The sequence below is a fragment of the Lissotriton helveticus genome, chromosome 8 (assembly GCF_964261635.1).
Source record: "Lissotriton helveticus chromosome 8, aLisHel1.1, whole genome shotgun sequence".
NCBI classification, from domain to species: Eukaryota; Metazoa; Chordata; class Amphibia; order Caudata; family Salamandridae; genus Lissotriton; species Lissotriton helveticus.
In genome coordinates this window covers 491,820,107-491,892,195 of record NC_136069.1, presented here as the reverse complement: position 1 = coordinate 491,892,195, position 72,089 = coordinate 491,820,107, and positions in this window count along the sequence as shown.

Here is a 72,089-nt window from a genome sequence, read left to right as displayed (position 1 = left end):
AACTCAATATGCTTCCTACACTGAGTTAACACAGGTAACATCATTGTAAAGAGTCAAATTGACACCTGTGTCTAAGAGTGCAGTCGGGGATAGGCTTCATGAAGCCTAGTCCACTGCACTCTTAGACACAAGCCTCACCACCTACGCTCCCCAGGAAAGCCCAAACATGTACCTTTTTGCGCCATATTTAAAAAGTGACGCATGTAGGTAGATGCGTCACTTTTTAAACCTCTGCGCCACATTATACTCAAAAATGTAAAAGCCATTCATTTTCCCCAAAATCGTTTTTGACATCACATTTAGGAAACACAGCACAGGTCCTATGTACAAGCATTCCATCTCATTACTGAAACCTCACTATTTTACAAAATACAATTCCTCTATGCAAACAAACTCAATATGCTTCCTACACTGAGTTAACACAGGTAACATCATTGTAAAGAGTCAAATTTATTTCTTTAAACATGCACACATTCTTTATTCCTTCTAAAAAATGTAAATGCCATTTATTTTTCCCAAAATCGTTTTTGACATCACATTTAAGAAACACAGCAAAGGTCCTATGTACAAGCATTCCATGTCACTACTAAAACTTCACAATTTTACAAAATACAATTCCTCTATGCAGTAAAAACTTTTTAACAAGCATTATCAAAAAGCATGACACAAAGCAACATTAAAAAACCACAATTTGCTTCCAAATCTTCTCCATAGAGTATACAAGTCTCTATGTATATTAAATGAATCATAACTCACCTTTACAAATGCTCTAGGAGATTCAGAACAGTGTCAGATACACACACCAATATTTCTTTAGCAGAGCAAAAGGTATGTTCTCCAGGCACTGCAACCATTAATGGCACAGAAAACCTCTGTTTCTATACACATATTGCTCATGATAACCAATCAAAACTCTTCCCTCTGTATTTTCAAACCAACACCCTTCCCCCCCTCAGCCCTTTCTACCTGTTACCATAGCAACTCCCTCCTCACTGAGCTCTCAGGTTTAAAAGTTTATTCTACAATGTTGCAAATCACCTCAGCAAGGATGTTTGACCTGCGAACACACCAGCTTATCTGGTGCAATGTTTCTTTAAATGACTTTTTTTAACCATTCAAATTACTTCTTACACAGAACACAACCATGCACCCTAACTTTCAGTTTTCAACTATCTCAATCTACCAATCATTGCTTGTGATTCAAGAGCACTGAAACTCCACAATTTGTTTTTTGCAAACTCCTACTGTTCCAACTGCCATTTTATTCCTACACTTCATCTGACTGCACCAGAACCTCCTCTACCATGTATTCTGTCTGGATTATTGGACATAGCTATATCCACTGGGCTCAAAGGTATGCAGCTACCAGAAATTTTCACAACCTTGATTTACCAAATGTGAACATTAAATGGATTGGCCAGAGAGGATTGAGATGTCACCAATTGATACCATTGGTGAAAACCTTTTTGCATTTGCCACACCCTAACCTCATAATTCTGCACTGTGGTGGAAATGACTTAGGCACTTTGACTGGGGTAGGTCTGGAAATGCTTTTAAAGGACACCTTGAACAATTGATGGCACTTTTTCCTCAAACTGCCTTGGTATTTTCCAATATATGCCAAAGGCAGAAATGGAACTGGTCCAACCAATTTTGTCCACCATTTGAGAAAGCACGGAAACATGTGAATAAATCTGTTTCTGCTTACATGAGAGACTATGGAATGGGTTCAATATACAACAACAACTTGCGTTACAACATGCAAGATATCTACAGAGGAGATGGTGTGCACTTTTCAGATGAGGGGAATAGAATATTCCTCCTGAATTTAAGACTATGCATTGGTACCTACTTGTAGGTACCTAAATCAGCCACAGAACCCAAAAGCTCTTTTCAGAGCTACCCTACTTCTGATCACTCCAAATGATTATCTTTTTCTAACTTTTTTCACTTCTATTAAATATAGAATAGCTCATACTACATACCAATCCCTACCAATTTCCCAAATTTGGTGGAATTCCATTGAGCCATTTAGCCTGTAGATGTGTATGTGTCAATGAGTGTGACTGTGTTTGTGCATGTATGACTGTGTTCGGCCCAGAGTGAATGATGATGTCAATGTCTTTCTTTTAGTGTGTGTTTGTGTGGATATGACTGTGAATATGAGAGTGTGTGAGTGTGAAATTGTGTGCTTTGTGTTTATGAGACTGTATTTGCATGTGACAGTCTATATGTGTGTGTGTGTATATATATGCTTGTGTCTGCGTTAGAGAGAGGGTTCCTTAGTGTGTGATTGTGTATGTCTATATATGTGTTTATATGGGTGTATGTGAGGGGAAGACTTTGTGCATGTGTGTGTGAAAATGCATGTGTAACTGCATATGTATGTCGATGTGTCTTAGAGAGGGTGTGCATCAATATGAGGCTATAAGTGAGAGGGAGTGTGTGAGTATGTGTATATGTGTAAATGTAACAGTGTATCAAAGGGAACTTATGTTCCTATCAGAGTGTGTGTGTGTATGTGTGTTTGTATGCATGTGTGTATGTATTTGTGCCACTGTAAATGTGTTCGCAAGATTATATTTATGTACATGAGTTTGTGACTATATGTGAATGAGTGTGTCAGAGTTTGTGAGTGTATGTGTGTATTTCAGAGTGACTGTATCTATATGTCTGTTAGATTTTGTGTGTATATGTCTATTTCAGCTTGAGTGTGTATATGTGTGTGTGTAATTGTATATGTGTGTGGTGTACAGAGCAAAGGCGGTTTATAATAGGGTTTGGTAAGGGACAGGTCTCTGCACAGACACCTATCTACAGAGCAACGGCTGTGCGTACTAGGATTTGGCAATGGACTCTATGCATAAAGATCTCCTGTACAGTTTAATGTCTGTGTATAATAGGGTATGGTGGGTGATTGGTCGCTTCACAAAGACATCTGTAGAGGGCAATGGCTGTGCGTAGTAGGCTTTGGTGATGGGCTGGCCTATGTGTGAACACCTTTGTAGAGGATGAAGGTTGTGCGCTATATGGTTTGGTGAGGGTCTGGCCTCTGCCTGGAGACCTGTATTGAGGGTAAAAGCTGTGTGTAATAGGGTTTGTTGAGAGACTGGCCTCTGTGTGAAGACCTCTGTACAGGGCAAAGGCTGTGAATAGCAAAGTTAGATGAGGGACTGGCTGCTGTGTAAAGACCTCTATAGAGGGAGAAGGAAGTGAATCGTAGGGTATGGTGCAGGACCGGCCTCTGCACAAAGACCTCTCTACCGAGCAGAAAACTATGCTGAGAGACTGGCCTCTGGGCTAACACTTCTGTGGAGAATGAAGGCTCTGGCTATTAGAGCTTGGCGAGATACTGTCTCTGTGCAAAGACCTGTGCAGAGGGCGAGGGCTGTGCATAGTAAGATTTTAGGAGGGACTCCCACTGGGTGAGGACCTCAATCCCGGGACCACATTGTGAATTGCGCAAGACTCCAACGCAGTTGCAAAATCCCCCCAAAATAATTTGAGCCTGGTGAAGATGGGGCATTATTTTGAGGTCCCCCACAAATTCCAGGGGGTCAGGATGCGGGAACAGAGTCTCTCTGTCCTGTAATGGCAACACAACATTTCTATTTACTTTGACGGCAGCCAATCAGAGCACATGTTCCCGCTGGACTCACATGAGCAATGTGGCTAATAGGGAAAAAACCTCAGCCTATCAGTTTGCTCTATTACTTGAAGTTGAGTGCCCATGGGATTCCTGCAATACTCCAGCAAGCCCAACCGTCCAGATATCATTTTGGTGTTCGTATGAGGAGAAACCCAGGAAGCAGTGTAGGTTCAGGTGTAACTAGCAAATAGCAGGGTCATAATGCAGCCTCTGCGTTGTAAGAGGACCCAATCCTTCAGGTGCCCAACCTCACAGGACCCCCTATCCAGCCTAGGCCAATGAATATTTGCAGGCTATGGGAGAATTAAGGGCCAGTCCTCAAATTCTGCAAGAGGGTCTCATCATTTTACATTACGCAACTGGCAAACACCAAAATTAACTAACTGAATTTGCAACGAAAAGAATGAAAAGCAAATAAAACTATCAGCTGCATTTGAGTTGTTTGCTGATCGGAAATGCTGTTGAGCTCTCATGTAAAGCACTTTATTACCTTTGAATCGAGTTCATGTTCTGTAAAACTGAAAAAAGCCTGCATATTTAGCAAAAAATGTAATTATATATTATGGAATACCTGTGTTTCCAGTACAGTGAACTCAAAAGTCATACACTGTCACTGGAGATTACTGGAATAGCAAGCCATTCATTACCTGAATTGTATGATTATTTCGTAGTTCTTCCACTCCTTTTCACGAACTTTGCAAATATAAACCACTTTATACATGTTTAGCGTAATTTCTACCATAATGTGGTACGGAGATGAATTACTTCTTTTCCACTTCTAAACAGACTTTAGGTGCATACAATTACCTCTTTGCAAATATAAAATATAATGGGGCAGATTTATGAAGGCCTTGCGCCGCCGGTGTGTCACTTTTTCCCATGTTAAAAGTGACTCACCGGCGGCGCAAGGCCTTCATAAATCTGCCCCAATATATAAAGTGGTAAGTGAACTTACGAATGTGGAAAGTTTGCCATTGTGGCAGAATTGTTGTATTTTGCAAGCTTACGGTTAGGAGATAATGTTGAGTGTTCCTGAGTGCAAGAGGCTGTAATGTAAGTTAACACCCTCAGAGTTGTAGTTATTCATCTACACTTCACAGATTTTTCCTCATAATCAACATGTACATTCATTTGTTCCTGACAAAGCTAGAAACTAGTTTGCTTCCAAAGTGGAAACCGTGAGGGGCCTACCCTATACTTAATGGGTTTGTACAGTAAGGTATTTCTCCATTGAAAATGTATCCAAAAAGAAAATCTAGGGCCAGATGTAGGTAGCCCAATACGGATCGGTAACGCCCGAATTTACCGATTTTTGGCCGTTACCGACCGGTATTGGGCATTTGGGATGTAGGGGACCCAAAAACTTCGGAATCGGTAAATTTTCCAAATCGGTAAAGTTACCGATTCGGAAACTTTACCGAATCGAAAAATATACCGAATCGGTAAATTTATCGATTCGGTAAAGTTTCCGAATTGGAATCTTTACCGATTCGGTAAATATACCGAATCGGAAACTTTACCTATTCGGTAAATTTACCGATTCGGAAAATAGGAAATGTTAAAAATGAATTTTGAGATGTAGGTAACCTCTTAAATACCGAATTTGCATGAAATTCGGTATTTAAGAGTCGGTATTTACCATGGATTGAAATTAGGTGGTAACCAGGTGCAGGCTATAAAAAAGCCCCCAAAATGCAACAGTTTCACCAGAATGGCGGCATTATATGTCATTGCCAGGCGGCTACGGTTACAGGCAGAAGGAGATAGGGTCTGGAGGAGGGAGGAGCAGGTGTACAGGCAGAGGATCACTCTATTCCAGCTAACTGAGCCAGAGATCCTACAAAGGTACAGGCTGGCTCCCCAAACGATCCTGGACCTCATCAGGGACCTCCACCCACTATTGGACCATCCAACCACAAGGGCACACACCATCCCACCCCATGTGCAGGTGATGTGCAGCCTACACCTGTTTGCATCTGGGAGTTACCAGAGTGTGGTTTCTGCGGTAGGTGGGGTGTCCCACTGCTGTCTGTCCCGTTTCTTCAAAAAATTCCTTGATGTCATGTTGCAGAGAATGCATCACTATATCAGCTTCCCTGCAACGCATGAGGAACTGCTCAGGACAAAGACAGACTTTTATCAGATGGCGCATTTCCCAAACATCATTGGCTGTATTGATGGTACCCACATACCAATATGCCCACCTGCTGCCACAGAGTACATTTATCGGAACTGGAAGTCCACCCACACCATAAATGTACAGGTGATCTGTGATTCCAAGTAAGATGATTGCATCCTGTGCAATGCTGCACAACCTTGCGGTCAAGAAGGGCACAGAAGTGTATATCTCTGATTATGAGGACCATGATGACGAGGAAGCAGTGCCTGAACCACACACATTTGGAGTTGCAACACCAACTGATGGCAGACACAGACGGGAAGAGATCACATGCAACTTCTTTTAAGTCAGTAAAGAGACACAGACAGGTGGAGTATTTACCCAATGTAGTTTAATTGTGTAATGACGTAGGTTTCTAAAGCACAAATGTGCAACAAACAGCATTTTATTTCAATGATGTCAGTCCTGGTTCACTTCACCATGAACTGTAATAGTCATTTCCGTCCTCGGTTCCCAGTGCCACTTGTATGTTGCTAACCGTGCTCACTGTCTTGCTGGCCTGTGGCCTCAGCGTGGCGCCTGCTGCTCCTCCTCGTCTCTGGGACAAGGGAGCTTGCAATGCTGCTACTGCTTGTGCTCTCCTCACTTACAGGCACATCCAGAGCAGCTGTTTGTGCAGTTTGGGCATTTTACAGCGCCTCAAGTGCACTGGTCATCCTGCCCATGCCCCTAGTGACCTCATTGCTGTTTTGGGTCATAGCCTCCTGCATGTTACTGCTTCTCCTGCATAGCAGGGATGTGGCAGTGGCCAGGCGGTTGATCGCTTTATTTTGGCCATGAGCACGCTGCCTTTCCTTGTGCCTTGCCTCAAAATCAGTGTCTAGTTTGGTGCATAGCAGCTGCACCGATTGGCTAATTTCGCGCATCCCTGCTGCCATCTCTTTGTTCACTTCTACAAGCTCCCTGATGCCCTTTCCTATGTCTCCTATTTTATTGTTCAGGGACCTCATTTGGCGTTGGCATGACTGGATGGCTCTTCCCTGCTTCCTCTGTATTCTCACCATGCTCCCCTCCAGGCCGCGGAACACACTTGGACCCTACACAGGTGCATCTGCTGGCCTTTCTTGGACTCTGCGACGTCTTGCACCACTATGGCCCACCCCTGCACTGGAGTGCGTTGTACCAGAGCTAACATCCACAGGCAAGTTGTGTGTTTCGTCCCCCTCAATGTCAGCTGCTGATGACTCCATTTCTAGAAGTGGGGCCACAACATGCCTCCTGCTTGGTTGTGATGCAGGTGTTGTATCATGCTGTGATGCTGGCATTTCTGGGGATGACAGCAACAGAGGGAATTGAGATCTGCGAGGGGACGCCTGCAACTCTGGAGCCATTTCTGAGTCTTGTGCAGGAGGATGGCTACTTGGTGCACCTGTGTCCTGTGGTACGTTCTGGGTAGTTGGATCTGGCTCCTGACTCTCCTCCCTCTCTGGTGGTGTGCCTTCAGTCTCCTGCGAACATCTGCAAAATGTTTCACCTGTGGACATATGAGCGTACATTAGCTACGCGCTACTGTCTCACAGTCACTACAATTAAATATTTCTCACATTAGCTTCATTATCTATGCAATCATTTCCCTAACTTGGTGGTTGGTGTGCTGTATGACATGTTCTTACATTTCCTGACTACATATACCATGATGCATTGCCCCTGTATAGTGCTAGCAGTACTGGACTTGGTTTCACTTGCCCACAAAGGGTACAGGTAAGGATGATGGTATGGGGGGGAATGCTGTACATTTGTCTAACCTTTTTTGCTTGCAGCTCTGGCTGAGCTGTCTATTTCTCCCAGTTCGCAGACGCTGTCTGGTTCAATGGTTGAGGCCACCATCTCCTCCAGGTCAGTAAGGGGGGGGGTGCTGGGTTCTTGCCTCCACCAGTTTTTGATGCCTGCTTGTGGTGTTCAGCCAATTTCTTTTTGGTTTGGCTCCTGAGGTCGTAGAATCGCTTTTTCAGGTCTTCTGTGTCTCTGGTAGTCACCTCAACTGCATTAACTGTGTCTAGTATGTCCAGCCAGAGTTTCCTTTTGGCAGATTCTGCCACAGTGAGGGGCTGCCTGCCAAACAGTTTTTGGTGCCCCTTCACCACCTCCTCAACAAGGACCTGCAGCTCCATGCTGCTGAATTTGAGTTACCTCCTCCTCTCTGGCTGCTCTTTTTCTTTGCTGCTTGCCATTTTGCAGTTTTAAAAGTGCACAAAACCCTTTCTGCTGCTCAGGGACTCAGCTCAGCTCCAACTACCTTTCCAGAAGCTTCTAATTTGTTGCAGCTGCCTGTGTAGCCACTTGCTGGTAGGGAGGGGGAGGGTGGTAGCACCTGATTGGCTGCCTACTTAAGTTTCACTTTTGTTTGCTTTCCGATTCGGAAAAGGCCCATAGGACTGAATGGGGAATACCGAATCGGTAAATACAGAATCGGTAAATACCGATTCGGTAATTTCCGATTGTCCGATTCCGAATTTTACCGAATCAGTATTTTTACAGATTTTTTATCTACATACCATTTACCGATTCTAAAATACCGAATCGGTAAAATTCGGTATTTTAGAATCGGTAAAATCGGATTACCTACATCTGGCCCCTAATGTGTTAAAATACATTTACAACCCATTTAAAAATACAAACTTTTCAACACGTAGAAATTCTGTTCATGTATATATTCTCCTGTTTAAAGTACTCCGTGGACTATATGTATCTCGTAGCAATCTTGGAAGACTATCATGATTCTTTGTGAATACTTTGAAAGCTGGACATTTGTCTAAACAAAGTAATTCCACAAAAGTAAACCTCCAATTATTATGAGAGTCACTTTGTATATTGGGCCCTCCAGTTTTGATCTTTTCTCCAACTCTATTTCAGAAAGTGCATCTGTGATGCTTTAAAAATAAAATAAAAGTTAACCTTCATAGCAGAGGTAGTCGTTTGTGTTCCACCACAACATTACATTAAATAATGATGCATTCCAGTAACACTTTTAAGGTAGCACAAACACATCATATTTGAAGATGAGATAAGGAAAATCAATACTTTAATGAGACAGGAAGACAGCAAAGCTTGCTTGAAGCAGTTTTTGCAATTTACATGTATTACATTTTTAGTACGTGTGGTATGTTTCTTAATGTTTCAGACATGTATTCATTTTTTTTCCATGACATAATGCATCTTAATTTTGGGGTTGTACAATAGCGAAATCCCGGCATTTTATACCGTTATAATTCCTATTCATTGTGCTACAAATTATTGCGGTTGCCAATGGGCAAAAGTGCCAAAGGAAGGAGACCCCACTTTCAAATTAACGCTTATCATTGTAATATTATGGGAAATGGCCTTTAAAACGCGGGCTGTGCCACGCGTGCCTTTTACCCCCAAAAAATAACCATGCTTGCCTGAACTACATATCTGCCTCAACTACTCATATCCACTCATACAAAACCAGCAAAATTCAGCAGTAATAGTTAGCTGAGCTAAATATAACTTGTGCCCCTCACAATGCACTGCTTATGACCTCATATTTTACATCCCTCATGACATGGCTAGTGACATCAATGGTGACATCACTGATGATATCATCCAGTAACTGGGATTATTTTAAAAGCGTTTATGAGTGTTAAATATATATACCAAGGTGTATTGGTGAATCAGTGGGTGTATGTGTGCCTGCATTGATGATTCAGTGAGTGTGTGACTGACTGTATAAATGAGTTATTAGGTGTCTCATTGAATGTATGGGTGAGTGACTGGTTGTGTGACTGAATATATCAGTCTGTCAGTTGGTGTATAAGTGGCTGTATGGCTGTGTAAGTGGGTACATTACTGGCTGTATTGGTGAGTGATTGGTTGTCTGAGTACCTGCATATTTTGTTTACGGAGTTTTATATAGCGCAAACTTGACTCGAATCGGGTATCAGAGCACAGTTGCATTACACAAGGACACATTCATTTTTGTTAGGCATCGTTGTCTGAGTGTGAGTGTCGGTGAGGGTGTGTGTGACTCTCTGTATGGATGAGTGAGTAGGTTAGTCAGTGGTTGTATGGGCTAGCTAGGGCATGTGTGAGGGGCAGTATGGGTGAGTGAGTGTGTGTATGGCTGTGCCAGTGAGTAAGTGGATATATCAGTAGTGTATGGGTGAATAAATGAGTGTGTGAAAGGTAGTATAGGTGGGTGTAGGGGTATATGAGTGACTGTATTGGTGAATGAGTGAATGCAACAGTGGCTATATGAATGAGTGTGTGCTTGTTTCAGTTAATGTATGTATAGGTGAGTGCGTGTGTGTTAGTATCTGTATGACTAAGTGAGTGAGTATGTGTATTCATATGGGTGAGTAAGTGGCTGGGTGATTGACTGTATGGGTGAGTGACTAGGTATGTGTGTATCTCTATGGGTGACTGACTCAGTGGGTGACTAGCTGTATGGGTTTATGAGTGGATATGCCAGTGGCTGTATTAGTGACTGAGTGGCTGTATGAGCAGCTGTATGGGTGGGTGAGTGGTTGTGTGTAGAGCTATGAATCAGTGAGTGGATATGTAAGTACTGGTATGGGTCTGTGAATGGGTTTGTGAATGGCTGAGTAAGAGTGGGAGTGTGTGTACGGAAGATTCTATGGGGTCTGAGTGGAAACATCAGTGATTCTGTGGATAATGTCATCAGTGATGTAATTAGTGATGTAATTGGTGATGTTATTTGAGATATCATCAGTGATGTAATCAGTGATATGACTCACCGCATCACGAGTGATGTAATATTTGATAGCACAAGCAGTGCATTGTGGGGGGCATGAGTTATAGTTAGCTCAACTAACTATAACATCTGAACTTTATACAAGTGAAACCTGAGCCTAACTATAATGTCTCTATAACCTTTGTTTCTTTCAGTGTATTTCAAAGTTTAAGAAAATTCGAATTCCTAACACTGTAAACTTTAGTTTGTTCTGTGAATTTCTATGGTTGTGTAACTAATAGTCACATTTGCAGTGTGGTGGAGAAAGGGGGGGCCTCCGACCAGCTCTCAGCAATCCCATTTAGTGGGAGTTACTGGAGGTAAATGGAGGGGTAGTTGGCCCCCAAGGACCCTCAGCAGCCAAGGGGACTTCATCCCCCAAGCAGCGGTGAGCCAGGAGGCCCATTTGCAGTGTGGTAGAGAAAGGGTGTGTGGCCTCCACAGAACTCTCAGCAATCCCACTGAATGGGACTTACTGGAGGTAACAGGAGGTCTTGTTGGCCCCTAAGGCAGACAAAAGGCTTCATCCCTCAACCAGCAGCATGGCAGGAAGCACAATTGTAGAGTGGTGCAGAAAGGGGGTTCTGCTTGTACAAAACCAGTGGAATTCAGCCATTATAGTTAGCTGATCCAACTATAACTCGCACCCCGCATTGCACTGCTTATGACCTCACATATTACATCACTCATGAGATAGTCAGTGTCAGCATTGATGACATCACTGATGATATCTCAAATGACATCTCTGATGACATCATCCAGTGACTGGGAGTGTTTTTAAAAGGTTTATGAATGATAAATATATATGCCAAGGTGTATTGGTGACTCAGTGGATGTATGAGTGCCTATATGGATGATTCAGTGGGAGAGTGACTGTATATGTGAGTGATTAGGTGCCTTAGTTAATTTATGGGTGAGTGACTGTTTGTGTGTATGTTTGTATCAGTCTGTCAGTTGGTGTCAAAGTGGCTGTATGGGTGTGTGAGTGGGTATGTGAGTAGCTGTATGGGAGAATGAATGGTTGCCTGAGTATCTATATGAGTGTCTAAGCTCAGTGGGTGAGGGGGTGTGTGACTGCCTTTATGGATGAGTGAGTAGGCGTGCAAGTGGCCATACGGGTGAGTGTGTGTTGTTCTATGAATCAGTGAGTGGCTGATGTAAGTACTACTATGTGTGTGACCATGCTTAGTAGTTTTTTTATATTGGGTGTGAGTTGCAGATCCAATGTGACTCCTTTTTAAAAAAAATTATTTTTATTATGACTCAGTACAACTGAGTCACAAGATGGCTGCTAACACTTCCAGGTTTGAAGTGTTGGTAGCCAATCAGATCTCGGCAGGGATCGGGAGGGGTCGCGGATCCTTTGTTTCCCTATCACAAATAGGAATTTCTTTAATTTCTCAGCAGCTACTGAATAGATTTACACCATTTAACAAAAAAGGTGCTTTCTGGGCCAAGAGCTAACTTTCTGCCACATTTGATGTGATTAGGTTCAGCAGTTAAGACTGTAGCCATGTCTAAAGTTTCCTATAGAAATTAACATGGAGAAAAAGTGTTTTGGGACCCCTCTTTTACTCGGCTCCCACTTGACAGATCACCCCGAAATTTTCAAGACAGCAGCTGAAGTGAGCGTCAAATAAGTTTAGAAAATTTCGCAAAGATTAACAGACAGTATAGGCGAGTGATGGGGCACCCACGTAGGCATGTTGGGACCACGGAGGGAGCCTCAAGGCACCTGCGGTCCTTGCCAGCTCCCTGCCTCCTGTGGGAGCTGGCATTTCGTTGACAGAGAGGAAGCTGCTAGCATGCAGCTCCCTCTCTGTCAAAGCAAGTGTGCTTTGCTTTGAGCAAGTGAGAGCAAAATGCTCTTGCTTGCTCAAAGCAGAACACAGTTTGCTATGGTTTAGTGGGAGCGGTAAAGCTGGATGGTGGCAGTCCCCAGGGCCATCTATGGCTCCAGGTGGAAGGCGGTGCAGCCCCCTCTGATCTTTAATGTTGCCATGGGGAGGTGGTGGTCCATGGAGCCCACACAGACGCCCTCCATTATATTAGTTGAGCCCCATGGAGGCGCCCTCCGCATTTCTGTCTTTCCATTGCCCCGGGGAGGTTGCAGTCCCTGATGCTGTGGGGGGGAGGCTCTGGCCCCTTGCATCTCTATTATTCATTGACCTTGGGAGGTGGTGATCCCTGGCACTGCGACTGGAACCTGGCAAATTATTGCATGTGCCCTGGGGACTTGGCCCACTCTGGGGCTTTTTAAAACACAAGCGCGGAAGCTCGAGCTTGTGTTTTTATATATTTTTTTACAGCGGATTCATGAATTCCTTGCGACTTTCTTGTAAAAATTAGAAAAAAATGCTTTTTTGGGAAGTGGGTCTCACAGGGACCCCAGGACCATGGCTTGGGGTCAGAGTATTCCTACCCTGCCCTTTTTCTTTTTCTCACTTTTCTTAGACTCGTGAAGCTGAGTCCCAAGATGGCTGTCAACACTGCCTGGTTGAAATGTTGGCAGTCACCCAGAGCTGCGCATTTCCATGCCAAGCTAGTCTTTTTTTCTTGATTAAGCATGATGTCACCGCAAAATATCCTCAACCACAGGTATCACTAACCTTGTCTTCTTAAAATACTCAAGAACTGCTGAACGTATTTGCACCAACATACAAAAAGCATGATCAGCATAACAAAATCTATCTTTCTGCTACATTTGGTGTAAATCTATCCAGCGGTTCAGGCTGTAGGTTTGGTTATGCATACTATGGGAATGAACATTGGAAACACACCTTTTTGTACCCCTCTTTTTCTCAGCCCCCGCTTGACGGATCACTCCAAACCTTTCCACTGTGCACAAGACGTACTCTGACACTTTTTGGGGGAAATTTCCAGAAGATTCATCAACTGGTGACAAAGATATAGACAAGTCAAAAAATGCTTTCCCCATGGAAACATCGCCCTCATTATAACTACCTACTGGCGACCCCCAGTAGATTATATATAGCCCATTGTAGCGGGTGAAACACGTCATCTGGTCATGTTGGTGAATAAGTATTCAGAGGCCAGGCCCACGCCACGCCCCTTTTTACACCTCTCTGCAACACTGCTCTGTGGCGCTTACTGGAGGTACCTGGTGGGCTAGTTGGCCCCCATGGGACCTCAGGATTGAAGAGGAATTAATTTCCCAACTTAAAACGCACAACAGGGAGTGTTTGCACACATATCACCTCAGGCCCTGCCCCCTACCTTCACCACTGTGCAAACGCACCCCGTGGCATGTTTTAAGTTGGGGGATTAAGTCGCAGTTTTGGCGCAGTGATGGTGGGGCATTGAGGTCCTCTTGTGTCCTGAGGAGATCAGGAATAAAGTGGACTTCATCCCCCGAGCAGCAGTGCACCAGGAGACGTGTTTTCAGAGTGGTGTAAAAAGGGGACGTGGCCTAGACCACCTCTTAGCAATCCAGCTGTTTGGGGCTTACTAGAAGTAACAGGACGTCTAGATGGCCCCCAGGGAGCCCCATGAGGCAAGGAGTCTTGGGGGCCAACTACCCCTCCTATTACCTCCAGTCAGTCCCACATGTCTTTGGAGGCCACCCCCCCTTTCTCCACCACTCTGCAAACATGACTACTAGTTAAAGAAGCTTTTGCAATGTATAAGGTTTTGCAATTGCGAGAATTAGAGCCATTGGCGTTGTAAATGTAAACTTTTTTACTAATGTTTTTTGGAGTGGAATGGATGTACATTGTGCATAGTGGAATTATATGGTATGTTGAGCAATGAAATTATGTGGATAGAAAGTATGTGGTATTTAATGTATAGGAATTATGTAGAGTGGATTATGTGTTATGGAGAGTAATTATGTGGTATGGTAATCTGTGTTGTATAGTGGTAACCTCAGATTTATTCTTCCTTCTTTCCATCGAAGCTCAAGTATGAACTCAGTGAGACAAAAAAAGAAGGAATCACTTCGGAGCACTTGTGGACCTGGTCAAAGGTATGAGCTGGGCTACTGGAATTATGCAACTGTTTGGTTGCACTGACTTTTGCACAATTTTACATTTTCCGCATTAGCCACATAATCCATCATCTGCTCCCTAATCTGCAGATTTGAACACAAGAATTCTTGTTTCTAGCTCAAACATTACCAAAAATGCAGCGACAAGTGTTACAGCTTGATCGAAGGCCTTTTGCAAACTCAGCATGGTCACCTGTTACTTATTGCTAAACGTGGGTGTTAAATTGGTACTAATGGTGTGCAAGCCACACTTGTTTCTTTCTACACCTCTCTTGCCTCTTTCTGCATTTCTGTTGCTTCTTTCTGCCCAATTCTTTCTTTTTTGCACTTCTCTTGCCTCTTTCTGCACATCGCTTCTACTTTCTACACCTCTCTTGCCTCTTTCCGCAACTCTGTTGCCTCTTTCTGCACCTCACTTTCTTCTTTCTGTACCCCTCTTGTCTCTTTCTGCACCCTTCTTCCCTTGTTCTGTACCTCTCCTGCCTCTTTCTTTATGCTTCATGCTGCTTTGTGCCCCGCTCTTGCCCCTTTCTACACTACTCTTGCCTCTTTTTGCACCTCTGTTGGTTCTTTCTGCACTGCTCTTGCTTCTTTTTGCACCTCTGTTCCAAATTTCTATATCCCTCTTGCCCTTTTCTGTACCCCTCTTCCTTCTTTCTTCACCTCTTTTGCATCAGTATGCCCACCTGTTCCCTCTTTCTATACTCCTTTTGCCTGTTTCTGCAACTCTCTTGCCTCTTTCTGCATTTCTCTTGTCTCGTTCTGCACCTCACTTGACTCTTTCTGCACCGCTGTTGGTTCTTTTGCACTGCTCTTGCTTCTTTCTGCACCCCTTTTGTCTCTTTCTGCACACCTCTTACCTGTTTCTGCACCTCTCTTGCTTCTGTTTGAACCCCTGTTCCCTATTTATGTACTTCTTGTGCCTGTTTCTGCAACTCTCTTGCCTATTTCTGCAGTTCTCTTGCCTCCTTCTGCACCACTGTTGCTTCTTTCTACAATTCTCTTGCCTTTATCTGCACCCCTGTTGCTTCATTCTGCACTTCCAATGCTTCTTTCTGCACGTCTTGCTTCTTTCTGTACCCCTGTTGTCTCTTTCTTCATTCGTCTTCCCTCTTTCTTTACCCTTCTTGCCTCTTTCTGCATCTTACTTGCCTCTTTCTGGCCTTCTCTTGCTTCTTTCTACACCCCTGTTGCTTCTTTTAGCAATTATCTTGCCTCTTTAGGGCACTTCTACTGCCTCCTTCTGCACCTCAGTTGCTTCTTTCTGCGCCGCTTGTGTCTGTTTCTGCACCCCTTTTCTCTCTTTGTGCAACTCTCTTGCCTCTTTCTACACCTCTCTTCCATCTTTATGCATCACTCTTGCATCTTTCCATACCTCTGTTGCTTCGTTCTGTACTTCTCTTGCTTCTTTCTGCCCCCTTTGTGCCACTTTCAGCACCTCTGTTGCTTCTTTCTGCACTTCTCTTACTTCTTTCTGCACCCCCATATCTCTTTATGCATCCTTCTTCTCTTTTCCTGCACGTCTCTTTGTTCTTTCTGCACTGCTCTTGCCTCTTTCTGCACCCCTCTTGCCTCCTTCTGTATCTCTGTTGTTTCTTACTGCATTGCTCTTGCTTCTTCCTGAACCTCTCTTGTAAATTTCTGCACGGCTCATGCCTCTCTGTGCACCTCTCTTACCTCTTTATGCTCCCCTCTTGCCTCTTTCTGCATGCTTCTTGCCTCCTTCTGTACCTCGTTTGCTTTTTCTGCACTTCTCTTGCCTCTTTCTGCACCCCTCTTTCCTCTTTCTGCACCTCTGTTGGTTCTTTCTGCACTGTTCTTGCTTCTAGCTGCTACTCTCTTGTATATTTCTGTACTCCTCTTGCCTGTTTATGCACCTCTGTTTGTTCTTTCTGACCTCTCTTGCCTCTGTATGCACCCCTGTTCCCTCTTTGTGCACCTCTTTTGCCTGTTTCTGCAACTCTCTTGCCTCTTTCTACACTTTTTTGCCACTTTTTGTATCTCTGTTGCCTCCTTCTGTACTTCTCTTGCCTCTTTCTGTACCCCTCTTGCCTCTTTCTGTATCTTTGTTGCTTCCATCTGCACGTCTCTTGTTTCACTATACCTCCCTTGTTTCTTTCTGCACCCCTCATGCCTCTTTCAGCACCCTTCTTCCCTTTCCCTGCATGCCTCTTGGTTCTTTCTACACTGCTCTCACCTCTTTCTCCACCCCTCTTGCCTCATTCTGCACCTCTTTTGCTTCTTTCTGCACTTTTCTTACCTTTTCCTGCACCTCTCTTACCTCTTTCTGCACATCTGTTACTTCTTTCTGGACTTCTCTTTCTTCTTTCTACAAATCTCTTGCTTGTTTCCGAACCCCTCGTGCCTCTTCCTGCAGCCTTCTTCCCTTTTCCTGCACGTCTCTTGGTTCTTTCATCACTGCTCTTGCTTCTTTCTGTACCCCTCTTGCCTCTTTCTGCACCCCTGTTGCTTCTTTCTGCACTTCTGTTGCTTCTTTTTAAACCTCTCTTGCTTTTTTTCTGCACCCCTCATACCTCTTTCTGCAGGCTTCTTCCCTTTTCCTGTACGGGTTTTGGTTCTTTCTGCACTGTACTTGCATATTTCTGCACCCCTCTTGCCTCTTTCTGCACCTATTTTGCTTCTTTCTGCAATTCGCTTGCCTCTTTCTGCACTTCTCTTGCCTCTTTCTGCACCTCTGTTACTTCTTCCTGCACTTCTCTTGCTTCTTTTTATACCTCTATTGCTTCTGTCTGCATCCCTCATCCCTCTTTCTGTATACTTCTTCCCTTTTCCTGCACGTCTGTTGGTTCTTTATGCACTGCTATTTTCTCTTTCTGCACCCCTCTTGACACTTTCTGCTTCTCTTTTGCTTCTTTCTGCACTTCTCTTGCCTCTTTGCACACCCCTTTTGCCTCTTTCTGCACCTCTGTTGGTTCTTTCTGCCCTGCTCAAGCTTCTTTCTGCACCTCTGTTGTTTCTTTATGCACTTCTCTTGCTTCCTTCTATACCTCTCCTGCTTTTTTCTGCACCCCCTTGCCTCTTTCTGCATCCTTCTCCCCTCTTTGTGCACCCCTGTTCCCTCTTTGTGCACCCCTTTTGCTTGTTTCTGCAACTCTCTTGCCTCTTTCTACACTTTTGTGCCTCTTTTTGTATCTCTGTTGCCTCATTCTACTCTTCTCTTGCCTCTTTCTGTACCCCTCTTGCCTCTTTCTGCACCTCTGTTGCTTCTCTCTGCACTTTTCTTGTTTCTCTCTATACCTCCCTTGCTTCTTTCTGCACCCCTCATGCCTCTTTCAGCACCCTTCTTCCCTCTTCCTGCATGCCTCTTGGTTCTTTCTGCACTCCTCTTGCCTCTTTCTGCACCCCTCATGCCTCATTCTGCACCTCTTGTGTTTCTTTCTGTACTTTTCTTGCCTCTTTCTGTACCTCTCTTGCCTCTTTCTGCACCTCTGTTGCTTCTTCCTGGACTGCTCTTGTTTCTTTCTACAAATCTCTTGCTTCTTTCTGCACCCCTCATGCCTCTTTCTGTACACTTCTTCCCTTTTCCTGCATGTCTCTTGGTTCTTTCAACACTGCTCTTTTCTCTTTCTGCACCCCTCTTGCCACTTTCTGCTCCTCTTTTGCTTCTTTCTGCACTTCTCTTGCCTCTTTGCACACCCCTTCTGCCTCTTTCTGCACCTCTGTTGGTTCTTTCTGCACTGCTCAAGCTTCTTTCTGCTCCTCTGTTGTTTCTTTATGCACTTCTCTTGCTTCCTTCTCTACCTCTCGTGCTTCTTTCTGCACCCCCTTGCCTCTTTCTGCATCTTTCTCCCCTCTTTGAGCACCACTGTTCCTTCTTTATGCTCCTCTCTTGCCTCTTTCTGCATGCTTCATACCTCCCTCTGTACCTCTTTTGCTTTTTCTGCACTTCTCCTGCCTCTTTCTACACCCCTCATGCCTCTTTCTATACCTCTCTTGGTTATTTCTGCACTGTTCTTGCTTCTAGCTGCTACTCTCTTGTACATTTCTGTAATCCTCTTTCCTTTTTCTTTTTTTTTATTTTAAAACTTTTTAATTTGCATCAAATGGACACACGAAAAGAAAAAAGCCATAATTTACAAAATCAATCTATATCTGTGACAGCAATGAGTAAACATTAAATATTCCATAGATCATAAACAGTAGAGAGGTCATACGGAAAATAGAATAAAAACAAAAAACATTTCAAAAAATGAGATATACTATTATTGAGACATAAATAAACCCCAGATTCTGTCAACTTTTTGTTTAGCCTGTAGACCCCTTGAAGCAGCAAGGGCAGTCTCCATATTATATGTTTCCTTAACTAGGCTCCACCATTCCATAACCATAGGTGTTTTTTTTTAATCCAAGCTCTAGCAATAGTAAGTCTTGCACAGGTAACTAAAGTATTCAGCAGGTCCCTGAATGCGCTAATACCCCCACATATACCCACCAACACATCAATAGATGAAAATAAAATAGGTTGAGCAAGTCTATCAGAGACCACCTTAATTATTCCATCCCAATATTCACTAAGATGAGGGCAAGAAAAAAACATGTGGACAATATCAGCACCACTCAGATCACATTTAGGGCATTTCGTACGATCACCAAAATTATTATTCATTGTCCATTTAAGAATTCTCTCGGGAGTATGGTATAATTGACATACAGTTTTAAACATTTGCAGTTTTAGACTAGAGGATTGAACTGACACATTTAAGCTTTTAAGAGATAAAGTAATTAGATCAGATGGTACAGTCAAGGCCAATTTTCTATTCCATTTCTCAGTTAATTTAACGATGTCGCTAGTGTTAAAGCCAGAAAGAATCTTATATCCTATGCTAATCATAGATTTGTCTACTTCTCTATAGATACAGTCCCATACCGTAGAATCTAATACCATGATAAGTTCTAATTTCTTCACTAAATAGTCTTTAATCTGATAACATTTAAACCTGGCCAATTCAGATAAATTATAGCATTGCTTCATTTTTTCAAATGCCATAAATCCCTGATGATCATATAAATCTCCCAAGAATCTAATGCCGGAATCTGAGAGTAATAGGCAAGATGGATCATGAAAATTTAGAGGAAAGCCCGGATTGCCCCACAAAGGTGTTTTACAGTGTAGATGAGAAACATTACACTTAGCCATAATGAATCGCCAGATATTAACGGTGTCTCGTACCGTCTTGAATTTTACCCTAGTTAGGGTCGTTTAGCCTTTAAAGAAACATATTAGCATCCTGTCCATGTAAAAACTTATGAAAATACAAGCACTTATCGGTGACTGTTAGGCTACGAAGACGAATCAGAAAAGCCGACCAATAATAAAGCTTAAAGTCCGGAAGAGCCAATCCACCTTGATTGAAAGGGAATTTAAGTAAAGAAACAGCGCGTCTGGCTTTTTTATATCCCCATATAAAACTACTAATATTTCCCTCTAATCTAAGAAAATAGGAATTATTGACCCGTAGAGGAATCGCTCGAAATAAATATAAGTATTTAGGCAAAATGTTCATTTTAATTAAGTTTATTCGGCCAATAATACTAAGTGGCAATTTATGCCATTTCTTAAACTGCATGGCAGTCTCTTTTAATAATAATTCGTAATTTAATGCTACAATAGAATCAATATCCGAAGAGATTTTGACGCCCAGATAGGTTGCAGCACCTCAAATGCCTGGGATGGGGGCAGGCGGATGATAATTCATAACAATTTGGGTTTTGGTGGTGTTAAGTCTATAACCAGAAACTGAGCCATATATATCTGCTTCTATTATAATGCCTTTCATGGCTTGAGGCACATCCGAAGAAAAAACTGCAACATCATCCGCATACACAGTGATATCAAGTTTATTTAAGCCGTTAAAAAAAGGGCAAATTAAAGCCAGGCGTTGAAGTGCGATTAAAAAGGGTTCTATACCTAAAGCAAAAAGCAGGGGTGATAAAGGACACCCCTGTCTTGTCCCCCTCTTAATTGGAAACATAGAAGAGCATTTTCCCATATAAGATACCTTGCCCATGGGATTATCATAAAGCGATTGAATCCATCTCAAAAGTTGACCTTTAATGCCGAATGCTTGTAAAGCCGCCCACAAAAAATCCCACCCCACTCGGTCAAATGCTTTTTCTGCATCCAATAAAATCATCCCGAGTGGGGCGGGTTGAATCCGTGCAGCATCAAAAGCAGAGATGGCCGTATTAATATGCGCTGTAGTGTCTCGTTTTGGAATAAATCCATGTTGTTGAGAGGAGACAAGCTGGGACATGACTGGCGCAAGCCTCATAGCCAATATTTTGGCAAAGATTTTAGCATCGCTGTTGATAAGCGAAATTGGCCTGTATGATCCTCTCTCTTGTGGTATTTTACCCTTTTTAAAAAAAAAGGTAATTTGAGTTAAATTCCAAGTTTTGGGTGCTTGTTGCCCATTGCCTATCGCACGGATCACATCAGTTAATAATGGTATCAATTCCTCAGTGCAGCATTTATATAGTTCCAAAGGAATAGAATCCTCCCCTACAGCTTTACCAGTTGCTAGGGAGTTAATAGCATCCTTAGTTTCTATTGCTGTAATGTCTGCCGCTAATTGTATAGATTGTTCCGGCTCTAAAGTTTTAACCATGTTTAACTCTATATAATTCTTAATACTATCATCCGAGGTTGCAGTTTCTGGTGTATATAGAGCATGATAAAAAGAAGCAAATTGTTGTAATATTGATTTAGAGTCACAGAATAGTTGATTATTATCCCCTTTGATTTCCTTAACCGTATTCTGGGATCGGTCTTCAGCAACTTTGTAGGCCAGAAGTTTACCAATTTTATCACCGCTTTCATATTGATCAAGTTGATATTTCTTTAATTTGCTAATACTCTTGACCCTAAGAAGATCTTTTAATACAGCTTTAAGTTCGATTAGTTTAAAGTTTAGTGCATCTAAGTTCAATACCCCATTAGAAAGAGCTTCTGACAATTGAAGTTCAATATCACGAATTTCTCCAAGCCTTTCCTCATTTAAATTTTGACGTTCTTTATTTTGTCGCCAGATATATTGCTGAGTGAATCCACGTATGCTTGCTTCACAAGCATCCCAAACTATCAAAGGTAAACTAGATTGTATATTTATGTCAATGAATTCTTTTATGTGTTCTTTAAGTTGATTAACAAACACAGAGTCAGTGAACAGATATCTTGGAAATGAGAAAAGGCGAGGAGAAAACTCTTCAATTGCAGACTCAAAGGTTAAGGATATCAGATTATGGTTCGAGGTTACCCTTGGATATATGGCCATTGAGCAATTACCGAGAATAAAGTCTGTGATCCAAATCATATCTAAACGTGAGCATAATTTATGAGCTGCAGAGTAATATGTATAGCCGGCTAATTTGGAATTTAAGCATCTCCAAGCATCCTTTAAGAAAGGAATAGCAGCTAAATCCAGAATTGCAGCTCTAGTTTTCCTCATTCTCTGAAAATAATTTTTCCGAGTAGTATCCAAATTATAATTCATAATACAATTGAAATCACCCAACACAATACATTCCCCATCCCATACAAGCAATTCCATATTAATCTGAAAAAAAATTGTAGGCTCGTCTTGATTTGACGCATAAACCCCACATATTGTATATTTTCGACTTTCCAATTTTATCTGTGCTATGGCCCATCTGCCAGCTTTATCAGTTAGTGTCTTCAGTATCTCACATTTAAAGCCTTTATGTTTTAAAATCGCTACCCCCCGGATTGAAGCTTTAAATTCAGTGCAAACTATAATATCATATCCTAATTGCTTAAGCAAATGTTTATCTTTATAAGCTATATGAGTTTCAGTAATGACCACGATTTGAGGGTTATACATCTTAAGCTCCTCATATACAACACTCCGCTTTATTCTATTATTTAAACCCGACACGTTCCAAGCTAAACATTTTATTTGATGCATTTCAAATTATATATGTCACTATCTATATGACCTCTATAACAAATCAAATCAACTTTATAATTCCTCTTGTTTTTGTAGTTTTTGTGTCCTTTGATGCATTTTTTACCCCAAAGCATATCTTCCCCTTCCCCTTCCACTCCCCACACTCTGCCCCAGCCTCCCCCCACCCAATAGTTACCTGCAGGTCCCCCCCTTAATCCGGTTGCCGCTATATTGGCAGCCAACAAGCGGGTTTTAGCCACTTATAGGATCCGAGCATTCAAAATAATCAAAAAAGCCGTGCTTTTATAGTCGTCAACATCAAATGTGACCTATTACCACCCAGCCAAAACAATCAGACCAATCTAGAAATGAGTTGGAGTGTATAACAATAAAAGGGGATAATGTCAGACGAACATAGCATTAGTCAATATCCAGTTCATTTTTCCAATCTCCAAGTAGCCATAGCAGATTCAACCTCATGCTCTTCCAAGAAAAAATAAGATCGGCCATTTTTGATTACTTTCAGTTTTGCTGGTTCTTGCAGAAAAACTTGACATCCCAACTCCTTAATTGGATCAATAAATTGTTTCAATTTCCAGCGTTGTTCCAAGGAGAGTTTACTTAAATCAGATCTAACAAAAAATATAACTGAGTTGATGGTAACTGGAGTATTTGGCCGTGCTTTTATTGATATGGCTTGACGAAGCAAATAGTTACCTATACAGATCAAGATTGGATGAGGAAAATTAGCACTCTTATTCCTTTGAACTAAGGGTAGCCGATGGGCACGTGGAATCTGGGAGTCCCAATCCCAATCTGATAGGTCAGGAAAGGCCTTCTGAAACAATTGGGCAATAAATGCCCTAGGGTCAGCTCCCTCGGCTCCCTCCGCAATACCAAAAACACTTAGGTTCTGTCTCCGTTGTCTATTTTCTAAGTCTTCAAGTTTAGCTTGCATCCGAAGTAGTTGAGAAGTATGTTTATTCACAGCTATTTCAGAGCGATGTGTCTTTTCCTCCGTTAGAGCCACTCTTTGCTGTAGTTCCTCCACATCTTGGGAGACAGCCCCCAATTTACATGACAGCTCTTGCAGAGAGATTTGAGTCTTATTGTTGTCTTCCCTCATATGTTGGTAATGAATCTTGGCTTCTTGTTTCTGTTCATTAAGTAGCTGTAATATCGTCTGAAAAGATGCGGACACCTCCCCTTGAAGGGTCCAATCAGCTGATGAGATAGAAGGGTGATCCGATCCTCCTGAAGTAGTTTCTTTTGTTGGCTCTGTCATTGAAGCCGATTCGATTCCACCCTTTGTTATTCTTACGGTACTAGCTGTGTCTTGTGTTGAAATATTGTTATTAAATGAGAGTGTAGGGGTATCGCCCGTAGATGTTGTTGATATTAAGGAAGGCAGTTGCGAAATTGTTAATAGAGAAAAGGTGGATTCTTCTAGAGCTTCTTTACCGGAGCCAGATAATTCCTGTCTTTCCATTAAAGCCACCGCATTTTCTACATTCTGAGCTGCAGTGGGTACTTCAATTGGTCGTTGGTTAACACCCATCGATCCAGATGCATCTATCATAGAATTTGAGGCGTTTGCATCGTTGGTTACAATACCTAGATCACTAGGACTATTACCTGAAAGTTTCATAGCCATTGATTTAACACCGCCCTTACCTTGCACCCATTGTCTGATAGGATTATTTTCTACTATTTCTTTCATTGTGCTTGGATTAGATTTGCTTATAGTCCTTTTGGTTTTATTCTTAGTTTTGCCTCTAAACTTTTTGATATTGAAAGTTTTATCTTTAGTCAATCCTGATGATATGTTAGTTCCATGATCATTAAGGTCAACATACTCCTCATCTGTCTCAATTCCATCGACATTATCACCTCCTTCAGCCCTTAACACCCCCATTTCAGCAGAATTAACAGTTAAGATAGTAGACAGCACTTGAATAGATGAGGGATTTTCCATGAAAAGAGTTTCAGACTGTGTGGGGCTTATACTGATATTAGTTATTGAGTTTGCAGCTTGAATAATCGGGCAAGAGAACCAGTAACTGAGCCAATATTAACCTCAAGTTCAATTTCATTTACTTTTGTCAAAAGACCATTGTTAAATGTAGGCTCAGCATTAGTTTTATCGTTTATCACCTTATCGCCATTGAAACTGTATTGTCCTGGCTTCCTGCATTAACATTGTTGCACATTGACTCGAGCAGTATTGACTGAGCTCCCACATTTGATAACACTGTATCATCGACGTTAGCTTTAGCGCCACCCACATTTACTCCCAGCTTTTCTTGCCTACCAGAGAGTTGTTTGTTCATATCCAGCACACAGTTCGGTGTATTGTTAGCAAGTTTCTCCATAGAAACTGGGTTGCTGGAAGTGGTGGCCGTCGCTGGCACTGGCGCCGGCGTTTGTTTCCCAGTTATTGCCATGGTCCGGTGTTCCGCGCTGGAGGTTTCATCGCCATCCCAGGGTGACCTGTTGCCGTTGTCGGCGAGGAGGAGAACCGCCGATAGACCCGCAGACCGAACCAGCTAATCGCCGACCAGCCCCTCGTGGACTCAGGGGTCTGACGCGGTAATCGAGCGGAACGAAGCAAGCTCCGCACTCGGCTCCCAATCAGCCGAAGTTGCAGCATCCAGGTAAGCTCTAGTCTGAAGCGCTCAGTCCGCTATGAAGTGTTTGTAGAGTACAGGAAGCCCTGCTCTAGTACTTTTGAGTTTTAGCAAATGAGCAAACGCCGACAGAGCCAGCGGCGCATCCCACAGTGTTGAATCCATGTAAAAGAGCCGCTAATTCAAACAGGTAACCACTTTGGAAGACGAGGTCAATCACAGCATACACGGCAGAAACATGCACCTAAGCCCGGACCCGTTCAGCGCTCCTCCGCTCCGGCGGTGTCAATCCGCCATCTTGGACCACTTGAGTCTTAGTAATTCCTCTTTCTTTTTTCTGTACCTCTGTTTGTTCTTTCTGACCTCTCTTGCCTCTGTGTGCACCCCTGTCCCCTCTTTGTGCACCCCTTTTGCCTGTTTCTGCAACTCTCTTGCCTCTTTCTACACTTTTTTGCCTCTTTTAGTATCTCTGTTGGCTCCTTTTGCACTTCGCTTGCTTCTTTCTATACCCCTCTTGACTCTTTCTGCACCTCTGTTGCTTCTTCCTGCACTTCTCTTGTTTCTCTCTATACCTCCCTTGCTTCTTTCTACACCCCTCATGCCTCTTTCAGCACCCTTCTTCCCTTTTCCTGCATGGCTATTGGATCTTTATACACTGCTCTTGCCTCTTTCTGTACCCCTCTTGCCTCTTTCTGCACCTGTGTTGCTTCTTTCTGCACTTCTGTTGCTTCTTTCTATACCTCTCTTGCTTTTTTCCGCACCCCTCATACCTCTTTCTGCAGGCTTCTTTCCTTTTCCTGTACGTGTTTTGGTTCTTTCTGCACTGTACTTGCCTATTTCTGTACCCCTCTTGCCTCTTTCTGCACCTATTTTTCTTCTTTCTGCAATTCCCTTGCCTATTTCTGCACCTCTCTTGCCTCTTTCTGCACCTCTGTTACTTCTTTCTGCACTTCTCTTGCTTCTTTCTATACCTCTCTTGCTTCTTTCTGCACCCCTCATGCCTCTTTCTGTACACTTCTTCCCTTTTCCTGCATGTCTCTTGGTTCTTTCTGCACTGCTCTCTTCTCTTTCTGCAGCCGTCTTGCCACTTTCGGCTCCTCTTTTGCTTCTTTCTGCACTTCTCTTGCCTCTTTGCACACCACTTTTTTCTCTTTCTGCACCTCAGTTGGTTCTTTCTGCACTGCTCAAGCTTCTTTCTGCACCTCTGTTGTCTCTTTATGCACTTCTCTTGCTTCCTTCTATACCTCTCTTGCTTCTTTCTACACCCCCTTGCCTCTTTCTGCATCCTTCTTTCCTCTTTGTGGACCCCTGTTCCTCTTTATACATCCCTTTTGCCTGTTTCTGCAACTCTCTTGCCTCTTTCTACACTTTTTTGCCTTTTTTGTATCTCTGTTGCCTCCTTCTGCACTTCGCTTGTCTCTTTCTGTACCCTTCTTGCCTCTTTCTGCACCTCTGTTGCTTCTTTCTGCACTTCTCTTGTTTCTCTCTATACCTCCTTTGCTACTTTCTGCACCCCTCATGCCTCTTTCAGCACAGTTCTTCCCTTTTCCTGCATGTCTCTTGGATCTTTCTGCACTCCTCTTGCCTCTTCCTGCACCCCTCTTGCCTCATTCTGCACCTCTTGTCCTTCTTACTGTACTTTTCTCGCCTCTTTCTGTACCTCTCTTTCCTCTTTCTGCACCTATGTTGCTTTTTTCCGGACTTCTCTTGCTTCTTTCTACAAATCTCTTTCTTCTTTCTGCACCTTTAGTGCCTCTTTCTGCAGGCTTCTTCCCTTTTCCTGCACGTCTCTTGGTTCTTTCTATATCTCTCTTGCTTCTTTCTGCACCCTTTATTCCTCTTTCTGTACACTTCTTCCCTTTTCATGCACGTCTCTTGGGTCTTTCTACACTGCTTTTTTCTCTTTCTGCACCCCTCTTGCCACTTTCTGCTCCTCTTTTGCTTCTTTCTGCACTTCTCTTGCCTCTTTGAACACCCCGTTTGCCTCTTTCTGCACCTCTGTTGTTTCTTTATGCAGTTCTCTTGCTTCCTTCTATACCTCTCTTGCTTCTTTCTGCACCCCCTTGCCTCTTTCTGCACCCCTCGTGCCTCGTTCTGCAGGCTTCTTCCCTTTTCCTGCACGTCTCTTGGTTCTTTCATCACTGCTCTTGCTTCTTTCTATACCCCTCTTGCCTCTTTCTGTACCTATGTTGCTTCTTTCTGCACTTCTGTTGCTTCTTTCTACACCTCTCTTGCTTTTTACTGCACCCCTCATACCTCTTTCTGCAGACTTCTTCCCTTTTCCTGTACGTCTCTTGGTTCTTTCTGGACTGTTTTTGCCTATTTCTGCACCCCTCTTCCCTCTTTCTGCACCTCTGTTATCTCTTTCTGCACTTCTCTTGCTTCTTTCTATACCTCTCTTGCTCCTTTCTGCACCCCTCATGCCTTTCTGCAATTTGCTTGCCTCTTTCTGCACCTCTCTTGCTTCTTTCTGCACCTCTGTTACTTCCTTCTGTACTTCTCTTGCTTCTAGATGCAAATCTCTTGCTTTATTCTGCACCCCTCAAGCCTCTTTCTGCAGGCTTTTTCCCTTTTCCTGCACGTCTCTTGGCTCTTTCTACACTGCTCTTGCGTCTTTCTGTACCTCTCTTGCCTCTTTCTGCACCTCTGTTATCTCTTTCTGCACTTCTCTTGCTTCTTTCTATACCTCTCTTGTTCCTTTCTGCACCCCTCATGCCTCTTTCTGTACATTTCTTCCCTTTTCCTGCATGTCTCTTGGTTCTTTCTGCACTGCTCTCTTCTCTTTCTGCAGCCGTCTTGCCACTTTCGGCTCCTCTTTTGCTTCTTTCTGCACTTCTCTTGCCTCTTTGCACACCCCTTTTGCCTCTTTCTGCACATCTGTTGGGTCTTTCTGCACTGCTCAAGAATCTTTCTGCACCTCTGCTGTTTCTTTATGTACTTCTCTTACTTCCTTCTATACCTCTCTTGCTTTTTTCTGTACCCCCATGCCTCTTTCTGCATACTTCTTCCCTCTTTGTGCACCCCTGTTCCTTCTTTCTGCTCATCTCTTGCCTCTTTATGCTTGCTTCTTAACTCCTTCTGTACCTCTTTTGCTTTTTCTGCACTTCTCTTGCCTCTCTCTGTACCTCTCGTGCCTCTTTCTGCACCTCTGTTGGTTCTTTCTGCACTGTTCTTGCTTCTAGCTGCTACTGTTTTGTACATTTCTGTAATCCTCTTGCCTGTTTCTGTACGTCTGTTTGATCTTTCTGACCTCTCTTGCCTCTGTGTGTACCCCTGTTCCCTCTTTGTGCACCTCTTTTGCCTGTTTCTGCAAATCTATTGCCTCTTTCTATACCTTTTTGCCTCTTTTTGTATCTCTGTTGCCTTCTTCTGCACTTCTCTTGCCTCTTTCTGTACCCCTATTGCCTCTTTCTCCACCTCTGTTGCTTCTTTCTGCACTTCTCTTGCTCTCTCCATACCTCCCTTGCTTCTTTCTGCAACCCTCATGCCTCTTTCAGAACCCTTCTTCCCTTTTCCTGCTTGCCTCTTGGTTCTTTCTGCACCCCTCTTGCCTCTTTCTGCTCCTCTGTTGCTTCTTTCTGCACCTCTGTTACTTCTTTCTGTACTACTCTTGCTTCTAGATGCAAATCTCTTGCTTTATTCTGCCCCCCTCAAGCCTCTTTCTGCAGGCTTTTTCCCTTTTCCTGCACGTCTCTTGGCTCTTTCTACACTGCTCTTGCGTCTTTCTGTACCTCTCTTGTCTCTTTCTGCACCTCTGTTACCTCTTTCTGCACTTCTCTTGCTTCTTTCTATACCTCTCTTGCTTCTTTCTGCACCCCTCATGCCTCTTTCTGTACACTTCTTCCCTTTTCCTGCATGTCTCTTGGTTCTTTCTGCACTGCTCTCTTCTCTTTCTGCAGCCGTCTTGCCACTTTCGGCTCCTCTTTTGCTTTTTTCTGCACTTCTCTTGCCCCTTTTCACACCCCTGTTGCCTCTTTCTGCACATCTGTTGGGTCTTTCTGCACTGCTCAAGCATCTTTCTGCACCTCTGCTGTTTCTTTATGTACTTCTCTTACTTCCTTCTATACCTCTCTTGCTTTTTTCTGTACCCCCATGCCTCTTTCTGCATACTTCTTCCCTCTTTGTGCACCCCTGTTCCTTCTTTCTGCTCATCTCTTGCCTCTTTATGCATGCTTCTTAACTCCTTCTGTACCTCTTTTGCTTTTTCTGCACTTCTCTTGCCTCTTTCTGTACCTCTCGTGCCTCTTTCTGCACCTCTGTTGGTTCTTTCTGTACTGTTCTTGCTTCTAGCTGCTACTGTCTTGTACATTTCTGTAATCCTCTTGCCTGTTTCTGTACGTCTGTTTGATCTTTCTGACCTCTCTTGCCTCTGTGTGTACCCCTGTTCCCTCTTTGTGCACCTCTTTTGCCTGTTTCTGCAACTCTATTGCCTCTTTCTACACTTTTTTGCCTCTTTTTGTATCTCTGTTGCCTTCTTCTGTACTTCTCTTGCCTCTTTCTGTACCCCCTTGCCTCTTTCTGCACCTCGGTTGCTTCTTTCTGCACTTCTCTTCCTCTCTCCATACCTCCCTTGCTTCTTTCTTCAACCCTCATGCCTCTTTCAGAACCCTTCTTCCCTTTTCCTGCTTGCCTCTTGGTTCTTTCTGCACCCCTCTTGCCTCTTTCTGCACCTCTGTTGCTTCTTTCTGCACTTCTGTTGCTTCTTTCTACACATCTCTTGCTTTTTTCTGCACCCCTCGTGCCTCTTTCTGCAGGCTTCTTCCCTTTCCAGTACGTCTCTTGGTTCTTTCTGCACTGTTCTTGCCTATTTCTGCACCCCTCTTGCCTCTCTCCGCACCTATTTTGCTTCTTTCTGCGATTCGCTTGCCTCTTTCTGTACCTTTCTTGCCTCTTTCTGCACCTCTGTTACTTTTCTCTGCACTTCTCTTGCTTCTTTCTACCTCTCTTGCTTCTTTCTGCACCCCTCATTCCTCTTTCTGTACACTTCTTCCCTTTTTCTGCATGTCTCTTGGTTCTTTCTGCACTGCTCTTTTCTCTTTCTGCACCGCTCTTACCACTTTCTGCTCCTCTTTTGCTTCTTTCTGCACTTCTCTTGCCTCTTTGCACACCTCTTTTGCCTCTTTCTGCACCTCTGTTGGTTCTTTCTGCACTGCTCAAGCTTCTTTCTGCACCTCTGTTGTTTCTTTATGCACTTCTCTTGCTTCCTTCCATTCCTCCATTGCTTCTTTCTGCACCCCCTTGCCTGTTTTTGCATCCTTCTTCCCTCTTTGTGTACCCCTGTTCCTTCTTTCTGCACCCCTCTAGCCTCTTTCTGCATCTCATTTGCTTGTTTCTGCTCTTCTTTTTCCTCTTCTCTCTTTCTGCACTCCTTTTCCCTCTTTCTGTACCTTTTCTGCCTATTTTTGGATCCTCTGCTGCACCTTCCTGCACTTCTGTTGCTTCTTTTTGTACTTCTCTTGCCTCTTTCTGCACCCCTCTTCTCACTTCCTGCACCTCTGTTGCTACTGTCTGTACTTCTCTTGCTTCTTTTTGCACACCTCTTGCTTCTTTCTGTACCTCTCTTGCCTTTTTATGCACCCTTCTTCTCTCATTCTGCGCCTCTCGTGCCTCTTTCTGTACCTCTCTTGCCTCTTTGCACACACAGGGCTACTTTTAAACTGACCTCGGGCTCAGCAGTACACACATGCATGTACAGTAAAGGGCTGCTGACCTCTAAACTGCAATGCCCTATTATATGCTAGGGACTTAGAGGTAGTTTTAATCCGCCTGCCCTATTATGTATTAGGGCATTACAGGTACAGGGGAGGTCATGCCAATCACAGGGGTACTTCAACCCATAGTGTACCCTAGTTTATGTAGATGTTTTCAATGTTTTCTAAGTGTCTTTCAGCATAGCACTAGCTCTAGGCCTGGTTAGGCAGAGCCCAGGGGCACTCAGAGTCAGTTACCACCAGTACCTGTCAGCAAAACATAGAGGGGTGACCAGGCACAGGTTAACTTTGCAACAAGGCCTCTTTCTGCACCTCTGTTGGTTCTTTCTGCATAACTCTTGCTTCTTTCTGCACCTTTCTTCCTCTTTCTGGACTTCTGTTGCCTCTTTCTACATGTCTCTTGCTTCCTTCTGTGCCTTTCTTCCTCTTTCTGCACATGTCCTACCTATGTAGGCATAGTTAGAAATTAGCATTTAAAAAACCTTTGAAATTCACTGAAAAAAACAATAGGTTTCAGGGACATTATAGTTAGAAATTATCATTTAAAAAAACATAGAAATTCACTGAAAAAAAACACAGGTTTCAGGGACTCTATAGTTAGTTGGACATTTCACTCGTACAAAACCAGAGAATTTCGGTCTTTATAGTTAGTTTAGATAGCTATAACTCGCGTCCCTGCAATGCACTGCTGATGACATCACATATTACATCACTCATGACATGGTCAGTGACATCACTGATGACATTTCAAATGACATCACTGATGACATCACTGATGACATCATCCAAGTGCTCCTCCGGTACACCTCCTCACAGCCTACTATAACCTTTGATACACCCACTCTAAAATACAAAATGCCATCATTAAAACCAAAGACACACCAATATCAGTTACTTATACCCACTCACTGATTCCTAGGTCTACACACACATTCACTGCCTTATCCATGCAGTCACTCATACATGTAATCACTCATCAATACTGCCACTAATATATGCACTCATACATCCATACGGACACTCACACACCTGCACTCACCCATAGAGTTACTCACTCAGCTAGTCAGCCATGCAAAGATTAAATCACACTCCCATTTACTCACCTACACAGTTGTGCACACACTACCTCACGTATTTATACAGATACTAACACATATTTACTCTCTTATACAATCACTGACACAAGCACACCCTCATCCATACAGCCACTCTCACAATCACTCACTCTCACATACAGTCAATTATATATCCCAACACTCACATATACTGACTTTCACATAAGTAGTTACTCACACATTTACCAGTGAGACCTGTGCCTGATTGAATAGATAAGGGCATGGATAGTGCCTGCGTGATTGTGTGAGTGTATGGTAGCATGTAAGTGAATGGATGAGTGCATGGGTACTGCCTAAGTATATGTATGAGTGCAAAGGTAGTAACTGGGTGATTTGATGTGTGCATAAGCAGTGGCTAGGTAAATGTATGAGTGCAAGGGTATTGACTGAGTGATTGCATGTGTGCATGGGCAGTGCTTGGGTGAATGAATGAGTGCAAGGGCAGTGTTTGAGTGAATGAATGAGTACATGGGTAGCGCATGAGTAAATAGATGAGTGCAAGGTTGCTGTCTGAGTGAATGGATGAGTGCAGAGGTAGTGCCTGGGTGAATGCATGAGTGCATGGGTAGTGCCTGAGTCCATGGATGAGTGCATGGGTACTTCCTGAATGAATGCATGAGTGCAAAGGTAGTGTTTGGGTGTTTGGATGTGTGCATGAGCAGTGCCTGGGTGAATGGATGTGTGCAAGGCTATTGAGTAGGTGATTGCATGTGTGCATGGACAGTGCCTTAGGTGAATGAATAAGCAGAAGGGTAGTGGCCACGCACACAAGGCTCTCCACGACCTGGGCCCCAAGTTCCTCAACAACCACCTCACCTTCTACACGCCCACCCGCCAGCTGCGATCGACCAGCCTCGCCCTCGCCACCGTACCACGCATTCGCAGAGCCACCGCCGGAGGGAGATCCTTCTCCTACCTGGCGGCCAAGGCATGGAACTCCCTCCCCATCCACCTACGGCTGACCCAGGACCACCTCTCCTTCAGGAAGAAACTCAAGACCTGGCTTTTCGAGCAGTAATGGCCCCCTCCCCCCCAGCGCCTTGAGACCCTTCCGGGTGAGTAGCGCGCTGTATAAATTTGCTTGATTGATTGGCTGAGTGGATGGATGAGTGCAAGATTAGTGTCTGAGTAAGTACATGAGTAAATGGGTAGTGCCTACATGAATTGATGAGTACATGAGTAGCAGCTGAGTGAATGGATGAGAGTATGGGTAGCACCTCATTGGAAGAATGAGTGCAAGGGTACTGCCTAGGTATTTGGATCAGTGCATGGGTAGTGCTTGAGTTAATGAATGAGTGCATGAATAGTGCCTGGGTGATTGGATGAGTGCATGGATAGTGCATAAGTGAATGCATGAGTGCATGGTTTGTGTCTGGGTGATTGGGTGACTGAATGGATAGTACCTGGGTGATTGCATGAGTGCATGGCTAGTGTCTAAGTGAATGGAGGGGTACATGCGTAGCAGCTGAATGACTGGATGAGATTATGGGTAGCTCCTCATTGAATGAATGAGTCCAAGGGTAGTGCATGAGTGAGTGGATGAGTGCAAGGTTAGTGTCTGAATACATGGAGGAGTGCAGTGGTATTGCCTGGGTGAATGCATGAGTGCATGGGTATTGCCTGAGTCAATGGATGAGTGCATGGGTATTGCCTGAGTGAATGGATTAGTGCTTGAGTAGTGCGTAAGTAAATGCATGAGTACATGGATAGTGCCTGGGGGATTCGATGACTGCATAGATAGTACCTGGGTGATTGCATGAGTGCATGGGTAGTGTCTATGTGAATGAAGGAATACATAGGTGGAGGCTATGTGAAGGGATGAGAGTATGCCTTGCACCTCATTGCATGAAGGAATCCAAGGGTAGTGTCTGGGTAATTGGATGAGTCAATGGGTAGTGCTGATTGAATACACAAGTGCATGGATAGTGCCTGTGTGATTGGGTGAGTGCATGGGTAGTACATAAGTGAATAGATGAGTGCATAGGTAGTGCATCAGTGAATAGACAAGTGCAAGGTTAGTGTCTCAGTGAATGGATTAGTGCAGAGGTAGTTCCTGGGCAAATGCATGGGCACATGGGTAGTGCCTGAGTCATTGGATGAGTGCATGGGTACTGCCTGAGTCAATGGATGAGTGCAAAGTTTTTTTTTTTTGTATTTTATTTTTCATTCCAACCAGCAGAATATGATATTTGACAGTACATCTCAAGGATCAACAGTAGGGTACAATTCACGTCCATTAATCACAACACAAATTCTCAGCAGTCAGGTACAGTATACAGTCAATATAATGTGGGACAGTTACATCGTAAATTATTAGGCATTATTAATCTCCATAGCTCTGTCAAATATTAATTTGCACATCTCTTTCAATGTCATAACAGTATTACAACCCCACACCTCAGTTTATATGTTCATCGAGCATTCAGCCCAGGGATAGAGTAGTTAACTGGCATCCTTTTGTAAGTATTGTACAAATGGTTCCTAAAAGTCTCGGGGTCGGGACGCAAATGGTATACCTTCCGCATATGTCTCTAGAGTTGTCTTGCAGTATGTCATGTCTGTTATCCAGTCTTTCAGTCTAGTTGGCTTTTTGCTCCCCCATTTCATTGCCACTCGCCGTTTCGCCAGGAGTAGCGCCACTGCCAAGAACTTCCTGCGCTTAGCGTGTTTAAGCTTCTTAATACCCAGCAGACAGGTCAAGGGTGTATTTGGAATGCGCTCGGAGAGCATGGTACTCAAAGCATCAATGACTGCGTGCCAATACGGCTGCAGGCCAGGGCAGGACCAGGCCATGTGTGTAAAATCTGCACCCGTCATGCCGCATCGGTGGCAGGAGTCAGTATCTCGGAGACCCAATTTGTGTAGTTTTAGTGGGGTGTAGTAGATTTGGTGATGGAATTTGAAGTGTATAATGTGCAAATTACAATTGGAAGTGAGAAGTGTGAGTTGCGTACAGCTATACTGAAAATCCTGTTCGTCGATGAGTTCGCCCAGTGACTTCTCCCACCTATCCTTTGCCTTCGCTGGCATGTCTGCCTGTTCATTTTGAGCTGCAGTGTATAACCGGGACACTGGTTGAGTGCAAAGTTAGTGACTGGGTGTTTGGATGTTTGCATGGGCAGTGCCTGGGTGAATGGATGAGTGCAAGCATATTGACTAAGTGATTGGATGTGTGCATGGGCAGTGCCTGGGTGAATGAATTAGGGCAAGGGTAGTGGCTGAGTGAATGGATGAGTGCATGGGTAGTGGCTGAGTGAATGGATGAGTGCAAGGTTAGTGTTTGAGTGAATGTATGAGTGAATGAGTACTGCCTGAGTCAATGGATAAGTATATGGATAGTACCTGGGTGATTGGGTGAGTGTATGGGTAGTATGTAAGTAAATGTATGAGTGCATGGATAGTGCCTGGGTCAATTGATCAGTGCATGGGCACTGCCTGAGTATATGAATGAGTGAAAAGGTAGTGACTGTGTGATTGAATGTGTGCATGAACAGTGGCTGGGTGAATGGATGAGTGCAAGGGTATTGATTGAGTGATTGCATGTGTGCATAGGCAGTGCTGTGGGGAATGAATGAGTGCAAGGGCAGTTGCTGAGTGAAAAGGATGAGTACAAGGGTAGCCCATGAGTGAATAGATGAGTGCATGGGTATTGCCTGAGTGAATGGATGAGTGTATGAAGAGTGCATGAGTGAATGTATTAGTGCATGGACAGTGCCTCAGTGATTGGGTGACTACATGGATAGTACCTTGGTGATTGGATGAGTGCATGGACAGTGCCTAGTAGGCACCATCATAGGATTTGAGGACTGCGCCCGTCTGCCGAGGCTCATTGGGGGCCTTGTATCAGCAGGACATTGCACCTTCATTTAACCGGCACTATATTTCCCATAATGCCAGCTTATCGCACACCGAGCAGCTAAACAGGGGGTGTGCCTCGTTGCGCTTTAAGAAAGGGAGTGACCGGAGTGTGCCTACTTTTCACCACAGCCCATGAAGAAGAGTATGGAACTCGAAACGCATCGGCAGAAGTGGTGTAAGCTGTGAAAGTAGCAGGTTGACATTTTCCTTGCCGTTTAATAAAGAGCTGTGCTTAGAGCTCTTATATATATATTACCTACTGGCGGTCGCCAGTAGGTATATATAGTTAGGATTTTTTCTCTATGGGATTTTTGAAAATTCTATGTCTAATAACTTTGGCGTTTGTGGACGGAATTGGCTGAAATTTTCAGGAAAATGGAACATTTTGTTTCCGAGCAGCCCCTGAAAATTTGGGGGGGTTTCGTCAAGGGGGGGCCGAGAAAAAAGGGGGGTCCCAAAACGTGTTTTTAACATTGAGTTTTCCATAGGGCGGTTGGCCTCACTTTTAGCCCGAACGGCTGAATGGATTTGCACGAAACTTGGCAAAATTGTAGGGACTGGTAGCCCGATGTGCCTTTGCTAGGTCTCAATATATGTGCTCCAGTGGATTTTGAGAAATTAACGTTAAAAAAAGATATATATCTGTAACAGCGGACCGGGCAGCGCTCCAGTTCGCGTACTTTTCGCGTTACGGAGCTTTGTGAAGCGAAGCTGATTGGTTCTCCGGCATCTGTAAACATTCCAAACAGTCCGTAGCGGCCGCCATCTTGTCTCTCGGTAGGATCGAGAGACAAGAGGAGGCCAAAGCGAAGGGGCAAATGACCATAAGGGGGCATAGTAGATCCTCGCTGACCCCCTAGGTTTGATGTGGAGGTTTTAAAAGGGCCCCGCGGGGCAAAAAAAAAAAAATAATAATAATAATCGAACGGCTGAATGGATTTTACGAAACTTGGCAAAATATTAGGGACTGGTAGCCCGATGTGCCTTTGCTAGGTTTCAATATATGTGCTCCAGTGGATTTTGAGAAATTAACGTTCAAAAAAAGATATATATCTGTAACAGCGCTCCGCTTCGCGTACTTTCCGCGTTACGGAGCTTTGCGAAGGTGATTGGTTCTCCGGCGTCTGTAAACATTCCAAACAGTCCGTAGCGGCCGCCATCTTGTCTCTCGGTAGGATCGAGAGACAAGAGGAGGCCAAAGCGAAGGGGCAAATGACCATAAGGGGGCATAGTAGATCCTCCCTGATCTCTTAGGTTTGATGTACCATTTTGCCAAGTTTGGTGTAATTCCGTTCAGCCATTCAGGCTGTAGACGTATCTAAATGTCCTATGGAAAATTGCATGGGGAAAACACATTTGAAAGTGTTGAAATTTAGAACCAATTAAAATGTTACTTTGGTTTTGTATTTGTGTGTGATGAAAGTTAATTGGTTATGTATATATCTAAAATGAGAGGAAACCACAGCCATTTTGTGATACTACTGTCTGAGGTACATTTGTGAGGAATTTTTGGTGCTCAATTTCTGGTGTTTGGTTTACACAGTACTAACACTTCTCCTACTTTTAAAAAGGTGAGTTGTTAATTTGTAAGGGGAACTATGTTGTACACTTTAAGATAATTTGAAAAATGTTTTCTGTTATTTATTTACAGTCCTTCTGTTATACTAAATACTAAAAACGATAAATGAAAGTGATTATTTTTTTCAGCAATTTACAGCAAGCAATTTCAAAATAAAATGGCTCACAATGAAGAGACCGTGGCAATTTCTTTTGAATTATCCACTACATTTATTGAAATTGACAGCACCAATAATGAAGTATTCTCACAAGGAGGAGATGACTTGAATGATTTTTTGGATCAATCTCTTGATGGCGAATTTATCGAATGTTTGGAGACCATAGAGTTACAAGAATCATCATTGCAGACTTTTCATGAGGAGATTCCAGATGAGATGATTGAAGAGGAAATTCCTGATGAGGACATGTTACTAGTTCTTTCAAATTTTGAAAATTCAGAAGAATAAATTTATATTTAGAAATACAAAAATTGTTTGAGACACTATTCATTTTTATTTTTAATTTATGAGGTTGTAGCGAAGTGATTTTAGTATAAAATGAGACTTATAGTATAGAGTGGAACATTTTTATGTTACATGGTAAGTTTACTCATATTTACTTCCCTTCTCCCACTATATTATCTCCAAAGTGTATTTGACATCTCTTCTTCATCTCCGGCCTCCTTTCTCTCACTGTCTGTCTCTGATGCATCTTATCGCTGCCATTTTGTGTAATTACAGAAGAGAGTAAAATAAAATAGTTCGGAACGTGAAAAGGGGGCAAAGTAGAGTACCCCTCACCCCCTAGGCCTTCTCAGGCGGTCCCAAAAGGATCAGTTTCTGCTTTCCTGAGAGATTATGGTATGAGTTCCATATACCACAATAACTTGCATTACAACATGCAAGATATCTATCTCCTATTACCAACTTTTGGAGATATTCGCGCTAAGCGCGAATATCTCCAAAAACTAACACCTGCCCTGAGCAGTTCTTAGCCATGTTATCCAATGGGAGGTGGATAACATGGCTAAGAGCATTAGCTCGGTAATGCATGAATATCGCTGACTTTTTAGCGATATTCATGCATTGCGGCCGTTTTTTATCGCATTTGCGATAAACCTTGATAATAGCAAGGTTTATCTTCGATAATTTCTGACGATGCTTAGCGGTAAAAAATTCGTTGCTAAGTATCGTTAGCGATAAATATCGCTTAACTTTGGCAATATGCACCAACGTCTGTTAATGTTCGATTCGAAGGAAATGAGGATGTGTTGAAAAACATTGTCTGCGCCATCTTGCCTTTTTTGAAATGCCACACTTTTGTTGTGCACGGCAGCCATTTTAGATGCCTTGACCAGACCCACTCTCTGCACGCTGTCGATTCGTAGCATGGCTCCCCACCCTCGCAAGCATCTTCCCCAGGCACTGCTCACCCCCGCTCTCTGTCTTATGCATGGGCAATAAACCTCCCCCCATCTGCGCTGCTCTTCCCTGAGAATCACACTCTGTGCCCGCCCGACACCTCCCTTTCGCCCTATTCACTACCGCACCCTCTGACACTCCTCTTCCTCTGTGTCCGATTGTCCAGGCCAGTCCTAGGCTATCAGCTAGCCCTGCAGATGTAGTTTATGGCCCCAGCTGTAAAGAATCACCCCTCTTCAAAGGAGTTATAGTAGATCAAGGCCCACACCCGATGAGATCCGTCACACCACACGTGTTCATACTATCTGAAAACCATCCTGTATTGTGATTGGGGAGGGGACCGAGCCTGAAGCGGAAGATTCCAGGGATGACTCTTTGTACATCAAAGTTTTTACAATTATGTGTCACATTAAAAATATATAGCACTCCAACAAAGTAGTAGGAATATAAAACTTTAATAACTTATAAATATATACAACAAAACAAAAACAGTAAAAACATTTAAACAACGAAGAGAACGTGGCAATTTCTTTTGAATTATCCACTACATTTATTGAAATTGACAGCACCAATAATGAAATATTCTCACAAGGAGGAGATGACTTGAATGATTTTTTTGATCAATGTCTTGATGGCGAATTTATCGAATGTTTGGAGACCATAGAGTTACAAGAATCATCATTGCAGACTTTTCATGAGGAAATTCCTGATGAGATGATTGAAGAGGAAATTCCTGATGAGGACATGTTACTAGTTCTTTCAAATTATGAAAATTCAGAAGATGTTGCCTGGGTGCCGCACTGATTTGGGTATCCGGCGTGGGGCGTCCCGGGGGGTGGGTTGTCAGTAGCGGTCTGTTGTGCGAATAGTTCCAAGGCAGCAGAACGCGCTGAAATCTGGATGTCACGAAGGTGATGTCTAGTAAGTTGCCGCCCAGCAAATAACGGCGTGGGGCGCCGCGGGGGGGGGGGGAGGCAGTCCAAAGTTCCGTTAAAAGGGCAAAGGAAAGGATCGGTGGTTTGAACCATCAGTCAAAAAGGGGAGGGGGTGCAACAATTTTTCCTACCGGGTCACACTGTGCTTTCACCGGAACTGAGGTCTGCAGGATTCTAGTCATTCAAACTGAGGCTGGTGCCAGCATGGGAGCGCCGACGTCCCGCGGCTACAGTTTCGTCACTCCACGGGCGATCATGGCAGTCATTCCCCATCGGGGGTGTCTGCGGGGGTCGGGGACTCCCGCGGCTCCTCTAGAATCTTCAAGGTCGTGGAGGACTACGGTGGTGGAGTCAACCAGTGACCGGGCCATTTCTTTATGCTGGGCCCGCTCTTGCCAGGTCGACCGCCATTTTGAGAGTTCGGTAGCTACTGGCGATCGCGGGGTCAAATGAGCGGACGGGCTCCACCCTGCCGGGCGAGACGTTGCAGCATCGCCACAGTGGAAGAACCCTTTTCCGGGCGCCTGGAGCGCTGAGGGTGCAGCTGGGAAGCCTCCACCTGGGGAGGGGGGAGAGGCCTGTTCGCACCGTCTCTCCCTCCCAGTGCACCCCACGGCGTCTCGCTTGAGATTTGTTATGGCCGGACCAGGCGATGAGGACGAGAGGGGGGGGGTCGGAGGCATGTGCAAGACATCCCCCCCCCAGGGTTGTTGCAGCAATTATTCAAGAAAGAAGAAATGTCCCGTCCGTCTTTGGGCCGGACCTCCGGTGGATGGCGGCCAGACGCCCTTTGCTCTGGCCCCATGAACGGGTTCCTTGGCTCATCGGCTGCAGCCGGATCCCGTCGGCCCCAGCCCCCGGCCGTTGGTGGCCGGACCGGGAGAGATTGTGGAGGGACAACCTGCAACTCTCAAGGGCCACCGCGGCCGGACTGGGAGAGAGAGGGGAGGGTCGAGGACACGGACATTCCCCCCCCTGAAACTCTCCAGTGTTGTCAATCCCCCTGGCCGGGTCCCGCTGGCCTCGGCCTCTCCTCCGGCTACACCCTGCATGATGATCTCCTGGCCGAGGCGTGGCAGCAGGACCCACCTTATATGTGTTGCTTCCGGCTGGGCGTAGCCGAAAACCTGTTGCCCTTTGGAAGTTTCTAGAATGGGGCGGATGTCTGCTGACTTCTATCTTTCCCAGTTTGCCGTTATTTGGCCGTGGCAGGCGGTGGGACAGACACGTTTTGGGGCAGTGAGGGGCGATGTTTTCAGGTTTCTTATTACGGGCTTACTTCTAACGTTTCTTGTTTCTAGGACAATAATAGGTTTTATCATTACGTATTGTTATCGTTTCTTTGTTTGTTATTTAATAAAAAGTTCATCAGTGGCCTACTGATTTTCGTTTTCCTATTCTTTTCTTTCCAGGTTGTTTCATGCTAAAGTTTCTGTTAACAGGATACAGTGATCACTTCGTTATTATTGCATATGTCCTTTTCACTAGGGGTGCTCTCTGGTCGGGCCAGATGACCTATCTCTAGTAAATGGTCCGGGTGAAACAGGTGCATCAATCAGTGGGGAGTAGATAGGCATGACAGATTACAACGGGGGAGAAAGGTCCGCATTACGTACCCTTTCACTACTTGCAAAGATTTTCCTACGTTTATTTGCAAACAGGGAATACCTCAAAAAAGAACTAATTCCCAAACAGTCAATGTTCGGACAATCAATCAATCAATGAGGAATGAAATAGGTACGACGTGTTAAAGGCTTGCGTTACCTACCCTTCACTATCTGCAAAGGGAGAGAGAATATTCCTATTCTTCCTCGTTTGCAGGCAGAGAAGATCCTTAAGAGAACCAACTTCGAACAATTCAATGCTCGATTCAAACAATCAACAAGGGGTACTGTGAACACAAATGAACGCCGCTTATGTACATACACATTGCTATTTTCAACAGGTTGTTCCTAATGTTTCTATTTTAGCGAGGTCAAAAAGAGATCCCATTAGTGGCCTACTGATTTTGCTCGATTCCTTTTGTTTTTTTACACGATTTTTCGCTATCTGCAAAGACTAAACAGAGTATTGCGACTCTGTGCTTGTTTGTAAATAGAGAATGAACCAAAGAGAACAATCAATCAAATGGAGAGAGAAGCAGGCACGACGGATTACAACGGGGGCAAAGGCCTGCGTTAACTACCCTTCACTATCTGCAAAGAGAGAGTACTCCTAATAGAAATGAGGGGTGGGGGGCAGCATTCAAAGCAGATCAGTGTGCATAAACATGAACATGTTTTTACTTACCACGTACTTGACATTCGACAGCTTATGATATTTGCTATTAAAAAACCATTGAAATTCACTGAAAAAACCATAGGTTATAGACCATATATAGTTAGGAATTAGCATTTACAAAACCTTGAAAATTCACTGAAAAAACCATAGGTTATAGACCATATATCGTTAGGAATTAGCATTTAAAAAACCTTATTTTACTCACACAAAACCATTGAAATTCCATATATAGTTAGTTGCACTAACTATATATCGCGCACCCGCAATCCACTGCTGATGATGTCACATATTACATCATTCATGACATGGTCAGTGACATCACTGATGACATCACTGATGACATCTCAAATGACATCACTGATGACATCACTGATGACAACATCCAGTGACTGTATGTTTCTGTAAAGTTAAAATGTGTCTTACATATTGAAGAATGAGTGGAAGTATAAGTGTCTGGACAAAGGATTTAGTAGGTGCATGACTGAATGTATGAGTGAGTGATTAAATGTGTCTCACTGAGTGCATGGGTTAGTGACTAAAGTGTCTTAATTTGTGCATCATTATGTCTGTTGTTCTGTAAACTGCTGCATGTGTTGATCAATAGCTATATAATTAACTATATGGGTTACTGATTGATTGTCCAAGTATTTGTATGGGAGACTGAGTGTGTGTGTGGCTGGCTGGGAGGTGTGTGACTCTGTGCAGATCAATGTGTACTTGTATCAATGATTGTATAACAAGGTAAGTATGTGTTAGTATATGTTTGAAAATGTAAGGTGCTCTATGTTTAACTGTATAGACAAGAAAATGGAAGTGTCATTGATTCTTTACAGGACTGACTAGGTGTGTGAGTAACTCCATGGATGAGTGGCAGACTGTGAGTGTCTGTATAGGTGTATGAGTGCATATGATAGTGTTGTAAAGATGAGTGATTGTATGTATGAATGATTGTATGGGTGAATGAGTGAAGGTGTGTGTAGACGTAGGAATCAGTGAGTGCGTATGTAGTAACTAGTATTGGTGTGTCAATGGTTTCAAAAATTATATTCTGTATTTAACACTGGGTGAAACAGGTTATATTAAAATGTGAGGAGATGCATTGTATTGTCACATGAATGATATCATCAGTGATGTGGTCATTGATGTCAAATGAGATGTCATCAGTGATGTCATCAGTGATGTCATTTGAGATGTCATCAGTGATGTCATCAGTGATGTCACTGACCATGTCATGAATGATGTAATATGTGACATCATCAGCAGTGGATTGCGGGTGCGCGATATATAGTTAGTGCAACTAACTATATATGGAATTTCAATGGTTTTGTGTGAGTAAAATAAGGTTTTTTAAATGCTAATTCCTAACGATATATGGTCTATAACCTATGGTTTTTTCAGTGAATTTTCAAGGTTTTGTAAATGCTAATTCCTAACTATATATGGTCTATAACCTATGGTTTTTTCAGTGAATTTTCAAGGTTTTGTAAATGCTAATTCCTAACTATATATGGTCTATAACCTATGGTTTTTTCAGTGAATATATATATATATATATATATATATATATATATATATATATATATATATTACCAACAACGTTGCCCCTGCTGGAAATCCTTCGCCTTGCAAGGGGTGGCTCGTAACCGGCAGAGCAGCCGGCATTCAATATCCATAAAAGAACGGCATACCATTGAGCACTCGGTTCGCTTAAATGACACAGGGAGTCGGAATCTTAAGCCAAAATAGTGAGGTTTATTATACCTTGTGACGCGTTTCGTGCTCCACAGAGGTGTAAACAAGTGCTCTGTGGAGCGCGAAACGCGTCACAAGGTTTATGACTTTAATAAACCTCGCTATTTTGGGTTAAGATTCCGACTCCCTGAGTAATTTAGGCGAACCGAGTGCTCGATGGTACGCCGTTCTTTTATGGATATATATATATATATATATCTATATATATTACCTACTGGCGGTCGCCAGTAGGTATATATAGTTAGGATTTTTTCCCTATGGGATTTTTGAAAATTCTATGTCTAATAACTTTGGTGTTTGTGGACGGAATTGGCTGAAATATTCTGGAAAATGGAACATTTTGTTTCTGAGCAGCCCTTGAAAATTTTGGGGGGGGTTCGTCAAGGGGGGGCCGAGAAAAAAGGGGGGTCCCAAAACGTGTTTTTAACATTGAGTTTTCCATAGGGCGGTTGGCCTCACTTTTAGCCCGAACGGCTGAATGGATTTGCACGAAACTTGGCAAAATTGTAGGGACTGGTAGCCCGATGTGCCTTTTGTAGGTCTCAATATATGTGCTCCAGTGGATTTTGAGAAATTAACGTTTAAAAAAAGATATATATCTGTAAGCGCGCTCCGGTCCGCGCCCCGGTTCGCGGACCGGGGCGCGTACCGGAACTTCGCGTAGCGAAGCTGATTGGCTCTCCGGTGTCTGTCAACATTCTAAACAGTCCGTAGCGGCCGCCATCTTGTCTCTCGGTAGGATTGAGAGACAAGAGGAGGCCAAAACAAAGGGGGAAATGACCATAAGGGGGCATAGTAGATCCTCCCTGACCCCCTAGGTTTAATGTGGAGGCTTTTTTTTGTTTTTTTTGCGTGGGTAGCGCCCGGTACGCGAACCGGGAAGCGTTCTGGGCAGTGTACTACAATGAAAAAAGAATGAGAGACTTTTCAAATGCAGTATGTTAATTGATTGTTGGTTTTGTTGATTATTTTTTATTTTCTTTATTTTTTAAGCATTTTTTTTATTGTGATTGCGTTTCATAATTTATTAAACTTTCTAACATTTCATTGTCAGAAATTTCATAATTATCATGGAATATACATTGTAGTCTCTGAGGGTGTAAAATGTCCTCATTTGCAAGGAGGTTATCTACTGCTTGTACACATTGCAGTAGTTCATTGTCCCAAGTTTCATCGAAAAATTCAATGTCAATTTGATCAATTGTATCAATCAATTCTTGGCTGCTCTCTTGCAGGTCCATTTCAAAAGAAACTTGGTTTTCGCCTTCCATTTTGCCTGAAATTTGGATTAAAAAAATATATATTAGTAGAGATAGGGCAATGTTGGGAATAATTTTAGATAGGCATTTTTTATCAGTGAATTTATCTTTGGGCAGTGTATAGTATCAGAGTGGAAGTAGGAATTTAAAAAAGTGTATGTGATTTAACGTAAGTAAATTCATAATTATACAAGAGAAGCCTAACTCCATCCATAACTATAACAGAGAAGTCTCTCTAAATCTATAACTACTACAGAGGGATAGTATATATCTATCAGAAAAAGTTTACCATATTAACTTATAGTGCACAATATACTTCAGTTTTAAAAATAAAAACTTACCTTTAGAAAGAAGTTGAAGGAATTAGTGAAAATACTATTGAAATGTACAGCAAGAAGTAGTAGTCAAAATGGCTGTGTTTTCTTCTCTTCCTTTATATATATTCAGGTATATAACCAATGAAATGTCAGGTAAAAAAAGTAGAAAATGAAAGTAACATTTTAATTGGTTGTCAATTCCAACACTTCAGATGTGTTTTGTGAAGTAATTTACCTCAGGGTATTTAGAGAGGTCTACAGGCTAAATGACTAAATGGAATTCCAATCAATTTTGTGAAAATGGTAGGGATTGGTATGTAGTATGAGCTAATCTATATTTGGTGAAATTGTCTCCAGTGGCTTTTCTGTGAACTACTTTCCCACCTTTTTTGATGGTGCGCTTCCCAGGGAGCGACCCGGTACGCGAACCGGTGAGCGCCCCGGTACGCGAACCTTAAGCGTTACGGGAGTCCACCATTTTGTGTTTCGGTCGAATTAAGATACAAAATGGAGGGCAAATAATGTTCAGAATGGGTAGAAGGGGGCACGGTAGACTTATCTTGACACCCTAGGTTTTGTGAGGGTGGCTGAGGAGGCTTATATGTGCGGAAAAAACCCATTTTTTTTAAAAAATTTCGCGAGGTTAGCTCCCGGTTCGCGTACCGGGTAGCGCCCCGGGGAGCGTACTTTGTTGAAAATTAGTGAAAAATGTTAGAGTAAAATAATAATTGTGAGTGATTAGATGTAGGGTAGCTCTGAGAAGAGCTTTTGGGTTTATGGTACATTTAGGTACTTATAAGTAGGTACCAATGCACATTCTTAAATTCAGAGTGAAAACTCTGTTGCCCTCATCTGAGAAGTGAACTCCATCTCCTCTGTAGATATCTTGCATGTAGTAACGCAAGTTATTGTTGTACAGGGAGCCCATTCCATGGTCTCTCATGTAAGCTGAAACAGATTTGTTTACATGCTTCCTCGACTTCTCAATTTGTGGACAAAATTGGTTTGACCACCTCCATTTCTGTCTTTGGCATATATTTGAATATACCAAGGCAGTCTGAGGAAAAAGTGCCATCAATTGCTCAAAGGTGTCCTTTAAAAGCATTTCCAGACCTACCCCAGTCAAAGTGCCCAAGTCATTACCTCCACAGTGCACAATTAACAGGTCAGGTTTGGGCAAATGCATAAAGGTTTTCACCAATGGTATCAATTGGTGACATTTTAATCCTCTGTGGCCAAACCACTTAATTTCCACATCTTGTAAATTGAGGTTAGGTAAATTCCTGTTTTCAACGTACCTTTGAGCCCAGTGAATATAACTATGTCCAACAATCCAGACAGAAAACATGGTGAGAGAAGGTTCTCCTGCAGTCAGATGAAGTGTGGCAATGAAATGGCAGTTGAAAAAATGAGAGTTTAAAATGAAAAAAACTGTGGAGTTTCTGTGTTCATGAAGCAGTAACAGTGATTGGTGGATTTTGATTGCTGAAAACAGAAAGTTAGGGTGCACGGATGTGTTCTTTGAAAGATGTATTTTGAATGGTCAATAAAAAATCATTAAATGAAAGAATGCACTGGATATGCAGGTGCACTGAGAGTTCAGAGTTCAATTGCAACAAAGTTGTGTGAACTTGCAAACACCAGAAGTCTTCCAATGAGGTGGTTGCCATGCAGAAAAGGCATGAAATGGCAGAGGGGGGAAGGGTTTTCATTTGAAAAAAAGTGAGGGAAGAGTTTTGATTGGGTGACATGAGAGATATGTGTGAAGATTTACAGCATTTCTGTGCTTTTGATAGCTGCAGACTCTGGAGTGCATACCTTTTGCTCTGCTGAAGACAAATTGGTGTGTTTCTGAGACTGTTTTCAAACTCAAAGTATTTGCTAAGGTGAGAAAATATTTCTTTAATTTAGATAGAGAATAGTGTGCTTTAAGGAGAAAATTATGAATTATGTGGCGCAAATTGCTTGTAAATATGATCCCACATGTGCATGGAAAATTTAGATTTTGAATGTTTGTGTTACATAGCCATGTTAAAAGTGATACAAACATGCTGCAAAGGCAATCAAAAAACGCTTTTATGTGTCTTAAGGACATTTTAAGTAATTTTCCCATGTGCAGTGTTTTGAAATTATGATTTGAAAATCGTTTTTGGGGAAAAGGAATTGTTTTTAAATTTATGACAAGGACATAATGGTGTATGCTTCTTTATACGGCAATTGACTGTCCCTGATGTTATTTTTCCCATTTTAATGTAAGACCTTTCTCTGTGGCGCAAGTTGCTTGTAAATATGCTCCGACCTGTGCATGGGAAATTTAGATTTTAAATGTTTGTGTTACATAGCCATGTTAATAAATTTGCAAACCATTACTTTTCCCCAAAAACGATTTTCAAATCATAATTTGAAAACACTGCACATGTGGAAATTACTTAAAATGTCCTTAATTCTTAAATTTGCTATTCCTTATTTTGCGATTGCACTGAAGGATTTGCAAATTTTGCGATTCCTTAAATGCAATGTATCAAACAAAAAATATGTAAAAAATGATATTAAGGATTTGGAAACTACCACCAACTTCTAGTTTGTGGTAATTTGCGAATTCTTTTCAAAAAGCATTTTTTTTCCAAAAAACAAAAGGTGCCATATGACGCCTATACATGTCCTTAGGGCATGTATGTGTGCCATATGCCCCCAAATTTCTTTTTCAGGGGTGTAGCAGGGTGTTCTTGAGATACCCCTGCACGCTTGAAAAAATTCCTATTTTGTGATGAGCTAATTGCTAATCGCAAATTGCAACCTTCATTCCTATGAGCCTCCTAGCCCATGGAAGTGAATGGGTAACTTGCAATTAGCAATTTGCTCATTGCAAATTAGGAATGGTAAAGAATTGCTATTTATTCCTTAAAATTCGCTATTTAGGAAATGCAAAATAGTTTGATGGTACATATGGTGGTTCATCTGTAACAAGATAAGAAGCTTAGGGATACATTTATGATGACTGGCGCAATAAAGTGGACATTACTTACTTCATTGGTAGGCCTTTACATGTATTATCTCCTCTGTATTCTTCATCAAGCGTAACTTTAATCTGCAATCCTGAGTAGGCCTCACCTTAAACAAACCTTTGGATAGGCCACACCTTATTGTCATCCTGGATTAATCATTTAAAATGCTAGGGACAGATTTATGATAGGTGTATGCCTCTTTTGTGCCACTGTGCGTCACTTTTATGATGCAGCGGCGGTGCTAATTTGCAATTAGCAATTTGCTCATTGCAAATTAGAAATGGTAAAGAATTGCTATTTATTCCTTAAAATTTGCTATTTAGGAAATGCAAAATAGTTTGATGGTACATATGGTGGTTCATCTGTAACAAGATAAGAAGCTTAGGGATACATTTATGATGACTGGCGCAATAAAGTGCACATTACTTACTTCATTGGTAGGCCTTTACATGTATTATCTCCTCTGTATTCTTCATCAAGCGTAACTTTAATCTGCAATCCTGAGTAGGCCTCACCGTAAACAAACCTTTGGATAGGCCACACCTTATTGTCATCCTGGATTAATCATTTAAAATGCTAGGGACAGATTTATGATAGGTGTATGCCTCTTTTGTGCCACTGTGCGTCACTTTTATGATGCAGCGGCGGTGCTAATTTGCAATTAGCAATTTGCTCATTGCAAATTAGGAATGGTAAAGAATTGCTATTTATTCCTTAAAATTCGCTATTTAGGAAATGCAAAATAGTTTCATGCTACATATGGCGGTTCATCTATAACAAGATATGAAGCTTAGGGATAGATTTATGATGACTGGTGCATCACCAGGGATGTGTCAGTCATCCTGCGCCGCTGTTCCGCCACCCATGGTGTGCTGCATTTAGAATGCGGGGCATCATGGGGCAAAAATGGCACAGATGCGTGACGTATCTGTGCTGTAAAGGTAGTGATTGCTGGAGTTGTATCGCAAGTGCGATGCAGCTCAAGCAAGGCTCAGGGGTGCCCCATCTCCACAATGTTGCGTCAAGACCTATGCCTGCTTAAAGCAGGCGAAGGGTTTTGACGAAGCTTTCTCCTATCTGATTGTAAATACGGCACACCATGGGTGGCAGAGTAGTGGTGCACGTTAACTGGTGCATGCCTGGGGATGTGCCATTTAACATAAATCTGCCCCTTTACATTTAAGTATGTGCAGGACACACAGAGTCGGTGAGGCTTATCCAAGGTTAAGAAGAGATGAGTCCTGTTCACTGAAAATTTAGACATAGTCTTCACCTGCTCAGCATTGCTGGACATGGCTAAATAATAGCTGCAAAATATTACTCTTGTTAAACAATTTTACTATTATAATCTCTGAGATTTGTCTCTTACTCTGCAACATCTCATTGTTGTTGTCTTTCTTTAAAGATAAAGACAACCTCAACATGAGCGATAATCTGCAATCAGTTGATTTTGACCTCATCATTGAACTTGTAATTGAAACATCAGTGGATGTTGATCCCTTGGATGATTTAAATCCTGAGGATGAAGAAGAGCGTGATGAGGATGCAGATTTGTCCGAATTATATGACATAGGATGGGAAGCTGACCTGCTTGAGCCTATGGAAATATAAACATTTATTTTTAAAATTTATAATTAATAAAAAGTAAAAAGGTAAACCGTTTAATTTAAAAATAAAGACACCTTCAAAAGCAGGTTATGTGTAGTGTCTTCAATAAAATATTAAAATATGCTCATAAAATTAGATCAGATTCACATATAAAATAGCACAGGTAACATAAATATAAATGTCATTTCTTTTCTGCTATTTCTGTATTGTAAATTTGCAAGGACTAAAAAATCTTCTATTTAAAATGTCAAGTAGTGTGTTAAGTTTTTGATCACTGTTATTGTTTTACTGTTTGGTAATAATGGTTAATAACATTTTTTATTATATTTTACCACAGATTCAACTGCAGATCATTTCAAGATTTCACCATGCCAACAATAGAAAGACAGAGAAATGCTGCAAAACGTCAAAGACAGCAGGTGAAACAAAATAAGCAGCAGTCCTCTAACAAAAAGATTTGTCAAGTCACGAAGAATGCACCGGGTAAGAGCACAAAATATTTCATAAGAAATATGTGTAGTAAAAAAAATATTACTACAGAAAATGTTTCAGTCCGTAAAACGAGAAGGAATTCAAATGGAAAGGAAAGGCCAATGAAAAATGTTACTGCTAGAGCAAGATATAACTTTGTGCATGATAGTAGAAGGAAACAACAGTTTAGGGAGATTCGTAAACGAATGTTCCGCAACAGGATAATTGGCAATTTGTTAAAAAATATTAAGAAAGGTCAACAGAAACTGGTTGATAAAGTTATTGATCAGGCATTTGAAATTAAACGTAAGTTATTTATTTTGATAATCAATAGAATTAGGAAGCTAAACAAGGCAATTTATGATTTCAAAAGAAATAGTAGATGGAAGAGAATAGTTAATCGTAGTAATTTTTGTGAAGTTTTTTCTGGAGAATAGATGCATAGTTCAAGCTGTGAGGCATTTTTTAATGAGGAGAGTTATTTCCAGGATAATGATTTGGTGCATGCAGTTGACACCAGTGGTCGTGCTTATGAAGTGAAAGATGGTTGTCCAGTTGAAAAAGAAAAACTTGTGACAACAGAGGCAGAAGAGGTGTTAGGTAATGAGGTTTTAGGAAGACGTGCTAAGGGTCCTGTGTACACCTGGAAGTGTAGTAGTATTTGCAGTGTGCGACAGGATTCCATCAATTTGCTTTGTGAATTTGTACGGTCATTTAATAAGAAAAGTTTGAAGCAGAAAATGATGTTGTTGCAAGAATTAGATCCTTGCAGAGTGAGAGAAGTGACAGGTTTGCATGGTCATTCACTGGCTTGTCTTTCCAGGAGAGTATGCCAGAGTGTTTTTCATCATTTCAGGATGCTAGCAGTGCATCATAATAAAGTGAGGAAATTAGTTAGAATGTTGTATTATGCTAAGAGTCCAGCAATTATGCTTAAACAATTATGCGCTGCTCTTTTGCATGGTTCTGAAATAGATGTGAAGAATATATGTGAAGAAATTGAGTTTTGTTACTTTGGAAGTAAAGAGGAGAATGTTGAAATTGACCAAGAAGAAGCGGGTAATGTGGAAGATAGTGTACAGGTTTCCAGTACAGATAATTTCCAGAGGGAAATTGCGACGTTTCAGGTCAAATCAAGTGAGAGGCCAAATTTCACTTGTGTGTGTTGTCGACGCACTTATTATAAGAATCAGACTAAGTTAGTGGATTTATATGCAAAAAGTGAAAGGGAAAATAATAGTGAATGGAAGGATTTCGCAACATACTTGATGGTAGAAAATTGTTTTGATTTGGGATTGGATCAACGTGTGTGTACTTATTGTTGTAACAAATTAAATCAAAACCAGATGCCTGCTAGAGCAGTTCATAATAATCTGGAATTGATTGAGATTCCTTCTGAATTGAAGGATTTAAATACTTATGAATCTATTTTGATTCAAAGTATCCATCCCTTTCAGGCTATTGTAAGAATGGAGCCAAAGACAGGGAAATTGCCTCCATCAGATTTACAGAGAGGATTAAAGGGAAGAGTTGTTTATTTGCCTCTAGATTTGAAGAAAAACATTAACACAATTGGAGTAGAAAAAGTGGAAGAGGAACCTCTGGTTATCTTAGTTAATGGGGTTCCGACAAAGAATAAGAAAATATGGCAAGATTTAGTAGATGTTAGGAAAGTTAAAAAGGCAACATTGTATTTGAAAAAAAATAATAAATACTATAAGAATGTATATGTTGCAGAAGAGGAAGTAAGTGAGGAAGAGGATAGCGATTTGTGTGCTGGTCAAATTGAGAAAGTAGAACCCTCTACTAGTGAAGAAATATATGAACATTATAGTGTTCATCCTTTGCATTCCAAGGAAGTCATGGGGAATGCTATTGAGTTGTTTCAAATGAAACAAGCCAAAGGGAGTCCCATTAGTGTTTGGGAGGAAAGTTTGGAAGCTCGGTGTTTCCCACAGCTTTTTCCAACAGGTCAGGGAGGAAGATATGATGAGCGACCTCATCAAATTCCTGCTTCTGAATACCGGACTTTGCGATTGTATGCAGGAGATGCTAGGTTTCGACAATGCATTCCCTATTTGTTTCATCTCCTGTTTGAAAGCGATCTGTCTGGACTGTCATATGCAGTGAACCACATCTTGAAAAGTGGTATACACATGCAAAACATCTCGGCAAGTGACTTTATGGATAAAGTCAATGTCCAAGACAGTATTTTGGATTCTCACCTGATTAATCTCATGGCGTGTCAGCGTGGTACTAATGAGTACTGGTACCGTCGTCATGGTGATTTAAAATGTATGTTGAGGAACTTAGGTACTCCCACATGGTTCCTCACTCTGAGCTGTGCCGAGTATGGCTGGGAAGACTTACTTGAATTTTTACGAGAGGCAAATGCTAACGTAGATAACATCGAATTCAAGACACCCGGAGAACTGTGCTCTTTGGATCCAGTCAATGTATGTAGGTACTTCAATCATAGATTTGAAGCTATGATGTCTTTCATCATGAATAAGAAGAATCCACCTCTTGGAGAGGTGTTGGATTTCTTCTGGAGAAAGGAGTACCAAGCAAGAGGTGCTCCTCATATACATATGTTGCTGTGGATCAAGGATGCACCTAAATTTGGAACGGATCCAGAAGACTCAGTGATGAGTTTCATCCAACAGTATTCTACGTGTGCTGTTCCAAACGCAAAGGAGAAGAAAAGCCTAAGAGAAAAAGTTCTGCGTTTCCAAAGCCATCGATGTGGAAAGTACTGCCGTCGTAAATTCCGAAACAAGGACAAGTTCTACACTAAATGTCGTTTCGGCTTTCCACGACCGATGATTTCTAAAGGAAGAGTAAACAGTTTGATGTCTTCGCTGCGACACAATGTCATGAAGAAATCACCTAAAAACACTTACAATTTGAAGAGGAACGAAGAGTCCAAGTACATCAACGACTACAACCCGGTGATTTTGTCCATGTGGAATGCTAACATGGATATACAGTTTGTGGCTGATAACTGTATGGCTGTGGCTCGGTATGTGACGTCTTACATCACCAAAAAAGAGAAGACAGAATTGAAGGATATGTGGGAGGACATTTCCCATGAAAAGAGCCTCAGCAAGAAGTTGTACAGTTTCAGTCTGAAGATGTTGTCGCATCGAGAAATCGGAGCGTACGAATGTTCTGACCGGTTGTCTTCAGCAAGTCTCTATGCCAAGTCCAGGAGTATCGTTTGGGCGAGTCTTGGTCTTGCAGCAACGCGTAATCGAGTTCTCAAACCTGTGCGGGAAATTGAGTATTTGGCGGAAAAGGAGCCAAACAGTACCGACATTTTGAAGACAAACATGTTGGATACATATTATCCAAATCGAAGCAGTCACCTCGAGAATGTTTGTCTGTATGAGGTTCTGCAAAATTACATATTCAAGAGGAACATCAAAGAAGATACTGAGAAAAGAGTGTATGCTGTAATAGGAAGTGAGGGATGTCTGGTCAAGCAAAGAAAATGCCACTTGGTAAACCATCGAAAATTGAGTGGCGAATCTCTTGAAAAAAAGGAGTTTTTCTATTTAGCACTTTTGCAACTTTTCAAGCCTTGGCGTGCAGAAGAGGAACTGCTTGGAGATTTCCTCTGTTACGAAGACTCTTTCAATGCCGCCAAGGAGACCATAGAATGTCCTGCTTTTCCCAAATATGTAGAAATGTTGAATGCGGAAATTGAGCAGGAAGCAACAATTGCAGCCGAGATTGCCAGAGACAGTTCTCAGGACAGTCAGAGTTCTGCTTCATTGAGTCAGGATCCACTAGGAGGACCTGTTATTGAAAATGAAGCTGCCACTGCTATGAATGAAGTGGAAAGAGCCATGGCACATGCTCAAGAGGATGCGGTTAACTTAGAAGAGTTGGAAAGACAACTCAACGTTGAGCAGAGGAAAATATATGACGAAGTTACCATGCAAATTGATCATGGATTAAGTCATGATAAGAAAGAGTGCTCATGTACGTCGTTGAAGCCTGTCCGACTGTACGTGAGTGGAGAAGCGGGGACTGGAAAAAGTTTCCTCATTAAAGCAATTTCATGCTATTTGCAGGAAAGGACAGAGTCATCGCTGTCTTGTGTTGTCACTGCTCCAACTGGACTGGCAGCACATAATATTAAAGGGATTACTTTACATCGTTTACTGATGCTGCCAGTGGAGCATGACAACAAATTACAATATCACAAGCTATCTGGAGATGCTTGTTTTGAAGTTTCAAGAATCTTGAGGAAAATGAAACTTCTTATCATTGACGAAGTAAGCATGGTTTCCAATGTCATGCTTGCCTTTGTGCATTTGAGGATGCAAGAAGTTCTCAAAACAGAGTATGATGTGTTATTTGGTGGCAAACACATCATTGTTTTCGGAGATCTTCTGCAGCTGACACCAGTGAAAGGGCAACCTGTGTTCAAAATGCTCACGCATGAAGATACCAGGAAGTGCCTAGGCAGCATTGGCAACGTCAATATATGGTTAAACTTCAATTATGCTGAACTGCATGAAAATATGCGTCAGGCGAAGGATGAAGTTTACAAGACTATTCTACAAGATGTTAGAATTGGAAAAGTGACCGAGCATGGGAAAGAAGCTTTACATGCACGATTACTGTCAAATTTATATCCAGAACAAGATGTTGTGCCTGAGAATATTTTTCAGAAAATTACTGAGAAGAAATCTGGAATATGTTTGATGCCAACTCTTGCAGAATGTGCCAAATTTAACAACAAAATGTTGCATTTAGAAAAGCAAGAGATTGTGAAACTGGAAACTATTGATAGAGTAGAGCATATGGGATCAACAATTATTTTGTCTGAGAATCTGAAAACAAAATTGGATTCATTAGAGAAGAGTATATCTAAAACTGCAGGTTTTGAAAAGACTCTGAATGTGTGCTTGAACTGCCGTATAATTTTAAGAAGGAATTTACATGTTGAAAGAGGTCTGGTAAATGGATCAATGGGTAATGTTGTTGATTTTGTGAAATACAGAAATAGAGATGGAATTGAATTTTTAAAAATTAAATTTGATGGCATTGAGGAAGTACAGCTAATTGCTCGTTGTTCTGCTAGATTTTTGCTTGTAAAAGACTTATATGTTCGCCGTAAGCAGTTTCCTGTTTGCTTGGCATATGCGGTGACAATTCATAAATCGCAAGGTTTAAGTGTAGACAGTGCATTGGTGAATATTGGCAGTTCTGTGTTCAAGGAGGGTATGGCATATGTGGCATTGTCACGAGTTAGAACTTTATCGGGATTGTACTTGATTGAGTGTGATGTCACAAACATTTGTGCGGATCTAGATTGTGTTAAGGAATACAATAGGTTAAGAAGAGAGTATGCGCCACATTTGCCTCAGTATCCTTTGTTTGAGAAACGTGTGGTAGGCCGGAAACGAAGAAATGAGAACAATACTGGGGAGGTTGTAGCAAAAAGACAAAAAGTCAATGAACCTAAAATTACAAGCAGAAACAAAAAGGATTCTGTTGAAGATGTTGTTGGTTTTCAGTTTGAAAACAGTTCTGGTGTCAACTGCTATGCTAATGTAGTGGTTAATGTTTTGTTTTCTCTAAAAAATGTAAAAGAAGAGATTGTGGTCAATTCTGATCAAAGATTTTGCAGTTTGTTAAATTCTGTGTTAGAGAAATGTACCACTGATAGAAGAAACATAGAAAGTGTGTCTGAAATTCGAAATCTGTTAGACAGATGTTCAGGCCAAACACAATTCTCTCAAAATATTCAGCAAGATTGTCAGGAGTTTTTAATGTATATGCTTGATGTATTACATGCTGAAGGTGTAGATGTAGATCAGCTGTTTGGGCTTTCTTATCAATGGCAGCATGACTGCGAGAACTGTATGGTATCAAGTACTACTAGTGTAGACTCAGAAAGATTTATATATTTAACTTTGCCAGACAGTAAATCAGTTTCCTTTAATAAGCTAGTAAAAGCAGCTGATCACAACATGGAGTGTAGCCAATGTAAATCTGAAATGATGTCCACATTATTTATACGAACATATGGCCAGTATGTCATTTTAATGTTCCAACGATGTAGGCCTGATGGAACAAAATTGACAACTTTAATTAAAAATTTTGTAGCTTCGCAGTTGTCAATATCAGGAAGGACTTTTGTAACTGCAGCAATTATATATCATGATGGCCCTTCAATAACATCAGGACATTACACAGCTTATTTAAAGTCTAGAAATGGCTGGTCATTCTGCAATGATTCTGTTTTAATTTTCAAAAAAAAATTGCCGTATGACCTTAAAAACTCTTACCTGGTGTTTTTAAAACCAAAATTTTAGGGAAATAATCTCGGGATGTGCTCTGTGGAATTTCAAGAAGTTCTAATGGCTCCTACACAATTTGGCCTTGAGGATAAGTGTATTTCAGAGACATAACTTCTAACCATAGGACTGGACATCATGGAGAAATATGTGCACTTTGAATGAGTTCAGAAAAACTGTTTCTTTTTATAAGCTAATTGAAGCAGCCAATCAAAACATGGAGTAGAGGGAATGTAAGTCTGCAATGCTGTCTACTGTTTTACATTGCTTTGTGATTAAAAGTGATGTAGAGAATTAAATAATTGTAGTAGTCATAGAGGTAGTGTAAGTCTGCTTCATAGTAAGCAGTATCAGTGTCATAGGAAATGTAGAACATGACTGAGCAAGAAGGGGAAGATATTACTATTCCAGGATTGTGAAAATGATCTTCAACATTTTAATTCTGAAAGTTGCGGAAATGCCAAATGACGGGATTGGCTTACAAGAAATCCAAGAGTTATAAATGGCTCTGACCAGATTTGGCCTTGTGGAAACTTGTGGTAGAGAGCAAGAAGTCATTAATTGCATGTAACGTGTTTTTAAAAACGATGGAGATTTTCTTTCAGAAAGTGGCGGACTGAAAGTAATAACAGCACAAAAGAGTGTAAGCTGTTCATAGGACATCCTTGGACGTCATGGAAAGTAAGTTAACTTTAAGGAGTTCTGAATTTTCATTTCTTATGTTGTATGGGTTTTTTAAACACAATCATTTTGATTGTGTTTTTTTTTCCCCGCTGTTATATGATGAATACCTTCAAGTCACTGTTTTTAGTGAATTTTGATACATTCTGAGAACAGCAAAAATAAACCATTAAACATGTATAATTAATTCTGTACTGTTTGCATTTATGATGTATATGTAGAACTGTGTAGGAGGCATGGAGAAGCTGAGGCTTCTGTAAGTGTCAAAGTTGTTGCATGCAGTGCTGCACTTCTGCGTACCCTTTCATATGATAGACTACATCTGCACAATGAGATACCTAAGCAAAGGAAACACAAGTGATGTGATTGTGAAATGAGCAAAATAAATTGCACGTATTTCATTTACATCACCTGTGTTTCCTATCATTACGAATCACATTGTGCAGATCAAGTTTAGGTCTGTCCAGGGAAACATAGGAGGTTTGAACTTTGTTGAAGAGTGCAGTGGACATGACTCACTTCATTGGTAGATCTTCACATGTATTATCTCCTCTGTACTCTTCAACAAGTGTAAATCTCATCTGCAACCCTGAGTAGGCCTCACCTGAAACAAACCTCTGGATAGTAGACATCTTATTGGCATCCTGAAGCAATTATTTAAAATTTTAGTGTCTTGCGACACTTTTCTGAAACAACAGCAATGCAAAAGATGCACCATGTTTTAAGATAGGCCTCACTTCATCTGCATCAAGATACTGTTAGTTTAAAATGTATATCTTTAGGACTGTGTAGGGGGCCTGGAGAAGCAGAAGCTTCTGTAAGTGTCAAAGTTGTTGAAAAACTGTTTGTCCTTCAATCTTTTCCCTTGTCTTTTCTAATTTTTAAATACATGTTTTAATATTTTTCAAATGTTTGTTCTCTCTTTCACAGATTGAAAGTATAAAAACAAAAAGTGAGTAAGTTAATGACAATTATAAGGTAAATGTTTTGTACTCTTTTCGTTACATTTCTATCACATTCACCTACTAGTAGTTTGACAGCTTCATTTCTTTAACCCTCAGTTTCCTGCCTTTGCTACTTCCCTCATTCCTTTCTCTATTACCTACTTACTCAACTCCTTCCACTCTTTTTCTCAGTCCCTCTCTTCTCATAGTTCCTCACTCTTGTTCACTCACTGCGTCTCTATTACTCTTAGTGTCTTTGACTGATCACTCTATCACTACTTGTTCATAATGCTTTCTCTGTGTAGTTGAAGCACACTAAGGGGAATATTATGAACACAGCCAATAAAATTATTGCTCTTTTTATTGGCAGAAAACTGGTGCAAAAGTGGTTTTAGTGGCAGTTTTCTGCCACAAAAGCAGCTTTAGCGGCACATTTCTGCCAATAAAAGCTGCAAAACTTTTATTGCCTATGTTGATGATATGGCTCTATGTTACTTACATTTCTTTGCTGTTTCAATTAATCTTTTTCTGTTATTTTTTGTTTTCTGTTTTCTATTTTTTCTCTCTGTTATTCCTCATGTTTTAATCTTATTTTGAACATTCACTCACATTCTCCAAGAAACTCTTCTTTGTTAATGTTATACTCTCTTTTTTTTTCTTTCACTTCGTTATCTATTTTGTTTTTCACAATTATACCCTCTTCTGTCTTTTCTTCGGTAAATAGATCTATTAAACAGTATCTCTTCTTTACTCCCTATAGCTGTCTTTCTTTTAACATCACTCTCTGTTTCCTTTCCTTATACTTACACTTTTTTTTTTTTTTTTATTTTTTTGGTTAGCTCCCGGTCCGCGTACCGGGAAGCTAACCCGGAAGCGAACCAAAAGAAATAGAGCTTGCCAGAGTGCTAAACATTCTAGCAATTTTTTTGGAAAGGGAAGGTAGTTCTGAAAAGAACTTTTTTTTTTATATTTTTGTTGTTTTATATTTGTTTTTTATTTTTTGAACATTTTTTGTTTTTTTTGTATTTTTTGAACGATTTTATATTTTTTTTGGTTTTTTTTGGGGGGGGGAACAACAAAAAACAGGCGTTGAAAAGGGCTCAACAGGAGCAAAAAAAATTACTGGGGGCGGTTAGGGCAATCATGGTGTTCATACGCCAGGTTGAGTGCATTGATGCTCATGTTGCCACAAGCTAATAATGCACGACAGTGCATACATAAGTGAATCATGTGCCCAAAATTTTCTTGAATATTTGGCACAGTTTCCCGTGCCTCTTCTGGTGTTAAAGAAACCGGTATTGTTGGTCTGGCCACAGGAGTTGGTCTTGGATTGTCGTGCATATCCCTTAATTCCGCCCGGCTGTAATTTAGGGGATGTTTCCTCGTCATGTGCCTGTGCATTGTATGATTTCCAAAGCTATATTTTTTGTCCGTCCCTCTGGACAATTGTTCCTTGCATATCAGGCAGGTGACATACCTCGCGTTGACTTTTTTTTGGCCACGAGGTATTAAAAAAACTGCCAGATGAAACTGGCTTTCTTTCTGGAAACCCGGGGCAACTCTTCTAAAAATTGTGGTTCTTCTCCCTCCTCATCCATTTCTTCCTCTTCCTCCTCAGTGTTGGTCAGGACCTGGGGAGGTGGTCCTCTCTTCCCATGAGGAGGTGGTGGTGGTGGTGGGGGTCCACCAGCTGAAGCTACCAATGAAGCCATTTTCCAACAAGCAAAATAGGTCTTCCTCTCACAATGATGAAAGTCAGAGTGAGGAAAGAAGGAGGGGTTTTCATCATTTGGGAAAAAACAATACTTCTCAACCAATGAAAAGTGTTATTTTTAAGTCACCTGACCTAGCCTTCCATCATTATGAAACCAAAAGTGAAATGAACCAATGAAAAGTTTTATTAACAAGTCACATGACCTCTCACGCTCATGTTACGCGCTGCGGAACGCTCCCCGGTTAGCTTCCGGGTCACTAAGCTTCGCGCCCCGGTCCGCGCCCCGGGACACTTCCGGGTGCGCTAACGCGATACGTCACAAGACGCATTTCGCGGCAACGCGATACGTCGCGCTTTCGCGCCGCGGATCGCTTCCGGGGAGCTGCGTTTCGCGCCTCGGTCCGCGCCCCGGGGCACTTCCGGGTGCACTAACGCAGTACGTCATAAGACGCATTACGCGGCAACGCGATACCGTCACTATGTTGATTTCTTACCGGTTCGCGAACCGGGTCGCGGAATTAAATTGAGCTAACGGGAAGCTTCCCGGTTCGCGGACCGGGAGCGAAACAAAAAAAATATTTAAAAAAAATGATTAATAAACATATAAAATATATTTTTGGATTTAAAGAAGAATACATTTTACAGCTATAGATATTAGCTTTTAAAAAACCAATGAAATTCACTGAAAAAACCATAGGTTATAGACCATATATAGTTAGGAATTAGCATTTACAAAACCTTGAAAATTCACTGAAAAAACCATAGGTTATAGACCATATATAGTTAGGAATTAGCATTTAAAAAACCTTATTTTACTCACACAAAACCATTGAAATTCCATATATAGTTAGTTGTACTAACTATATATCGCGCACCCGCAATCCACTGCTGATCATGTCACATATTACATCATTCATGACATGGTCAGTGACATCACTGATGACATCACTGATGACATCTCAAATGACATCACTGATGACATCACTGATGACATCTCAAATGACATCACTGATGACATCACTGATGACATCTCAAATGACATCACTGATGACATCTCAAATGACATCACTGATGACATCACTGATGACATCTCATTTGACATTACTGATCACATCACTGTTGACATCATTCATGTGATAATACGATGAACCTCTTCAGACTCTAATATAACCTTAGATACAATCAGTGTAAACAGACACTCATAGACTGTCACTCATCCATGGAGTTACTCAGACACTTAGTCAGTCATACAAAGAATCAATCACACCTCCATTTCCTCAACTATACAGTTATACACACCTTACTTATTCAAACATATACTAAAACATATTTACTCACTTATACAATCCTGGATACAAGTTCACAATGATCCATACAGCCACTCACACATTCACTGGCTCTTATGCACAGTTATTTATATATGTCAACTCTCACATGTACTGTATTTTACATATGTACTTACTTTAACATGTAGCAGTGAGATATCCATTCACTCACCAATACACTCATGCACACAGTCAACTGCCCATGTAGCTGTTTCCACATGCACTCTTGAACTCCTACACCTAGTGAATCAACTGCTCACACATCTATGCAGAGAGTCATACACCTCCCAGCCACCCACACACACACTCAGTCTCCCATACAAATGCTTGGGCAACCAATCAATAACCCATATAGTTAATCATATAGCTACTGATCAACACATGCAGCAGTTTACAGAACAACAGACATAATTATGCACAAATTAAGACAGTTTAGTCACTAACCCATGCACTCAGTGAGACACATTTAATCAGTCACTCATACAGTCAGTCATGCCCCTACTAAATCCTTCATCCAGACACTTATACATCCACTCAAGACATATTTTAACTTTACAGAAAAATACAGTCACTGAATGTTGTCATCAGTGATGTCATCAGTGATGTCATTTGAGATGTCATCAGTGACGTCATCAGTGATGTCATTTGAGATGTCATCAGTGATGTCATCAGTGATGTCATTTGAGATGTCATCAGTGATGTCATCAGTGATGTCACTGACCATGTCATGAATGATGTAATATGTGACATGATCAGCAGTGGATTGCGGGTGCGCGATATATAGTTAGTACAACTAACTATATATGGAATTTCAATGGTTTTGTGTGAGTAAAATAAGGTTTTTTAAATGCTAATTCCTAACTATGTATGGTCTATAACCTATGGTTTTTTCAGTGAATATATATATATATATAGATATATATATATATATCTATATATATCTATATATATATATAGATATATAGATATATATATCTATATATCTATATATATATATTACCTACTGGCGGTCGCCAGTAGGTATATATAGTTAGGATTTTTTCTCTATGGGATTTTTGAAAATTCTATGTCTAATAACTTTGGCGTTTGTGGACGGAATTGGCTGAAATTGTCAGGAAAATGGAACATTTTGTTTCTGAGCAGCCCCTGGAAATTTGGGGGGAGTTCGTCAAGGGGGGGCTGAGAAAAAAGGGGGGTCCCAAAACGTGTTTTTAACATTGAGTTTTCCATAGGGCGGTTGGCCTCACTTTTAGCCCGAACGGCTGAATGGATTTGCATGAAACTTGGCAAAATTGTAGGGACTGGTAGCCCGATGTGCCTTTTGTAGGTCTCAATATATGTGCTCCAGTGGATTTTGAGAAATTAACGTTTAAAAAAGATATATATCTGTAAGCCCGCTCTGGGCAGCGCTCCGGTCCGCGGACCTTAAGCGTACCGGAACTTCGCGTAGCTAAGCTGATTGGCTCTCCGGTGTCTGTCAACATTCTAAACAGTCCGGAGCGGCCGCCATCTTGTCTCTCGGTAGGATTGAGAGACAAGAGGAGGCCAAAACAAAGGCGAAAATGACCATAAGGGGGCATACTAGATCCTCCCTGACCCCCTAGGTTTAATGTGGAGGTTTTAAAAGGGCCCCGCGGGGCAAAAAAAACAAAAACATTTTTTTGTTTTTTTTGCGTGGGGAGCGCCCGGTCCGCGAACCGGGAAGCGTTCTGGGCAGCGTACTGCAATGAAAAATGAATGATAGACTTTTCAAATGCTGTATGTTAATTGATTGTTGTTTTTGTTGATTATTTTTTATTTTCTTTATTTTTTAAGCATTTTTTTTAATGTGATTGTGTTTCATAATTTATTAAACTTTCTAACATTTCATTGTCAGAAATTTCATAATTATCATGGAATATACATTGTAGTCTCTGAGGGTGTAAAATGTCCTCATTTGCAAGGAGGTTATCTACTGCTTGTACACATTGCAGTAGTTCATTGTCCCAAGTTTCATCGAAAAATTCAATGTCAATTTGATCAATTGTATCAATCAATTCTTGGCTGCTCTCTTGCAGGTCCATTTCAAAAGAAACTTGGTTTTCGCCTTCCATTTTGCCTGAAATTTGGATTAAAAAAATATATATTAGTAGAGATAGGGCAATGTTGGGAATAATTTTAGATAGGCATTTTTTATCAGTGAATTTATCTTTGGGCAGTGTATAGTATCAGAGTGGAAGTAGGAATATAAAAAAGTGTATGTGATTTAACGTAAGTAAATTCATAATTATACAAGAGAAGCCTAACTACATCCATAACTATAACAGAGAAGTCTCTCTAAATCTATAACTACTACAGAGGGATAGTATATATCTATCAGAAAAAGTTTACCATATTAACTTATAGTGCACAATATACTTCAGTTTTAAAAATAAAAACTTACCTTTAGAAAGAAGTTGAAGGAATTAGTGAAAATACTATTGAAATGTACAGCAAGAAGTAGTAGTCAAAATGGCTGTGTTTTCTTCTCTTCCTTTATATATATTCAGGTATATAACCAATGAAATGTCAGGTAAAAAAAATAGAAAATGAAAGTAACATTTTCATTGGTTGTCAATTCCAACACTTCAGATGTGTTTTGTGAAGTAATTTACCTCAGGGTATTTAGAGAGGTCTACAGGCTAAATGACTAAATGGAATTCCAATCAAATTTGTGAAAATGGTAGGGATTGGTATGTAGTATGAGCTAATCTATATTTGGTGAAATTGTATCCAGTGGCTTTTCTGTGAACTACTTTCCCACCTTTTTTGATGGTGCGCTTCCCAGAGAGCGACCCGGTACGCGAACCGTTGAGCGCCCCGGTTCGCGAACCTTAAGCGTTCCGGGAGTCCACCATTTTGTGTTTCGGTCGAATTAAGATACAAGATGGAGGGCAAATAATGTTCAGATTGGGTAGAAGGGGGCACGGTAGAGTTATCTTGACCCCCTAGGTTTTCTGAGGGTGGCTGAGGAGGCTTATATGTGCGAAAAAAAAACATTTTTAAAAAAAATTTCGCGAGGTTAGCTCCCGGTTCGCGTACCGGGTAGCGCCCCAGGGAGCGTACTTTGTTGGAAATTAGTGAAAAATGTTAGAGTAAAATAATAATTGTGAGTGATCAGATGTAGGGTAGCTCTGAGAAGAGCTTTTGGGTTTATGGTACATTTAGGTACTTATAAGTAGGTACCAATGCACATTCTTAAATTCAGAGTGAAAACTCTGTTGCCCTCATCTGAGAAGTGAACTCCATCTCCTCTGTAGATATCTTGCATGTAGTAACGCAAGTTATTGTTGTACAGGGAGCCCATTCCATGGTCTCTCATGTAAGCTGAAACAGATTTGTTTACATGCTTCCTCGACTTCTCAATTTGTGGACAAAATTGGTTTGACCACCTCCATTTCTGTCTTTGGCATATATTTGAATATACCAAGGCAGTCTGAGGAAAAAGTGCCATTAATTGCTCAAAAGTGTCCTTTAAAAGCATTTCCAGACCTACACCAGTCAAAGTGCCCAAGTCATTACCTCCACAGTGCACAATTAACAGGTCAGGTTTGGGCAAATGCATAAAGGTTTTCACTAATGGTATTAATTGGTGACATTTTAATCCTCTGTGGCCAAACCACTTAATTTCCACATCTTGTAAATTGAGGTTAGGTAATTTCCTGTTTTCAACGTACCTTTGAGCCCAGTGAATATAACTATGTCCAACAATCCAGACAGAAAACATGGTGAGAGAAGGTTCTCCTGCAGTCAGATGAAGTGTGGCAATGAAATGGCAGTTGAAAAAATGAGAGTTTAAAATGAAAAAAACTGTGGAGTTTCTGTGTTCATGAAGCAGTAACAGTGATTGGTGGATTTTGATTGCTGAAAACAGAAAGTTAGGGTGCACGGATGTGTTCTTTGAAAGATGTATTTTGAATGGTCAATAAAAAATCATTAAATGAAAGAATGCACTGGATATGCAGGTGCACTGAGAGTTCAGAGTTCAATTGCAACAAAGTTGTGTGAACTTGCAAACACCAGAAGTCTTCCAAGAGGTGGTTGCCATGCAGAAAAGACAGAAAGGGCAGAGGGGGGAAGGGTTTTCATTTGAAAAAAAGTGAGGGAAGAGTTTTGATTGGGTGACATGAGAAATATGTGTGAAGAATTACAGCATTTCTGTGCTTTTGATAGCTGCAGACTCTGGAGTGCATACCTTTTGCTCTGCTGAAGACAAATTGGTGTGTTTCTGAGACTGTTTTCAAACTCAAAGTATTTGCTAAGGTGAGAAAATATTTATTTAATTTAGAGAATAGTGTGCTTTAAGGAGAAAATTATGAATTATGTGGCGCAAATTGCTTGTAAATATGCTCCCACCTGTGCATGGAAAATTTAGATTTTGAATGTTTGTGTTACATAGCCATGTTAAAAGTGACCCAACCATGCAGGAAAGGCAATCAAAAAACGCTTTTATGTGTCTTAAGGACATTTTAAGTAATTTTCCCATGTGCAGTGTTTTGAAATTATGATTTGAAAATCGTTTTTGAGGTAAAGGAATTGTTTTTAAATTTATGACAAGGACATAATGGTGTATGCTTCTTTATAAGGCAATTGACTGTCCCTGACTTTTCTCTGTGGCGCAAATTGCTTGTAAATATGCTCCCACCTGTGCATGGTAAATTTAGATTTTAAATGTTTGTGTTACATAGCCATGTTAAAAGTGACCCAACCATGCTGGAAAGGCAATCAAAAAACGCTTTCATGTGTCTTAAGGACATTTTAAGTCATTTTCCCATGTGCAGTGTTTTGAAATTATGATTTGAAAATCGTTTTTGGGGAAAAGGAATTGTTTTTAAATTTATGACAAGGACATAATGGTGTATGCTTCTTTATAAGGCAATTGACTGTCCCTGATGTTATTTTTCCCATTTTAGTGTAAGACCTTTGTCTGTGGCGCAAATTGCTTGTAAATATGCTCCCACCTGTGCATGGCAAATTTAGATTTTGAATGTTTGTGTTACATAGCCATGTTAAAAGTGATACAAACTTGCTGCAAAGGCAATCAAAAAACGCTTTTGTGTGTCTTAAGGACATTTTAAGTAATTTTCCCATGTGCAGTGTTTTGAAATTATGATTTGAAAATCGTTTTTGAGGTAAAGGAATGTTGTTAAAATTTATGTGCGCCATATGCCCCCAAATTTCTTTTTCAGGGGTGCAGCAGGGTGTTATTGAGACACCCCTGCAGCTTTGGAAAAATTCCTAATTTGCGATGAGCAAATTGTTAATCGCAAATTGCACCTTCATTTATATGAGCCTCCTAGCCCATGGAAATGAATGGGTAATTTGCAATTAGCAATTTGCTCATCGCAAATTTGGAATGGTAAAGAATCGCTATTTATTCCTTAAAATTCGCTATTTTGGAAATGCAAAATAGTTATATGATACATATGGCGGTTGATGTCTAAGAAGATAAGAAGCTTAGGGATACATTTATGATGACTGGCGCAATGAAGTTGACATCACTTACTTCATTGGTAGAGCTTTACATGTATTATGTCCTCTGTATTCTTCATCAAGCGTAACTTTAATCTGCAATCCTGAGTAGGCCTCACCTTAAACAAACCTCTGGATAGGCCACATCTTATTGTCATCCTGAATTAATCATTTAAAATGCTAGGGACAGATTTATGATAGGTGTATGCCTCTTTTGCGCCACTTAGAAAACACTGTCCATGGGGAAATGACTTAAAATGTCCTTAAGACACATGAATGTGTTTTTTTAAAACGTTTGCAATTTTTTTGGGTCACTTTTAACATGGTTATGTGACTCAAACAGTCAAAATCTAAATTCGCCATGCTCAGGTGGGAGCATATTTACAAGGAATGTGCTCCATGGGGAAAGGTCTTATAATGTAATATGGGAAAAATGACATCAGAGACACTGAAATGCCTTATAGAGAAGCATACACCATTATGTCCTTGTCATAAATTTGCAAACCATTACTTTTCCCCAAAAACGATTTTCAAATCATAATTTCAAAACACTGCACATATGGAAATGACTTAAAATGTCCTTAATTCAAAATTTGCTATTCCTTATTTTGCGATTGCACTGAAGGATTTGCAAATTTTACGATTCCTTAAATGCAATGTATCAAACAAAAAATATGTAAAAAATTATATTAAGGATTTGGAAACTACCACCAACTTCTAGTTTGTGGTAATTTGCGAATTCTTTTCAAAAAGCTTTTTTTTAAAAAAACAAAAGGTCCCATATGACGCCAACACATGCCCTTAGGGCATGTAGGTGTGCCATATGCCCCCAAATTTATTTTTCAGGGGTGCAGCAGGGTGTTCTTGAGATACCCCTGCACGCTTGAAAAAATTCCTAATTTGTGATGAGCAAATTGCTAATCGCAAATTAAACCTTCATTCCTATGAGCCTCCTAGCCCATGGAAATGAATGGGTAACTTGCAATTAGCAATTTGCTCATCGCAAATTAGGAATGGTAAAGAATCGCTATTTATTCCTTAAAATTCGCTATTTAGGAAATGCAAAATATTTTGATGATACATATGGCAGTTCCTCTCTAACAAGATAAGAAGCTTAGGGATATATTTATGATGACTGGCGCATCACCAGGGATGTGCCAGTCATCTTGCGCCGCTGTTCCGCCACCCATGGTGTGCTGCATTTACAATGCGGCGCAGCATGGGGCAAAAACGGCACAGATGCTTGACGCATCTGTGCCGTTAAGGTGGCGCATTGCTGGAGTTGTATCGCAAGTGCGATGCAGCTCCAGCAAGGCTCAGGGGTGCACCATCTCCACAATGTTGCGTCAAGACCTATGCCTGCTTCAAGCAGGCGCAGGGTTTTGACGCAGGTTTCGCCTATCTGATTGTAAATGCGGCACACCATGGGTAGCAGAGCAGTGGTGCACGTTAACTGGTGCATGCCTGGGGATGTGCCATTTAACATAAATCTGCCCCTTTACATTTAAGTATGTGCAGGGGACACAGAGTCGGTGAGGCTTATCCAAGGTTAAGAAGAGATGAGTCCTGTTCAGTGAAAAATTAGACATAGGCTTCACCTGCTCAGCATCGCTGGACATGGCTAAATAATAGCTGCAAAATGTTACTCTTGTTAAACAATTTTACTATTATAATCTGTGAGATTTGTCTCTTACTCTGCAACATCTCATTGTTGTTATCTTTCTTTAAAGATAAAGACAAGCTCAACATGAGCGACAATCTGCAATCAGTTGATTTTGACCTCATCATTGAACTTGTAATTGAAACATCAGTGGATGTTGATCCCTTGGATGATTTAAATCCTGAGGATGAAGAAGAGCGTGATGAGGATGCAGATTTGTCCGAATTATATGATATAGGATGGGAAGCTGACCTGCTTGAGCCTTTGGAAATATAAACATTTATTTTTAAAATTTATAATTAATAAAAAGTAAAAAGGTAAACCGTTTAATTTAAAAATAAAGACACCTTCAAAAGCAGGTTATGTGTAGTGTCTTCAATAAAATATTAAAATATGCTCATAAAATTAGATCAGATTCACATATAAAATAGCATAGGTAACATAAATATAAATGTCATTTCTTTTCTGGTATTTCTGTATTGTAAATTTGCCAACGACTAAAAAATCTTCTAATTAAAATGTCAAGTAGTGTGTTAAGTTTTTGATCACTGTTACTGATTTACTGTTTGGTAATAATGGTTAATAACATTATTTATTATATTTTTCCACAGATTCAACTGCAGATCATTTCAAGATTTCACCATGCCTACAATAGAAAGACAGAGAAAGGCTGCAAAACGTCAAAGACAGCAGGTGAAAAAAAATACGCAGCAGTCCTCTAACAAAGAGATTTGTCAAGTCACGAAGAAAGCACCGGGTAAGAGCACAAAACAATTTATAAGAAATATGTGTAGTATAAAAAATATTACTACAGAAAATGTTTCAGTCCATAAAACGAGAAGGAAATCAAATGGAAAGGAAAGGCCAATGAAAAATGTTACTGCTAGAGCAAGAGATAACTCTGTGCATGATAGTAGAAGGAAACAACAGTTTAGGGAGATTCGTAAACGAATGTTCCGGAACAGGATAATTGGCAATTTGTTAAAAAATATTAAGAAAGGTCAACAGAAACTGGTTTTTTATAAGACAAAAAAAAAAGTTGAGAAAGTTATTGATCAGGCATTTGAAATTAAACGTAAGTTATTTATTTTGATAATCAATAGAATTAGGAAGCTAAACAAGGCAATTTTTGATTTCAAAAGAAATAGTAGATGGAAGAGAATAGTTAATCGTAGTAATTTTTGTGAAGTTTTTTCTGGAGAATGGATGCATAGTTCAAGCTGTGAGGCATTTTTTAATGAGGAGAGTTATTTCCAGGATAATGATTTGGTGCATGCAGTTGACACCAGTGGTCGTGCTTATGAAGTGAAAGATGGTTGTCCAGTTGAAAAAGAAAAACTTGTGACAACAGAGGCAGAAGAGGTGTTAGGTAATGAGGTTTTAGGAAGACGTGCTAAGGGTCCTGTGTACACCTGGAAGTGTAGTAGTATTTGCAGTGTGCGACAGGATTCCATCAATTTGCTTTGTGATTTTGTACGGTCATTTAATAAGAAAAGTTTGAAGCAGAAAATGATGTTGTTGCAAGAATTAGATCCTTGCAGAGTAAGAGAAGTGACAGGTTTGCATGGACATTCACTGGCTTGTCTTTCCAGGAGAGTATGCCAGAGTGTTTTTCATCATTTCAGGATGCTAGAAGTGCATCATAACAAAGTGAGGAAATTAGTTAGAATGTTGTATTATGCTAAGAGTCCAGCAATTATGCTTAAACAATTATGCGCTGCTCTTTTGCATGGTTCTGAAATAGATGTGAAGAATATATGTGAAGAAATTGAGTTTTGTTACTTTGGAAGTAAAGAGGAGAATGTTGAAATTGAGCAAGAAGAAGAGGGTCATGTGGAAGATAGTGTACAGGTTTCCAGTACAGATAATTTCCAGAGGGAAATTGCGACGTTTGAGGTGAAATCAAGTGAGAGGCCTAATTTCACTTGTGTGTGTTGTCGACGCACTTATTATAAGAATCAGACTAAGTTAGTGGATTTATATACAAAAAGTGAAAGGGAAAATAATAGTGAATGGAAGGATTTTGCAACATACTTGATGGTAGAAAATTGTTTTGATTTGGGATTGGATCAACGTGTGTGTACTTATTGTTCTTGCAAATTAAATCAAAACCAGATGCCTGCTAGAGCAGTTCATAATAATCTGGAATTGGTTGAGATTCCTTCTGAATTGAAGGATTTAAATACTTATGAATCTATTTTGATTCAAAGTATCCATCCCTTTCAGGCTATTGTAAGAATGGAGCCAAAGACAGGGAAATTGCCTCCATCAGATTTACAGAGAGGATTAAAGGGAAGAGTTGTTTATTTGCCTCTAGATTTGAAGAAAAACATTAACACAATTGGAGTAGAAAAAGTGGAAGAGGAACCTCTGGTTATCTTAGTTAATGGGGTTCCGACAAAGAATAAGAAAATATGGCAAGATTTAGTAGCTGTTAGGAAAGTTAAAAAGGCAACATTGTATTTGAAAAAAAATAATAAATACTATAAGAATGTATATGTTGCAGAAGAGGAAGTAAGTGAGGAAGAGGATAGCGATTTGTGTGCTGGTCAAATTGAGAAAGTAGAACCCTCTACTAGTGAAGAAATATATGAACATTATAGTGTTCATCCTTTGCATTCCAAGGAAGTCATGGGGAATGCTATTGAGTTGTTTCAAATGAAACAAGCCAAAGGGAGTCCCATTAGTGTTTGGGAGGAAAGTTTGGAAGCTCGGTGTTTCCCACAGCTTTTTCCAACAGGTCAGGGAGGAAGATATGATGAGCGACCTCATCAAATTCCTGCTTCTGAATACCGGACTTTGCGATTGTATGCAGGAGATGCTAGGTTTCGACAATGCATTCCTTATTTGTTTCATCTCCTGTTTGAAAGCGATCTGTCTGGACTGTCATATGCAGTGAACCAAATCTTGAAAAGTGGTATACACATGCAAAACATCTCGGCAAGTGACTTTATGGATAAAGTCAATGTCCAAGATAGTATTTTGGATTCTCACCTGATTAATCTCATGGCGTGTCAGCGTGGTACTAATGAGTACTAGTACCGTCGTCATGGTGATTTAAAATGTATGCTGAGGAACTTAGGTACTCCCACATGGTTCCTCACTCTGAGCTGTGCCGAGTATGGCTGGGAAGACTTACTTGAATTTCTACGAGAGGCAAATGCTAACGTAGATAACATCGAATTCAAGACACCCGGAGAACTGTGCTCTTTGGATCCAGTCAATGTATGTAGGTACTTCAATCATAGATTTGAAGCTATGATGTCTTTCATCATGAATAAGAAGAATCCACCTCTTGGAGAGGTGTTGGATTTCTTCTGGAGAAAAGAGTACCAAGCAAGAGGTGCTCCTCATATACATATGTTGCTGTGGATCAAGGATGCACCTAAATTTGGAACGGATCCAGAAGACTCAGTGATGAGTTTCATCCAACAGTATTCTACGTGTGCTGTTCCAAACGCAAAGGAGAAGAAAAGCCTAAGAGAAAAAGTTCTGCGTTTCCAAAGCCATCGATGTGGAAAGTACTGCCGTCGTAAATTCCGAAACAAGGACAAGTTCTACACTAAATGTCG